The 72089-nt window shown below is 31.0% G+C and overlaps 3 protein-coding genes and 3 pseudogenes across 3 annotated transcripts; 2 read left to right on the forward strand and 4 right to left on the reverse strand.

The window, feature by feature from the left end:
• Positions 1-5352, reverse strand: part of LOC113850760 — a 5835-nt pseudogene extending 483 nt beyond the window's left edge.
• Positions 5353-10549: 5197 nt separating this feature from the next.
• Positions 10550-11156, forward strand: LOC113851572 (annotated as a pseudogene).
• A 79-nt stretch (positions 11157-11235) lies between these two features.
• Positions 11236-11897, forward strand: LOC113850761 (annotated as a pseudogene).
• Positions 11898-42374: 30477 nt separating this feature from the next.
• Positions 42375-46391, reverse strand: LOC113851538 (uncharacterized protein Mb2253c-like). The gene has a single exon (XM_027482045.1). The coding sequence runs from the start codon at positions 44160-44162 to the stop codon at positions 43659-43661; it is 504 nt and encodes a 167-aa protein (XP_027337846.1). The 5' UTR covers positions 44163-46391; the 3' UTR covers positions 42375-43658.
• On the reverse strand, positions 45342-48701 carry LOC113850763. The gene is made up of 6 exons (XM_027481306.1): positions 47420-48701; positions 47149-47310; positions 46661-46983; positions 46240-46561; positions 45994-46141; positions 45342-45780 (listed from the first exon to the last, which is right to left on the reverse strand). Exons 1-6 carry the CDS (start codon positions 48699-48701, stop codon positions 45342-45344), a joined length of 2676 nt encoding a protein of 891 aa, XP_027337107.1.
• Positions 48702-64065: 15364 nt separating this feature from the next.
• LOC113850255 (uncharacterized protein At4g13200, chloroplastic) lies at positions 64066-66765 on the reverse strand. The gene is made up of 3 exons (XM_027480714.1): positions 66478-66765; positions 65946-66106; positions 64066-64499 (listed from the first exon to the last, which is right to left on the reverse strand). Exons 1-3 carry the CDS (start codon positions 66677-66679, stop codon positions 64260-64262), a joined length of 603 nt encoding a protein of 200 aa, XP_027336515.1. The 5' UTR covers positions 66680-66765; the 3' UTR covers positions 64066-64259.
• Positions 66766-72089: the final 5324 nt, after the last annotated feature.

Genomic DNA, 72089 nt, shown 5'->3' on the forward strand with positions numbered 1-72089 from the left:
TCATTTTTCTTTTCAATTTGAGCTTTCACATGCTCATGCAACTTTTTCACATAATCTGCTTTAGTTTGCCCTTCCTTATGCTTAAAAATAGAAGTGTTAGGCATAGGCAACAAATCAAGAGGAGTTAAGGGATTAAAACCATAAACAATTTCAAATGGAGAACAATTTTTTGTGCTATGGACAGACCTATTATATGCAAATTCTACATGAGACAAACATGCCTCCCAAGACTTAAGATATTTCTTTAAAATAGTCCTAAGCAAGGTGCCTAATGTCCTATTGACTACTTCGGTTTGTCCATCAGTTTGTGGGTGACAAGTAGTAGAAAATAACAATTTAGTACCTAGCTTTCCCCACAAAATTCTCCAAAAGTGACTTAAGAACTTGGCATCCCTATCACTCACAATGCTTCTAGGCAATCCATGGAGCCTCACAATCTCTTTGAAGAACAATTCTGCCACATGACAAGCATCATCTACCTTTTTACAAGGTATGAAGTGAGTCATCTTAGAGAACCTATCAACAACAACAAAAATAGAACCTTTGCCACTCGTTGTTCTAGGCAGCCCCAAAACAAAGTTCATAGACAAGTGAATCCAAGGATATTCTGGAATAAGCAAAGGAGTATATAAACCATGTGGCATCACTTTGGATTTAGCCTTTTTACACACAATGCAATGCTCACAAAATTTATGCACATCACATTTCATACGAGGCCAAAAGAAATGTTCTTGTAAAGTTTCTAACGTCTTTTTAACTCCAAAATGACCCATCAATCCCCCTTCATGTGATTCACTAACAAGCAATTCTCTAATGGAACATTTAGGCACACACAATTTGTTTTCTTTAAATAAAAAACCATTATGCCTATAATAACCATTTTGAGACATTTTTTCACATGCAACATATATATCACCAAAAACTTCATCATTCACATACATTTCTTTCATAGATTGGAGTCCAAACAACTTAGTTTCAAGAATAGAAAGTAATGCATGTCTCCTAGATAAAGCATCGGCCACAATGTTCCCTTTCCCCTTTTTATGCTTTATGACATAGGGAAATTGTTCCAAAAACTCAACCCACTTGGCATGCCTTTTGTTAAGCTTGCCTTGTCTCTTTAACTATTTTAGGGACTCATGATCACTATGGATCACAAACTCCTTAGGTAAAAGGTAATGTTGCCATGTTTTTAAAGACCTTACTAACGCATACAATTCTTTATCATAAGTGGAATAGTTAAGAGCAACCCCACTTAACTTTTCACTAAAATAAGCAATTGGATGACCTTCTTGTAACAAAACAGCCCCAACTCCCACATTGGATGCATCACATTCAATTTCAAAAGATTTATCAAAATTAGGCAAAGCAAGCATGGGTGCATTTCTTAGCCTATGTTTTAGGGCAGCAAAGGCCTCTTCTTGTTTCTCTCCCTATTTAAAAACCACATTTTTTTTAACCACTTTATTAAGAGGTGTTGCCAAGGTGCTAAAGTCTTTAACAAACCTCCTATAAAAACTTGCTAAACCATGAAAACTCCTTACATCACTCACAGTTTTAGTTGTGAGCCATTCTTGGATGGCCTTAACCTTTTCCTCATCTACTTGCACTCCCTTAGAACTAACAACAAAGCCAAGGAATACAACGTGGTCAGTACAAAAAATGCATTTCTCAAGATTGGCATACTATTGTTCCTTTCTAAGCACACACAAAACAGATTTAAAATGTTCAAGATGCAACTCTAGAGTAGTGCTATAGACAAGAATATCATCAAAGTACACCACAACAAATGTGCCAATAAATTCCCTCAAAACATGGTTCATCAATCTCATGAAAGTACTAGGTGCATTAGTTAAACCAAAAGGCATAACCAACCATTCATACAAACCATATTTTGTTTTAAAAGTAGTTTTCCATTCATCCCCTTCTCTAATCCTAATCTAATTATATCCACTTCTTAAATCAATTTATCAAGCAAATCATCAAGCCTAGGTATAGGATGCCTATATTTTATGGTGATGTTATTTAGGGCTCTACAATCTGAACACATTCTCCATGTTCCATCCCTTTTAAGGACTAAAATTACAGGTACAGCACATGGACTCATACTATCGCTTACCCATCCTTTACTCATGAGCTCATCCACTTGCCTTTGAATTTCTTTTGTTTCTTGTGGATTGCTTCTATATGCTGGCCTATTGGGTAAGGATGCCCCCGGAATGAGATCAATTTGATGCTCAATCCCCCTCAATGGTGGTAAACCACTTGGTACACTTGAAGGAAAAATATCTTGAAAATCCTACAAAAGAGATTTAACACTAGAAGGCAATTCAAAATCATCAAAATTGTTAGTATTCAAAATCTGATTTTTGCAAAACAATAGGTATAGGGGCTGTTTAGCAAGAAACAACCTCTTCACCTCACTTTTCTTTGCCAAACAACACTCTTTTCTCTCAAGCGCTTCACTCTTTTTCTTTTCACTATTTTTTCTCTCAAGTGTGTCATTCTCCTTTTTAAGACTACTCTTTTTTTGCAATTCTTTCTTCTCTTGAGCAATCTTTTCTCTCATCCTCACTTGATCCTCACACACCTCTTTAGGACTCAATGGTTTGAGTACAATTTTTTTTATCTTGGTGCAACAAAGAGATCTTGTTGGAACAAAAATTTGATCGCGAGTGTCGCTCTCAAACAAATTAATAAAAACCGAATTGCATAAAAATTATATAGTAAGAGGTGCAATCCAAGTCGTCTCCCAACGATGATAACATTATACGATTATAAATTTTTTAGACGGGGTTTGATTTATAGAATAACTAATTAGAATCAAAAGTTAAAAATAATTAAAAACTCTAATACAAGAATTTAGAAGAACTACGACCACTCTATCACCGGATTCCAAGGAGATGCATCAACCAACAAATTAGTGATTAATATTAAATTCGAATGAAACCTCAATTCAAATTAAGCATTCACACGAGAACCCTCATGCATTCAATTAACACACAATAAACTCAAAGTTTAGAAACCTCTAGAACCTAATCATTTTGTGTTAATTTAATTCACCAATGCCATTAATCTTGGATCCCAAACCTGAAAATCTAATTCACGTTCCTTAAAACTGAATTACATACATCAATCGAATAATATGTAATCAACCAGATACATAATCATCAATCCAAACGAATAACTTCAATTCAAAAATATAATTAGCAAAAGGAGAAAATAAGGAAGAGATGAAACCAAATTTGTTATTGAATTTATGCCAATGTAAGACCAATCCTCAAGAGTGTCACGTCCCTTTTAATCCTTGAATTAGATAGAAATCTAAGCCTCCATGGATGGAGGGAAACAATTCGTAAAGGGGAGAGGGGCTGAGAGAGAGAGAGAAGAGAAGAGAAGAGAAGAGCCAAAAAATTAAATTCAAAATTTCGTTCGTCACTTTGTTCCATTTTTTCGGCTATGCAAACGGCCTCTTTTTGGTTCGTGACCTGAAGGACAATTGTAGCCTTGGATGTCAGCTTTAAAACGCCACTAGAATGGGCTTAATCGGATGTTTGTGGACTGAGATATAGCCCAAATAGTGCACCTTGCTCAGGATCCACGACTGCAGCATTCCGACTTTTTCCAGGCCCAGTTTCAGCTTCTTATTATCAGAATTGGTTTCTGACCTCTGCATAGGAATTATGAACCTTTCTCTTAGCTTTCCTGCAAATCAAGAATCACAATGAAAGGAGTTCTACAACTCAAGATATGGTCCAGAAACCAAAACAGTATCAGAATTTGCTAAATACTGGAAAAATTAAATAAAGCCCAAATAAAATTCAAACATCATAAAATGATCCAATTCAATCAATTAGGCACAAAAGAGGATTAATGAGCTAGGAATTAGAGGAAATAATGTTATAAAAATCCAATTGATGAGTGCAACAAAGAGATCTTGTTGGAATAACCATCATGATGGCTCTAGTGTCAAATTGCCATGGTCTCCCCAAAAGTATATGGCTGGCCTCCATTGGAACTACATCACATAGCCCCTTATCCTTGTATTTTCCAATGGAAATTTTCACTTCTACTTGTTGCCTTACTTGTACCTCTCCATCCTCACTAAGCCATTGAAGTTTGTATGGCCTAGGATGTGGTTTAGTGGCCAAATTTAGCTTTGACACTAATCTAGAACTAGCCACATTGGTGCAACTCCCTCCATCAATAATCACCATGCAAACCTTCCCATTGATAGAACATCTAGTGTGGAAAATGTTCTCTCTTTGAGACTCATCCAAAGGCTTCAATTGGCTCCCTAACAACCTCCTAATCATTAACAAATCTCCCTCCGCAGCCTCTTCTTCCTCCACATTTTCACTCTCTTCTCCCTCACTAGTTTCAGATTGACTAGTGTACTCCCCATTATCCTTGAGAATCATGGTCTTTTTGGTAGGACACTCATAAGCATAGTGTCCCATGCCCATGCTCTTGAAACACTTCACATCTTTACTCTTTTTATTGGGTTGTTCCAAGGACTTTGATGAAGTTTTTCCTTGAGAAATAGGTGCTGAATTACTAGAAGTGGCAGCCCTTTCCTTCTTGTTTTTGTCCCTCCAACTAGTAGTGTTAAAGTTGGAAGAACTCCTCCTTGCTACCCCTTTTCTTGAGTTGTTGCTCCACTTGAATTGCTTTGTGCAACAAGTCCTCCATCTCCATAAATTCCTGTAATTCAACAATATCTCGAATATCATTAGATAAACCACTAAGGAAACGGGCCATGGTTACCTCCTCATATTCTTCAATGTTGGCTTGCATCATGAGCACCTCTAATTCCTTGTAATACTTTTCAACTCCCTTGCTGCCTTGGGTCAATTTTTGTAGTCTAAATTTCACATCTCTAGCATAGCTAGTCGGCACATATCTCTTCCTCATGATTCTTTTCATTTCAGTCTAAGTTTCCACGAATGACTCCTCATTTCTCATTCTCTCCTTTTGTAATTTATTCCACCATACAAGTGCATAATCCGAAAACTCTGCGGCTGCCAACTTCACTTTTTGGCCCTCATCATAGTTGTTACAAGTGAAAATATGCTCAATTTCGAGTTCCCACTCCAAATATGCCTCCAGATCACTTTTCCCTTTAAATGGAGGAATGTTGAGTCTAAAATCGTCAATTCGGTTTTGTCTAAGAACACCATCATTTCCTCCTCTCCTCCTTTCTTCTTCATGATGTCTTCTATTCTCCAATTGGTCCAATCTCTCGTGGAGCTCATCATTATGTTGCTTTATCAACCTCTCCAAATGTTGTGTCAAAGCTCGCATTTGGAGTTGAGAAAGTCCTGTTCCATCATTAGCATTATTTCCTGCCATCTTAAACAAACAAATCAAACGTAACAAGAAAATTGCAGTTGCTATTTTTTTTTTAACCCTCACCACCCTCAAGTGTATCAGTCTAATATGGCTTTTTTTTTTTTAATAATATGCACTCTTGCCTTTTTCCACTCTAGAATTCTCTTATTCTTAAGTGAATCAAAAAGAAAGAGACCACATCAAGGACAATCCACCCGAATTGTGTTAAGTCAAAAACTTAGGGTAGGCTAAAAAGGTTTGGGAAGACGAAGAAAAATAGCCACAAAACTATAGGTACATAACAAGGAATTTGTAGAATTAAAAACTAAAATTAGAATGCTAGCAACAATCCTTCAACCAAACCAATATATTACCTTGGAAAATTGAATTGTAATTATTCTAAAAGCATAAACCATTCAGCCACCATTTTTTTTAAATTTTTTTGTACGAATTTTCTGTAATAATTTTTTTTTAACTACAAAGGTATAAATTTTGCAATGGTTCAGCACTAGAGAAAGAACACAAGGTAATATCAAGGTAACGAGAAAGAATTAAAGAAGGATGTTACCACAAAATTCCAGCAATAATAGTTCTCAAACCCTAGAACCAAAGCTCTGATGACCAAATGATAGGAATCCCCTTGCTGAAATTCTGGAAGAGGACCTTTGTTGGATAAAAACACGCACAAGGGTTGGAGAATGTCGTTTATGAACTCGAAACTATATCTCAAGTTATAGAACTCAAAATTGAACGAGACCAAAACGAGGTGAATCCTCACGTTTTGGGAAGCAATTTTGACTCAAGAATCATTGAAAAAGGATTTGTAGAATGGAAGTTATGAACAAGACTTGTTTTGGACAAAAATTGGGAAATTTAGGGTTTCAAGGGAAACGTGGTGGTGATAATGGGTGGCGCTACTTTCAGGGAGAAAGATACGCGTGTCTACTATGAAAGAATGAAAGTAATCACTTTGGAGGACGTCAGCCTTAGTATAAATAGATTTTTGCCAAATTAGGGTAGGGAGCTCTTACAATTTTCGTACATTTTCTCTTCTTTACTAAATTTAGGACATTTTCCAAAGCTTAGGGCAACCTTGGGTGACAGCCAAGGGTCCAACCTAGGGTTTGGTTTCTCATTTCTCTTACTTTTACATTAATGCCAATGAGTTTTCTTCATTTCCAAACTGTGTTTTTGACCCCTATTTCCATGGAGGGCTAAATTTTGTGTAATCCTTAACGAGTTCACATGGATTCTTGAGTTTCTTGATTTTAATGATAATATAACTCCTTTCTTTTCATGAATTACTTCTTTCTTGCTTCTTGAATTGAATTAATGGTGAATAAGGGAGACATTGCTTAATTAACCCTAATTCATTTTAAGGAGATTCTAAACTAGGGATTTCTTAATCCTAGGTTTAATTCTAAGGTTGCGTAATCTTGGGATGAGGGATTAGAGCCTAAGAAATTGCGTAATTTCGTTGGGATCATAAGGTTGATTTTCGCTTGTTAAATTAACCTAATTCATAGGAGAGAGGATGAGTGTTAAATCTTGAGTGGAATGAGGATAGAATCTATATGGATGAACTAAGGATTGTTGCTTTCTATTGTTTGAATTAATTAAACTTGTTTGCTTGCTGCTCCTTATATTGATTTGAAACCACAAACCCCCCACCCCCATTTTAATTGCTTGTTCAATTAATGCCTTCAACATGTTTAATGAAGATTAATAGCCAATGTTCATGGGAGACAATCTATGGTAACCGTAGTACTACATTAATTTGTTTAAATTTTGATGAGGATTTACGACAAATCTTTTAAACACCTCAAGGAAAAAGCAATCATCAATCTCTTTTGCAGCCAAATAATTTACCAAGTTTGCATACCAAGGATCATGCTTTCCAATGTGGTAAAGCTACTTATCAGGAAAGGTGTCTCTAATGGGGAGATCCTCCAATGGCTGCTGAATTATGCTCCAGTGGTCTACCACTAAGTTCTCTACACCACTTATATTTCTGATCTTAATGTCAAACTCTTGCAAAAGAAGCATCCAGCGTATTAGCCTCAGTTTAAAATCTGACTTCTTAAGCAAGTACCTCAAAGTTGCATGATAAGAGTAAACAATTACTTCAGAGCCAAGCAAATAAGAACGATATTTATCTAAATAAAAAATAATGGCTAAAAATTCTTTTTCTGTAATGGTGTAGTTTTCTTGTGCTTTATCCAATGTGTGAGATGCATAGGCTATGACATGGGGTTGTTTCTCCGCTTTTTGACTAAGGACAGCACCAACTGCAGTGTTCGAAGCATCACACATAAGCTCGAATGAAATCTCCCAACTTGGAGGCTGAATGATAGGAGTAGAAGTGAGATGCCTCTTCAGCTCATCAAAACCGTCCTTATAGGTCTGATCAAAGATGAAATTAGCATTTTTCTGTAAAAGGATGGACAATAAGGATGTGATTCTACTGAAATCCTTGATGAAGCGCCTATAGAAATCTGCATGGCCAAGAAAAGAGCGCACTTCTTTCACAGAAGTAGAGTAAGGTAAGGAAACAATTACATCAATCTTGGCTTTATCAGTCTCAATACCCCTACTCGACACTACATGCCCTAATACAGCGGTCACCATAAAATGACATTTCTCATAATTTAAAACTAAATTGAACTGTATACACCTATCTAATACTCTAGACAAGCTATCTAAAAATGCATCAAATGAAAACCTATAAACAGTAAAGTCGTTCATGAATACTTCAAGTGAGGTCTCTAAGAAGTCCACAAAGATGCTCATACACCTCTAAAAAGTGCCAAGCGCATTACACATTTTGAATGGCATCCGTCTATAAGCAAAGGTACCAAAAGGACAAGTGAAAGCGATCTGATGCCGAGCTGCTATCAAAACAATGAAATTTTCTAAAGATTTCGTAATATAGAGTCAAACCAAGGTCGATTCACAGAAACACATTCTCAGTCAAATTCAATTTTAGGTTTTCTTTTAAAAAAATGCAAATAAGGTTTTTGGGTTTTTTAAAATTGCAAATTAATCCAATTAAATTACGGACAGAGTTAAAGTGAGTAAAAATGAATTAAAAAATATCAATCCACAGAATACCAATTGTGTGTAACTCTGGCTATCACAGTATCTAAATATTCAAATCTGCGTTTGAACAATCACCCAATTCAATTATTAATTCAATCAAATAACCTAATTGAATAGAGTTACGAATTAAATCAAATAATCATTTAACCTAGTCTGCATTAATTATCAAATTCGAGTATCAAACGAGTCCTAATTTGAATTCTAACAACAGAAAAGTCAATTACGATCGCAATACACAATTTTGAGATTAGAGAGAAAAGAGAACAAATTCGGAGCAATTTGGCGCAAAACTCAAGTCAGACTTACAACGTTTGGATTTTGTAGATTGAACGAGAGATTTAGCCTTTCATCGAGAGAGTTTGAGAGAAAGTAAAAATAAGGATTCTTATATTCGGCCAAGTCTCAAAATTTCAAAGTGTCTAATCGCATCATACCCTAATTCAGAATCTTATTAATCTATTTATAGATTCTAATTAGGGTAAATTAAGTGGCCCAAATTCAGACCTCAATAATATCTAAAAGCATAAATACAATTATTAAATAATAAGGGTCCAAATATATATTTTAATTAATATTTTGTATAACTGTTATAGAGTGATACAAATTTAAATAACATAATATAATAAAAAAAGTACCTAAAGAATATAAAAATAAGTTTAATTTGATCTTTAAAAAAAACTGACAAGACCGTAAACACAGTACATGATTCTTCCATTGATCACTTCAAAACCAAACCACATAACATCTTCGATATTCCCAATGTCATTCTCAAGGTTAAGCTCTTCTCTCCGTCTCTCTGTTCCCAAGTTTCCTCCTTTTCTTCTCTGCTTTCCTTCTTCGTCACTCTAAACCCGATTCATTCACAATGTTGATGTTGATGATGCCGTTGACTCGTTCAATCGCATGCTCAATACCCGTCCTCCCCCATCCATCATTCAATTTACCAAGATTTTGGGGTACCTCCTAAGAAAAAGCAATTCCACACTGCCATTTTCCTTTTTCAACGATTGGGATTCAAGGGAATTGAGCCAGACATTTGTACTTTTAACATTCACATCAATTGTACTTTTTCAAAGATTGGCTTTTTCGGTATTGGCCAAGATCTTCAGATTGGGTCAACAGCCGAATACCGTAGCCTTCACTACACTCATGAATGGTATGTGTCTCAATGGCAACGTAGAAGAGCGCTGCATTTTCATCACAAATTGTTCTCACGAGGATTTCAGATGAACCAAGTTAGTTACGGGAGGTTGATCAATGGATTATGTAAAGCAGCCTGCTCAAGAGCTTTTAGTGATTAAAGCAAATTTAAAAATAAGACTTGTTATTAATAAAATAATTTTTTTAAAATTATTATAATTTTATTTAAAATTTATTTAAAATAAGACTAAATTAAAACAATAAAACCTAATTGTTAAGAAAATAAACTTGACACTTATAATCTGCCTCTAAAAATGACAACTTTACGAAAAAACTGAGAAATACTGTTTGTTAGGTGTAAATAATGGAGGCTGAAGGAAAAATAAGGCTTTTTTATATTAATAAAATAATTTTTTTAAAATTATTATAATTTTTTTAAAATTATTATACTTTTTTTAAAATTATTATAATTTTTTTAAAATTATTATAATTTTATTTAAAATTTATTTTTCAAATTTTTATTTAAAATTATTATAATTTTATTTAAAATTTATTTAAAATAAGACTAAATTAAAACAATAAAACCTGATTGTTAAGAAAATAAACTTGACATTTATAATCTCTATGCCTCTAAAAGTGACAACTTTGCAAAAAAAACTGCGAAATACTGTTTGTTAGGTGTGAGTAATGGAAGCAGAGTAGTGAAAAGGAAAAACTCTTGTACCAATGTTTTTGCATTGAAAAAATAGAAGGCAGAGTAGAGAAAAGAAGAAGAAAGAAGTAGTAATTAAATAAAAAGTAAAAAACTGTTCAATTTTTTCTTTGTTATTCAATTATTTTTTTAAAAAATAAATTAAAAAATGTTTATTATTTATTAATTAAGAATTACAGCTCATTAAATATTATTTATAATATCAATAAAAAGTTAATACTTATTTAAAATATTTAAATTAAAAGTTATTTGCATAGCTACAACATAATGATTACGGGGTTCTGCAAGATTAAAATGGTGGATGAAGCCATGGCTCTATTTGAAGACATGTATTGCAAAGGTATGGTTCCAGATACAGTAACCTACAGTTTTCTTATTGATGTTTTTTGCAAATTAGGAAGAATTTCTTATGCTTGGGAGCTTATTGATGAGATGGAGGATAGGGGTCAACGTGCTGATATAATTACCTACAATTCCTTAATAGACGCATTATTCAAAAACCATCATTTAGATCAGGCAATTGCATTATCCAATAAAGTTATAGACAAGGGCATTCATCCAGACTTATACACACACAATACTTATTGATGGACTATGCAAAGGCGGAAGACTTAAGGATGCACAGGAGGTTTTTCAGGATTTATTGAATAATGGCTATCATCTAAACGTGGCAGCATATAATTCTCTGATCAATGGGCTTTGTAAAGAGGGCAAGGTTGATGAAGCATTGTCCTTATGGTAAAAAATGGAGGACAATGGTTGCAGTCCTGATTTTATAACTTTTGACATAATTATCCGTGCTCTCTTTGAAAGAGATGACAATGATACAGCCGAAAAACTTCTTCACGAAATGGTTGCTAGAGGCTTATTGTGAGATTAAAACTAATGCTTTCCATTTACACTTGTTATGGAATATTTCCTCTAGAAACATAGCTGGCTTGTGGCTCAAAATCATGAGAAATCCAGATGTCAAACTTGAGAAGGAATTCCTTTTCTCCTGCTGCATTCTCTACTTCCCTTCCTTTGTGGGCCTTCCTGATCCAGCAGCAACCACCCTTAAGCCCATTTTCCCAAGCCCATCTAATCTAAGCCATCAACGACAACAATCCCAGCATTCCCACAACAATCTGATGTTGCAGGGTGCCCTCTTACTCTCTCGGATGGGTTCTTTAATGGTATAAAAGTGCATGTGGTGTTACCAAAGATGATGGTGACAAGGAACTGCACCACAGTAGGTACTGCCCAGTGTTTGCAGCATTGTTGTATTCTGCATACTCTTCTACTGCACTTGGCATGGCAGACCATAGCCATAGCCATGCCACATCATCATATGACATGATGCCTATGCTGCCGGATGACTCAGAAACCTGGGAGAATGAGTTGGGAAAGGCTTTGAATGTGAGAGGCTTTTAACTGACAAGGCCTAATGAGACATGTGATGTGTATTATTTTTGTGGCATTAGGCTCCAACCCCCTGATGCATTTTCTCTTAGCCAAAGTGGAGAACTGGTTGGAGAAGAATTGCTTCAGTAGCACCACAAATGTCAATGGTTTCCCTGGTCGGTGTTCCAAGTGCTTAAATAGCCTCTATTTGGTGAGTTTTCCTTGTTTATAAACAAAAAAAAGGTTTTTTTTTTTTTTTTCTCTCGGATATATTTTGGTGTTTTTGCTTTGTTCATTGTGAGTTGGAGTTTGATGGATCTTGTTGAAAATTGAAGAAGATCAATATGGTTTGTGTTTCATCTTCATTCATGCTTGGTATTTAGTAAAGTTGTCTCTTTTTTCTTTTTCTTTTTTCTTTATTGGATGTTGGTTGCTTTTTAAGTTTTTACACAATTCTTCACACGAAAACCTTTTTAAGTTTTCTCTTTTTAAGTTTTTATTGGAGCTTGTGTGCCCCAAGAAAGTGAAAAGAGCCAATAGTGGAGTAGTGGAACACTTTGTAACTCAAGCAAACATTTTGTCACGTTTAGGGAAAATAACATACCCCACTCTAATGTCTTAAAATCAAGTTCTTAAACGAAAACCTTAACATACCTAGAAACTACTAAGCACTTGCAATGTGATCTTAGTACTTAAAAATAAGTTGTAGATTGGATTCTTAGTATTAAGATCAAAGTTGAGTTAGTAATTAGCAACACTGTCTCTCTTTCTCATAGCTTTGCTTGCAAAATAATTGGTTGGGGATTGATCAGAAAAATGGCTCAAACAATATAGTCATATGTGAAACATGCTTTTATTTTATTTTTTATTGTGACAATAGATGAGTAGTGCTATTACTTATTTGTTAAATGTTAAAAGACAACATACAATTTGTCAATTTGATTATTCTTGTTGTTAACCTGACCAAGTCATAAATGACAGTTTTGAGAATATATGACAGCATAATTTGTGGCTTCTTCAAGATTTGCCATTCTTGTTTCTGATTTCTAGTTAGCAGTTTGCAGAAATGTTGTCTCATGTCACTAAAATACTTGCATTTGTTACGAAATCTTAGATTATAATCTAAAGTCTTATGTTGGATGTCACTTTTTTGTTGGATTCTAAAATAATATAATGGAGCATGGCCGTGCTCATCAACACGCCCTTGACAGGAGCAGGTGTGTTGACTGTTGAGGTCAGCTTCGGTGTGCTCCTTTTTATTTGTGTTCCTTTCAAACTTTTTATTGATTTCACCTATTCTTTGCTTTTTTCTGTCACTTTCTTTTATGATTTAACTTATTATGTATTTTGAATGTTGATAATATTTAACTAATAGTTAATTATCATTTCTCAAATATTATTTATAATTTAGATATAAAATATGTATTAGTTTTTGGTTATAACATATTTATATCATATAAAATTCCCATGCATAAATAAGTTCCAGAGTACCAATAGGACTGGTAGGATTTGCTTATAAGATAATGCTTCCTTTAAATATTGTCACTCTTAAGTGTCTTTTACTACTCTCATTTAAGTAATTTTTGTCTAATATATCCCTTTTTCTCTCTTATACCATATTAATAATAGGAGTATTTTACATTACATAAATAAGAGGGGTAATAGGCACATGAGAGTGTCTATTGACACTCCTAAATTTTGATGTTTTTTTTTGTGTGTGCATTTCCATAACTCATCTTGTTTTATTATTATTTTTCAAATATTGATGATGCAAAGAATGGAGTGTCTATTGGTCTAAAAGTAAGTTTGAACTTAGTGACAAATATTTATTGTATAGATGTGGACAAAAATCGTATATTCACTAAGTTATAAGTTGATTTCTTGCATATTAATTCATATTGGCTTTGGCTTTGCACTGCACCATGGGTCATGTACAAGACATTGATTACATAGACTCGAATGTGAACTTATCTGAAAATGGTAACATATTAGATGTTCATATCTTGTTTTGTCCTTTATCATTTTGGTTTGTTGACATAGTATTCTATTATTGTTGCAACGTTATCGGACACTATGACTTGTAGGCATGGATGATCCGAGTAATGTGACTCCCTAAAGGTTTGCATAACAAGACAAGAATAAACTATTACAAAGGCTATTTGACTCAACTAAAAAAAGCAGATAATGATGGAGCAAATGTTGTAGGATACTTTGCATGGTCATTGTTTGATAACTTTGAATGGAGGTTGGGTTACACATCAAGGTTTGGCATTGTTTATGTTGATTTCAAAACACTCGAGATATCCAAGATGTCAGCATATTGGTTCAAGCAGTTCATCGCAAAAAAGAAGCAATAAATAACATGCAGAGAATCTTTTTTTCTATGTTTCTAGTTGTTTCAAAGAATCATATTATGGTGGTTTTGGTTAAGTTAAAGTGTCTTTTCAATTGTAATCAAGTTATATTTTTAATGCAAGTCTTGTAATAAAATGATATTTTATTATATGACAATAATTTTTTTTTATTCAACTATAGTCTCATATTGATTAATATTTTGTTGACTTACATAATTTTTTCTAGAAAATATGATTCCATGTGATGTTTCTTTTTTAAAAAAATTGTTTGATCATTGTCATATTTTTGCAATAATTAAAATAAAAAATTAAAATAAATTCTAAAAAAAGATACATGTTCTTCAATAAGCATACAGATTGAAATTAATCATACATTCTAAAATAAAAAGCTATGCAGCATGATATATATTTAGAACTCCTATATCCTAGTTAAACATATACGTTGGCAATTAAAATAAATTGTCTACTTGAAATATCATCATTGTGACAAAAATGAATACTCAATAAATATTTTTCTTATTAGAAAATAAATAAACTCTATAAACTTTAACTTTGTTAATAGTTAATTATTCAAACAATCACAAAAAAACTCATTAGAATTTTTCTCAAACACAAACCACTTATAATAAAGGATAAGTAATGAATTATTTCATAATGAAATTTCATATTTCATAGCACTACCTATTTATAATGTTTTGGAGGAGGTCAAACTTAATTTGAATTTTTCTTCTCTTATAATGATGAAAAATTCAACTTAAATTTTTCTTTCGTTATGATAGTTTAACTTGGATTTGTCTTCTTTATAAAAAGTTCAACTTGGATTTATCTTCTTTATGAAGAAGAGTTCAATTTGGATTTGTGTTTTTGAAGAAGAGTTTAACTTAGTTTTGTCGTTTAGCAAGTTTAATTTTTAACAATATATATAAATCCAAGTAGTGTCTGATAAGCAATATCAATAAAGAATAAGAAATAATACAAGTTAAGAATATTAAAAATAATAGAAGATTTCAAGGCAATGTATCAATCCCAAAAATGTAGATATGATGAAGGATATGGTCCCAAGAAATCAAGTTTTCTATCAAGTGACAATAAAATTATGTTGAAGGGACTTCACGTGCTTAAGCTCTTTAGCATTGTTATCATATTTACACAAAAATTCCACAAGCAAACTCGACATTTCTGAACAAATAATGAATACTCATTTTAAAATTAAAGAATAGATTTAAAAATAGTATATTCGAGCATGCTGAAAAACCTCAACAGCCTCTTTAAAGGATTTGGCATAATCATAAGGTATTTGGTCACCTTTATCAAGCTTAATAATAGCTAAGATATGTTAAAGAAATAATACATTAGGCATATTTTGAATACGAACCATTTTAACTATATTTATTTAAGAACAGCAGATAGTAAAAGTACTAGTTACCGTTGAACATCCAACAAACCCAATTCCAATTTGGTAGAGAAATATGTACTGTCTTGTTCTCAATATCTATAACTAAAACAAGATACATAAATGGTAGAGACAATATATAATACAGGCCAGGTGAAACATAATACAACTTGAAAAAAGTTTCTTAATTCTATGGTAATCAATATAGATAAATAATTAGGCCGGTTAGTTTTCTACTTTATTACGTTTCCGTCGCAGAATTAACATCTTCCTTGCTATAAGGACTAAGGATATATATGACCATGTAAGTTGTTTATGATTAAAAAAAAAAAAAAAACAGGAATATGAATATAATAAAACCTATGATAGCTATCAACGGACAGTGACTTGCTAGTCTACATGCCTCATTCTTTTGGAAACAAAATTTATATTTAACTATTATAGTTGTTGCTGATAATCTATAACAATAATGTGGAATTATAAATCCTATATTTTTCAAATTTTACACTATTACTAGATAAATGAATTCATTAACTACAAACTGTAAATTCAGAAATAAAATTCACACCTTAGAGCATCTTACTATTACAAGCAAGTGCAAACCCTCTTGCTCAAAAAATAATACTTTTTAAGAGCATTTGACCATAAAGTTTAATAGTCAGTAAAACATTAAACAGTAGAACCAACTAAGTATTCAGAAAAAAAAAATCTTGCAAATGTAGCTTTTTTACTAAGTATTGAGTGCTTCTCCTAGTTGTATCTAAGTAAATAAGGTTAAAAATATATGTGGTAATAATCATTAATGTTTTTTTTCATGCATCATCACTGAAGTAAGTTAAGTTGTAGTCTCTTTTGTATAACAATTTTTTGAGAAAGAAGAATGAAAAACAGGTGTAGTCAGACATAAAAAGGAGTAGTGAGACAAATGTCATTTTGGCACAAGAGAGAAAGTGTCACCAGTCCAAACCAAATATTTTATATATAACCTTTGACTATCAAATAAGCCTTAAGACAATCAATTTTACTATCAAGACGAACCCTGATCATATAAATTCACTTGCAACCAACAAGAGACTTTATAAGAAGAGGAACAAGTTTCCAAATATAACTTGTTTATTTCCAACCGAGAAAGGAGAGAGCGTTATCAATAGACTAAGGAATAGAAATAAAAGAAAAAGAAAATAAACAAGTATAATGAGGAGACAAATAATTGTAAGTTAAAGAAACATAATAAAGAAAGGGACTTTGAGTAAAGTGTATTCACAAAGAGTAATGAGAAGTTTAATCTCAAAAGACAAGAGGTTGAGTGGCACTAAAAGCGAGTTAGAGGAGTGGTTGGTGACAATTATATACCTATAAAGGATGCAAAGGAGTTGGTTTTGTGGAAGCATGAGATGATTTTGCTGAAAGATAATGAAAAAGAACAAAAGCTAAAGGAGGGAAAGCAGACTCAAATACTAAAGTAGAAGGATTAGGTGTAGAACAAAGGAATAGATTAAAAAAAGTGACAGTTAAAACAAAATAGAAAACAAAGAGCTATAGAGTAAAATTTATAACTTTTATGAGACATACAATAGTCAAGAAAAACATATTTGTGAGAACGAGGTAAGAGTTTATCAAGCTCTAGACTAAAGTCATCTCAAAGCATATGGATCTGAAGACACAAGAAGGTAAAGAATGAAGCAACCAGTAAAAACATAAGATAAAGTGAGAAACTTAGTTTTGAAGAACACATGATGACATCTATTAATTAGGTAATAAGAAGTAAGAACATCACTCCAAAGGCAATAAAAAATCTAACTATGACAAAATAAAATGAGCAAGTTTCATGAGAGTTACTGCTAAAAGTCATAATTTTTAAATTGATTAGATAGATATTCATGAACATTATTACATTGCAAATTATGAATCAAAACACGAAATTGAGTTTTAATTTTAATAATGAGTTTTAAAAATAGAAAATAATTCAAAATGATCTTTCATTAAAAATAATTAAGTACATATAGAATAATTATCAATAAAATAACAAAATATTTTGATCCTTAATTAGACACAATACAACTTTAACCCCACACATCAGTGTAAACTAAGGCAAAAAAAGAAGTAGAATGACAATAGACACAACTAGTAAATATTTTGATCCTTAAGTGTACACAATACAACTTGTACATAATTAATTATTGTGTATTATATTTTCTCATGAGTTAATGTAATATAAAATAAGAGTTTATTAAGTTTATATATACTTTTTTTTTATCTTTTTTCTACTTATTTTTATTCTATATTATTTTTTCTGGATGAGTGATGAGAAGAATTTAAACATATTATATTTTTATTAATTATAAACACTCTCCTTATTGTCTCTAAACTCTATACCTCCAGTGTATTTTGTAACTATTTATCCATTTTTTGTACATAAATCCTTGTGATAGTTTCACGCAGTTTCAGTAGTTCTCCTGCTTCCACGATAAATTCTCCCATTTGTGCCTCATAAAAAGAACTAGTGGGTTGGTGGATCATTATCCTGATTATATAACTTTATAAGTCTTTCCTTTATCTTGATAAAGATTTTGCTGCGGATTTTCCCACATTCCAATCATAAAATCGTGCTTAATAGCACTTCCAAACTAATTCCATATTACTCATCACTGACTCATGATCTCAATAATTATATCATTCAACAATTCATCGATGACATATTCATCATTTTCAGACATACATTCATCACACTTGTTCAACTATAATATTATGCTTTTTCATCATATATTTCATATTTACACTATATAATCAGTTAACTAAATCATCGAACATATAAATATTAGCAATCTTTCTTCATTAATACTCATTACTCATACATACATCATCAAAATTGGTACATAAACATATTCTCATGAACTCAACATATAACTCATATCATATAATGATAGAATAGAGCTCATTTTACCTTATAATGAAGATCTAAATGAAGGTTGCTGATCAAGAATGTCCTAAAATAGCACTTTGAGGGGTTTTATCTGAAAAGGAGGGGTGAAAGTTGAGAGAAATCAGAAGGACGTGAAAATGGTAGGAAAATATGATTTTTCATTCAGAAAATCCTTAAATACCCTCATAATTGCGACATTCTCGCTACAATGAGAGATTACTCATAACACTCTTCTCTATAGTGAGATTCTCTCTCACCACAGCGAAACTATCAGACAAAATTACACTCTGTTTTCTGCACTTTTTGCTACAACGAGGGATCTCTCATCATAGCAAGAATGCTCCAGAATGTTTCATTTTCACCTCCTCTCTTTCGCTACAGCGAGAATTATCTCGCTACAACGAGAGACTTACAGTTCTAACACTTCAGAATTCTCTTAACATACTCTCACATGCATATTTATCATAATCATGTAATTTTAATTAGTATAAAAATAGGGATGTTACAACCTACCTGTTCAATTATTACGATAATGACCTTCTTGGGAGGCCGACTCGCGTCACCTTTGAGCGACAAAGCGAGTTTCGGGTGTGGAAGCTGCTGTAGACTCTAGGGATCTCTATCTCGGATCGGATGACGATCTCGATTCTAAAGACCTTGTGGAGATAGAGAGATGGCATGGGGACGACCAGTATCATCTTCAGTCTTGTGGATTATAGACTGATCATTAGGACTTGTTATATTTTATATATTGTAAATGTTGTAAATGAGTCCTAATGTATTTTGATGTTATATTTTACAAATGTCAACCCCTTACAAATTTATGAAAACAATGTATATTAATGTTATTTCATGTTTCCTCTTAATTTGTTTAATTTTTATTACCTTGTTATCTAAATTTAATAAGTATGAGTAAATTGAATTGTATTTTGTGAGTAAAGGAACTTAATTTAAACTTTCCTTTCTAAAATTATTGTCCATACTACTTTAAATAAGATGAGGATGTTGCATATAAAGCCTAGCCTATTTTCATTCCTAGTTAGAGTTTAGTCTTTAAAATGTTTAAGAAATTAGGATTTAGTTCCTTAATTTTCTCTTATTGAGTGTACAGAGAGTCAACTCATTACTGCCAAGTTATTTATTTAATTTTGTTAATATTTTATTATTTAAAATAAATGTTTATAAATAAATTTCTAAATATATTTTAAATAATTACAAAATAAATCCTTCTTTAACCTTTTCTCCTCTTTTTCAATTATTCTTAACATTCTTCTCTTGTATTTCTTCATCAATGGCTTCCCAAAACCCAGTGAAAGAAGCATAATAATGTTTAATCAACTTCTCTATCACATGCCTCTTGCTAGGGGTGACAAAATGGACTTAGACTGACGGGCCAGCTTGCCTAGCCTACCAAAATTGACAAGCTGGACTAAATATTATGGATCCACCTAATTCAGTCTGTTTTAACCTACTAAAATGTGGGTTAATGGTGGACTAGAATAGATAATTTTGTTATTAATAAAATATTAATTTTTATTATATAAACATATTTTTTTATTATTTATGATCATTTTTTAATTTTTTTTAATTAATTTTCGATAGAGGGGTCCGTTTTGACACCCTACCTGCTGTCACATAAACAATTATTAACTCACCAAACAAGCTACACTGGAATGAAACTTTTAATTACCCGTGTATTTAAAGAGATGCGAACAAGCTACCCGGGATCGATAGTCAACGAGAACACAATCTGCAACCTTTGTTCATCGTTGCAAACATTTAGCAACTGCTGCACAAGATAATTCCCAAAAGAATCCATCATGAGTTCCCCAACAATATCAACGATTCCCTCAAACACCGCACACATGTTCTAATAGGTTCCCTCATCAATCAAGCGCTGCAGAAAGCGACAACCTTTTTGATCCTTTGCCATCTTGTACATGTGACCTTGCACATCGTCAAGAGAATAAAAGTTCAGCAGCATGGCAAGTGTGAAATCACTACCAAGAGTGCCATTATTCTCATAAACATTTCCAGAAGGATGAGCATGAGAAAAGTTCTTGGGAACGCTCTCCCCCACAACCTCACCACGTGGACTAGTCCTTCTACAGCCCCTCAAAGAACCGATCTTGTTGTCAATGCAGTGTTTTACATCTTTCCCTTGTATGATAATATTATTGTCACATCTAAATATTGCAGGGTTGAAAGCACGTTCAATGTTGTTCGTAAAAGCCCTTTCCTTTTCTGCACTATAAAAATGCGATGGAGCATTGGGTTTCAAAGCCATTCTAGGGTGTGTCATTTGTGAGAGCCTAAATAAATCAGCTAGCTTTAGAATCCACTCCAGCTCCGAGAGCTTCTGAACCCATAAAACGATCACAGAGAAGCTAATAGCTACTAGTCCCCTGTTGCTCCTTCTTCCTCTGTTCCGCAACGTGATGATACATTTGATTAGCATCATCGCGAGGGAGGGAAGACTCAAATGGGGTGCCAAAAGTGTTACCTTTCCCAAAACACGCATTGGTAACATGCTCGTATACGAGGTTTTCTAGTCTATTGAAACAAGAAAAGGGGGCCTCAAAGGGACATGCATCGTATTCCTACTCCCTAGTTTAGGTTCCATTGAAGATCACGAGGGTCCATCATTTAGAGATAGATAGAGATGTAACCTGGAAGAGCCTGTGAGTCGCCCCCTTTTGATACATTAACCACCGCCACTGTCTCCTAAGCGTCGCCTTTGTCCCTCGATCCCACGGCCAGGTCCTCCGCCGTTGCCACCGATGACGATGTGGCAGTAAAAGAGATATCTAATTTTTAAAATATTAATATTTTTAGAGATTTTTTTAAAAATATTTAATTTTTCTACCTAAGCAAGTTCTTTTTTAGTTAGGCAGGATATGACTTCGATATTCTCACGTGGAAGTACATTAGAATAGAGTTAATGAAAAAATAAATTCTAACTTCTTAAAAATTTTTAAAATTAAATCTTTAAAAAAATTATTTTATTCAAAAAGATATTATTTTTATAAAAAACAAAAAAAATAATTAAGTCATAACAAAATCAGCAATATATATTATGATAAAGATATTTTTATTAAAATTTTAATGTTTTGTATCTCTATATTTAAATAAACTATTTAATATATTTTTAATAAATAAAAAAATTATTTTATTATTATTAGTTTAATTGTTTCAACATGGTATGAGCCAAAAATAATAAATTAATACATTCATAAAAATTTAGTAATTAATTACTAATTCTAATAATAAAAACTTAAACCAATGTGACTTTATACATTAAATGAGAAAATTTCAGATTTTTAGTATTTTATAAAAATATTTAATAATAAAAAGGGAAAAAAACTATGAAAAAAAGGATTCAAGTATTAGAGAGGAGAGAATTTTTCTGAAAAATATAAAAAAGAGAAAGATATTAGAAGAGAAGAAAAATAAAAGTAAATAAATAAAAGGTTTCAAAAGTCCGAGTAAATATTTTATTATGCATTTTTAAAATTTTGCTCTTTGACATATTTTTACTATAAGCATATCATATATCTATTCAATTATATAATATTCTTAAACCTCTTCATCACAAAAACTTCTACCTCAACTGTTCTTTTCCCCTTTTCTTTTAAATCACCACTTTCAACCTCCAAAACAAAAAAAATAAAATTTATCATTCTTTTCTTCTTTGAACTATCACATTTTACTATTTAACTTTCATTCTTTTTCTTCTTCTCCAAATCATCATATACCATAAAAATACTTCTATTATTTATTTTTTATTTTGCTCTCTCTCATACATAAACTCATTATTTAAAGAAAGTTTTTTTTTTTTTTATCATCTCTACATCAAATCTCTACCATATTTTTTTCTCTTGAAAAATGTAGTTTCGTGCTCCTAAAAACCTTAGAGCTTAGATTCGAAATCCTAAAAAATTTTGCAGTTTTTATGCCTTTTTTTTTTTGCCGATCTGGTGGTCCAAATTTCTATTTTTTTTTTTGGATTAGTCTAATGGTCCAATTCGCCTACTGACTTTTTTTGGGCCGGTTTGGTGACCCAAATTTTTGTTGACCTTTGTTTGGGCTACTCTTATGGCCCAATTTTTGCCTATTAATTTTTTGTTAACTTTTTTATTTAATTTATTTAATTATATTTTTATTTATTTCTTTTTTTAGCATCATTGTCCTTTATTGTATTAAATAATTTTACAATGTTTGTGCAATTTAGTTTTATATTCATGTTTTACTTTTTTATGTCAAGATTACTGAATTATATTTTTTAATTTATAATATTAATGTGTAATTTCTCTATCACCATGTGTTATAATTGATAAAGTTTATGTTACATAAGTTTTTTGTAATATAAATTTATAATATATTTTTTTAATTAATTAGATAATTATCTTAATAATCAACCAAAAAGCGTTTACTTTTTAATTACTAATATATTAATCAATTAATTTAAATTGAAGTTATTTTATTAATACAATGATTTATAATGCTAATATATAACAACTTTACCTTTATATGTTATAAATTATTAAAACATATGTGTACAACGTTACCTTAAGTTTATACACCATTAGTATAAAAAAATATTTTTAACCTTTAAAATTAATTAATTATATGTTTTTTATTTAATTAAAATTTATCATCTCTAATATTTTAATCATATTAATACAACGATTTATAGTATTATTATATAGTGTCTTTACTTTTATATGCTTTCAATCGTTAAGACTCTTATATACCAACATTACGTTTAGTTTTATATAATATAAATTTATCAACGAAAGTTTTAATCTTTTTTATTAAAAAATTATATTCTTTAATTAATTTAAATATATTTATTTTTTCATTGAATAAGATTAATTTAATATATTAAATTTTCTTAAGTTATATTTTTAATTTTAATAAATTAGATAACTAAACTTTTGTTTACTTAATTTTATTTTTTATTTTATTACATAAATTTTAGTAACGCTGTAATTTATATTGTCTTCGATTGTTCAATAAATTATAAGAGATTTATATATAACTTACGTTATCTTAAATTCTCTTTTAATATGAATTTAAGTATAAATTCAAACCATTATTTATTTATTTATTTATTTACAAATATTTTAACTATTTGTAATATAACTATGTGATCTCACTTTGTTTTCTTCTATATTACTTATATTGTAAAATATATGTATAACTGTATTATCTTATATCCTAAATATTACAATTTTATAAAAATATTTTTAATCTTAAAATAAATTTTTTTAAACTAAATTTAATTTAATCAACCAATTTCATATTCTTTTAGATAAAACTACTAATTTTGAATTCTCTATTACACATTAAAATATGTAGAGGCGAGAGCTAAACTGTTGAGTCAAAATATTTTTAAAAATAAATTTTTTCTTTCCTAAAATATCAATTAATATTTTAATAAATAAATTTTTTTCTTTAAAAATAAAATAGCAACAATTACTATTTAAGGGTTAAATAAATATTTTTAAAATTGAAATAAATTTGCATAGTTAATTTTAAATAAATATTTAAATAATTTTTTGTTTCAAAAATCATAGTGTTCTAAAAAATTTTCTTTAATAAATTTTGATTGCGACTCTTTTAATTTTTTTTAAAAATATTTTATTCCTAAAAAATGTTCTTTCTTAAAACACTTTTACCTTACCTTGCAATCCTTGATTGTGATAGTAAAAAGGAGGGGAAAAAAAAACTCAAATCTAAAGCTCCAAAAGAAACAAAATATAATGAAATATCAAAAAGGTTGAAGCGAGTTTTGAAAAATTATTAGATTAATTATAATGAAAAAATTTTATTTTTATTTTTTGAAAGAGTTTTACTTTTCCTTTTAAATTTTATTTACAAAAATTAAAAATTCTTTTTGTATTTTATTGTGTTTCAAAAAAAAAAATCATACAAATGATAAAAATAAATGGGTAAAAAAATGTGAGAATACTATGTAAGAAAAAAACACACAATCAAAACAGTAAAAGGATAAAAAAAATTATTTTCTTTGTATGTTTTTGTTAGATATATTATTGCATTTAGAAGAAAAACCAAAAGACAGCAAAAGTACAAAAAAAAAAAAAAAACTAACACAGCAAAACAAAACAAGAACAATGATATAAAAAAAAATAATTTAAATCTTACATAATGATTAGAGTTGTTAGAACAGGTTAAAGTTCTAAGCCTTATCCTACTTAGCCTCATATATAGCTTTACTTTTTTTAAAAGTTCTATGGTTAGTGAGTTTATTTTGGCCCTAAGTCCTAATATGAAGAAAATGATGGAATAGAGTAAGAGTTAGGGGTAGGTTAGTCCACCTATTTTAAAAATTAATTAATAATTATTATATCATTTATTTATAATATTTATTACATTATTTTATTTAAATAAATTAAAAATTACATTTTAAATAAAAAATTAATTTTAAAAGTATAGAAAATAATTATTTAATATATTAAAAATTTTATCATAAAAAATAATATTAAATATAATTATGATATTAATATAATTATATTATAAAATTAAATTAAATTTAACTTTTTGTGTTTGTGTAATTTTTTTAATTAAATTTAATATGGCACATTAATAATTTATAATTTTAATAAAAATTAGTAATAATATTTTTAACTAAATAAAAATTAAATAATAAAATATTATTTTATAAAATAATATTTAATAATTATTTTAATAAATTTAATCAATTCTTTTTCTCTTTGATCAGACTAGTATATAGAATAAAATCAGAAAACAAACAAAAAGTACTGAAGAGATGAGCATTTTTTCTATTATCATTTTTTAATCAATAATATTTTATTTTAATATCTTGCTATTTTTTAATATTTTATTTTGACATATAATGAATATATATTCTCTAACTACTAGACGCTTATTTTAGGTACAAACATATATGAAATATTTTTTAAATTTAATAAAAAATATAAGAAATGAATATTATCTTAATAGTTATTTATTTAAATCTATTGAATAAAAAATATATAGATAAAAATTTATAGTTAATACTTAAATAATATTTTAAAAAATATTTATAAAATTATATAAAAATTATTATAATAATTTAATAATTATTAATAATGCAGGTAAAAATTAGAGATTATGTAAAATAATTTAATAATAAATAATTATATTTTTATTAATATTATTTAATAACAGAAATTATTATAAATATTTAATATTATACAAATTTTATTTTTCTTTATTTTTTAAACAATTTTATTACTCTACAAGTTTATAATAGAAAATATTATATGAAATAAACATTTTTAATAGATACTCTATTGATTATTGCAATCCATATTAAAAATTTTTTAATTTAGATTCTCTAAAAATTGATAAATTTTTGTAGCCCATAAAGTCCTGATCATAACCCTAACTCACTGAATTTTTTGGGTCCATGGAGCTTTTAATTTGTTGAGTACTTTGACCTTGACTCACATGAGATAGGGTTGAACCAAATGGTTTTTTGATAGTTATAATGATGATGCACTTTTATTAGGTTTTTTCATCTTTTTAACCTTTACTCTTCATTTTTTTTTTTTTTAGTTTTTTTTTAAGTTTTAAGTTGTGTTATTTTTTCTTTCTCACACTCTTTGATAATGTTTTTCTCATAATTTCTCATTATGCTCTAACTTTCTCCTTTCTTTTTCTTTCTCTTTCTTTTTCTTTCCTTCCCTTAAAACATATCCTCCTATATATAGTTTCTTTATTTTTATATTTAAAAAATCTATCATCTTTATAATATTTATTTTTCGATAACCACCGATTGATTTTTGTCCACAATCCTATCAATTCTCCCGCAAAATCTACCAATTATCTTTAACCATTTTCAATTCTTGTAAATCAGTTTTTATCGATTAACCCACCCATTTGAACTTCAAAAAATCTACCTATTTTTAATTTTTCAAAATTTAAAACTTGAGTTTTGAATGCTTTTCAAATAAGTTTTTATTTATTGTCTTATCCACTCCTAACCTATAACAAAAATTTAATCATAAACTTTATTTTTTAATTTTAAAATTTAATTTTATTATTTTAAAGTGGACTCGAATAAAATTGATTATAACATAATATATCTCGTATAGACACATTATGTTAAAGTGATTTATAGGTGAATCTAGATAAATTTTTGAGAAAATAAAAAAATAAAATAGTTAAAATTTCTTTCATATGTTACCATCAACTTATGACTCTAATGTTTTAAAAAAAAAATCTCTTTTTTATTTTCAAAGCTAAAGTGTATAAGTTAATTTTAGCTTGTATAAAAATAATTTATTTCATTTTTCAATTTTTTATTAGTGCTTATTAAAAAACCGTTACATATCAAATTTATTTCGTATATATATTTTTTCATTTTACCTCCTTGAATAATTCCTTTGGCTTTTGCCTGTATATAATGTATGCCATAAGTATGTAATAAAAATGTTATCTTAATGTGTTTCTCGATGCAAAGCTAATTTCACTTAATTAAAAATGTAAGCATTCTTATATAATTTAGTTTCTTTCCGATCAGCTAAATATAATATAGAGTACAAGTTTTTATTACAAACTGAAAATAAAATAATATAATTTAATAAAAATATACAACAATTTTGTTTCGACTGACCGGAAGTAAAAAAAATATTAAAACAGCCTTTTGATTCAATTTTGAAAATATTTAAAAATTATTTTATTTATTATATTTTAATTAAAATATCATTTAATTTTAATATTTTAATAATTTTTATTTTATTTTTTATATTTGGATAATTTTTGTACAATGTAATTCAAATAAAATTAATATATAATAGATTCTAGGTAAATATATTAATAATAAAAATTAAAAACTTGAAAAAAATAAAACAAATAATTTGCAATAAGATAAAGAATATTCATATTTAAACCCTTTAAAATAATTAAAAAATGTAAAACAAGTATATAGTAGTCGAACAGCAACAGGCTATGCAGCAATGGGAAATTATACAGTAATAATTATGAAATGATGGGCAGAGAGGTAACCTAATTTGGTTGGAATCAGCTTTATCGATAAATGTGTTTGAGAAGACAAAAGAAGAGACCAAAGGCTGATCAAATAATTTTGCACAGCGAAAACAAGTCCTCTCACTGTTTTGGGTCACGGATCTGACACCACTGCTTAGCTTAATGCGTGCCTCAGATTCCGCCCCTATCTTCCTCTCTCTTCTTTCCCCCCAATAGAATGCAATGAAAACCATGCAAACCCCTCATTCATATACCAAATATGTACCTACGCCTCTCCTTATTTTCCCTTTTCTATTAAGGAAATTATTATCTTAGATCTTAATTAATTTTTTAATTTCATAAATATTTACTTTATTTTAATTTTCAATTTATCTAACTTCTAGTACTAGTCAACTTGTAAATTAATATGTGAAATTACCATTTAATGTGTCCCAAAGAGTTTTATTAAACATCATTAATTTATTAATGACTAAGTCTTGGTAATTTTTTTAAAAAAATTAAAGATTAAAATAAAATATTTATCTTAGGGTCAAAGAAAACTAGAAACTAAAGTTTTGATTTACTCTTCATCTATTTCTATACTCTCTCCACATGTATGGTGTTCTTATTGGGATTTACATCCTGGGTTTTAATAATAAAAGGTTCTATTTATATAATAGTTTTATGCAATTAATTTTACAACAAAGCAATAAATCAGAAGAATTTATAAAATGAGTAATGTGATACATAAAAATAAATTATAATATAATATAATATAATTTATAGAAAATTTCGACACTTTGCTTAAATCCTCTGAGATCACTATAGGATGCATTATAAGCATTGAAACACAATAACAAGAAGATAATTTGTTCACAAACAAACCATTATGTATGTGGATCTTTTTTGGCTAGACGAGTAAATTCTAGTTATTGGAGAGGTAGTATTATACTCCACTTCTGGAGTGATGAATAGCAATAAAAAAATAAAAGTAAGAATAATGTTATTTCTATAATATTTTTTTTATCACATTATTTATCTTATTGTACTCATTTCTCTCTCTCTCTCTCCTTCCTATAGAAGATGTTATAAAAATTAGCATTAATTATGAAATAAAGACAAGGCTACAGCGCCAGCGTGAAAAAACAAATCATAATCAAATTGTCCATAAATCTAGGAGAGGAAAAGCGCATCATCTCAACAAAAAGTAACAAAGAAATACACATAATTTCAATACAACTAAATTTCAAATAACCCAATCAGAAATTAAATTTGAACTCGTTTTTCCATGGTGATGCACAAAGGTAGAAGGCCAAGAAAGGCAGCCAAAAATAAGAAATAAAAATAAAGGATAACATATACACGAGGCATATACGTAATTAAATGCTTATTCCAACAATACCATATAAACACTATCTATATATAAAAGAAATAGGTGAGTACATACAAATAGAAAAATATAGTACTTCTTGCTATACATTTCTAGCCAAAAAGAAAGGTGGAAAATTAATTGTGCTAACGATTACGATGATAAAAAAAAAGAAGAAGAAGAAGAAGAAGGAAGACTAACAAACCTCTCACCGATAACAAACAATATTAATGTTAAACTATGAAGATGAGAACAACTACAATAACATTGCTGCTACAAATCCCATCATCTACTAGCTAGCTAGCTGTGTGGATCATTTGTGCCGGAACCAGTATCATGCTTCTCTCTTACCGGTTTTGAATAGGGTTTGGACCACTTGGAACTTCATGAGCTTTGGCTCCAAAAACTTTACCCGCATCTCCTGATGAACTATAAGGGTTCTTGGTTTTTTGAGGGTGCATGTTTTTGGTAGAGATAGTTGATTCTGATGATTTAATGGGTTCTGAGGAAGCCATGAGAGGTGGGTTTGGTATGTGGGAAAAATTAAAGAGGAGGAGGAGAATGAAGTGAAAGGTAAGGAATTGGAAAAAAGGGCGTGCATTTGAGCTGGCTTCGAAGATTGGTGATGATGATGTTTTAGGTTGTGCCATGCAATTTGAGAGAAAAAATTAACCACCCCCCAAAGAGCCCACAATCCATGAACCAGCTAGCACCAAGGGTAAGAAGGAAAAAAAGAGCAACTAGCTAGACTAGACAGATAGCGAGAGATAAGGAGGAGAAGGAGAAGCTTCAATGTAAAAGGTGATTGGAAAGGTGGTTTCGAAATTCGATGCACATTTGTCTCGGAACCAAAACCAACTTAACATTTAAGTTTCGTGTGATAGGTGTTGGCGGCAGATTACCGAATTTACCAAAGTGACCATGCTATTAATTATGTAAACATAACTAATGTTAAGCTAACCCTAATGTTTTCAAGGAATTTTTTTTTCAAAATAATACTAAAAATACTAATAATAAGATCTTATATATATATATATATATATATATATATATATATAAAGATATTATTATTTCGATTTTACATTTATTTAACTTATATTTAACTATTAGTAATATAATAAATTATAATTTATTAAATTTATACCAGCGTAAATATATTCTGCTGTTATATATATATATATATATATATATATATATAATTTTTTAGGCTTTCACTATTTTTTGACATTAATAAATTAAGATGAATAAATAATTTCTTACTTACTAAATGATGAGAAGGTATTAATTTGTACATTAGTGTTAATTTCTCACCACCTATCATAGGTACAACACTCGTTGTGCTTGTTTATGTAAATGTTAGAACGGAAGTTGTGTGATTTTCGAGATAAAGCAACTGAGTTTTTTACGAAGTAGGAAATTTTTTACTTCAAGCCAATGGAGGTTCTAAAGAAAAACCAAATAAGCTGATTAACCTGTTGCTCATCTCATATTTTGTGGACTAGATAATATTTAGTTTGTGCTGCAAACAAGTTAAACTTAAAAAATCACTTCAAAATTTTATTCTACTATTGAGTTAGAGCAATATCTATAATTGATTAAAAAAGCACTTCAAATTCATTTTTATGATGCATTCAAATATAATATATGTTCCCTTAGCTTGATTATTTAATGGATTATTTTATGAATTGACTATCTTGTAATTGAAATATGTATCAAAATCAAGAATCTTAAAAGGCAAAGCAGTAGGCACAAAATGGAAAGAAGACAATGAGGTAAAATAAGTTTTGGTGTACTTATTCTTCTTTGGCCGCTTGCTGAAGAATTCTTTCTTTGACTGGGAGAACCCTAATATTCCTTGATTAGTTAACCTTTTTCCTTGCAAACATTAAGGTCTTAGAATCACCTTTTCAGGCGCGTGGATTTTACAGTCACACGAAAAGTCTTATAATTATATTTTTATATTTGTAATTTAGTTTCAATTCGTAAAAGAATTCAGATATCAGGTCCGAGCTTGAACTTCAATTGGTCAAATTTTTAACAATTGGACTTTTGTTCTCTTTTATTTATTTTTATCATTAATTGGAACACAAAAGGAATCTAGCTCTTGCACAAGTGAGACACACTACATATGGTGTGAAAAGAATTCAATGTGTTTAAACACAAAGGAGGTATTCTCAGAAAAGGAATACTGATTTGCTTTGTCTTTAAGAATCGAATAAAATATTTCTTCCAAAATCAAATCCTGCCACACTTGTTCTTTTTGTCTCTTTTCCATTCTTTACATGTGATGAAGAATGGTGGAAGATAAATATTCCATTACATTGATTTATTTTGAATATTTCATGTAGAAGGCCTTCTAATAATAGTGTTTATCATAAGAAAATAATATGAGAATTAGAGGTATCAAAATGTTTAGAGTTCAACCAATTATCAACTCAAATAATTTTATAAAACGTATAAACAAGGACAGTAAAATTATATCTATTTTGTCCCAGACTCGGTCTAATTAGGCTCATCCTACGAGAGATTAATTAGGCTGGACCACTCACTAGTTCAAAACATTTCAAATTCAACTACTAGCCTAAATTGTACTTGACTCAATATCTAATCTGCAACTAGGCTTGCCCACTTTGAATTTGCACCCCTAATAATGAAGGTCACTGATAAATCAACGAGATGTTTATCAAGAAAACCTACAGAAAAAAATGGACTTTGGTAACAACAGATGATAAATGGAATTAGGTCCCGTTGACAGGGCTCAACGAAAGAGAACCAGAGAGAGGACAGATAAATAAATAAATAATTTCGTTTTTTTAATATATTTTATAATTAATTTTTATTTTGAGTAAAACTTAAACAAATTTTTCATACAAAAAATACGTACGAAAATTGTTGGCATGATTTTTAATACATGTCGAATTTTTTCTTTATTTAACTTAACTCAATATCCAATTACACCTTTATTCATTAAAATTTTGCCCGAAAAACTTTCATACTCTCTAATCTGCTCTAAAATGAATATGGTGTGATATATGGATACTACACCATATAATTATCATTTATTAAGAAAAGTTATTAAATATTATAATAATCTCTGTTAATATATTTTGGTAACAAAACTTTTGTTATTTATACTACTAACATATTAATGTTCTATATTAATAAAAAAACCGATAATGTATATTGATTAACAAATCATATTAACATTTATTATTATGATGTATCCTATTATTAGCATTAATAATTTAATTTTTTTTAAATTATACTAATAATAATAATTTAGTATTATATCTTAAATACATAATAATATATTTATTTTAAGTTTAGTCCCGGGTTGATGGAAAAGGACGGGTATAAATAATAGGATTCGTTGATTTTTTTCAGAAATATTTTCTCAAATTTTATTTGACGTAACATTTAAACAACTTAGCTTCAACAATGCACGTCATCTTCTACATGAACAGAAACACAGACTAAATATTTAGTACGGCACATGAGAAAAGATTGTGTCCTTTGACAATGGTTCTTGATACTGTGTTTACGGTAAAAAATGACAGTTTTATAAATAAATAATTTAAGAATAATATGAGAATTGAATTAGGTCTTCTTTAAGTTCTTTTAAGTGTGTTGTTAACGTAATAATAAAATTAGTATTATAAAGTATAAGATTAAATGAAAATAGCAATTAATGGTCAAACAGAAGTAGATATTTTTACATAAATGTGCTAAATAGGAATTAAATTACAGAAAGAAATAAGCAACAAACTGGAATTAAAATGCAGAAAGGTAAATATGCAGGAATGTACACGTACGACTCCTCACAACAGCGAACAACGACCACAATGAGTCTCCTTGTAGCTGGTGTCTGGTGCGGTGCAGGGTTTCAGCGTGTAGAGATTTTAGGTGCGGGTGTTAGGGTGCAAAAAATCGTCCTCTGTAAAGTGACGCTTTGGAGTATTTATAGGCAGGAGGACCACAACCATTCTCCTCTTTTTATGGGCACTTCTTAGTAACTACCTTCAACCGTTGATGCCAATTATCCACGATTGCTTGTGATCGTGTGTTGGTTGGGGCTTTTTTCGTAACTGCTATCACCCATGATCTCCTTTACTTAGTGATAAATGTTGATGACTGTTGGTAACCGCTTTTGGGTTTTGCAATGACTTGATTATTAAGACTTTTGTTTTTCTATCTTTTTCCAAGTATTTCTGGGAGAAATCTAAGAGGTTCATTTAGTGTTATGGCCTTATAATAATTTCTCATTGACTTCTCTTTTCGACTAATTCTGGGGTTTTGAGAGCTTGTTTTGGTTTCGTGAACTTAGAATGTTTTCTTTGCTCATTCCTGTTTTTTGAACAATTCTGGAGGGACTTTGGATCTCAACCAAGTTTATGGATTTAGAATATTTTTTGACCACTTCTTGTTTTTCGAGCAATTCTAGAGGGACTGAAGCTCAACCAAGTTTGTGGACTTAGAATATTTTCTGACCACTTCTTGTTTTTCGAGCAGTTTTGGGTGTCAGGGACTTGGAAACTCCTCAAAACTCCTCGAAAAAGCCATCAGTTTTGTGGAGTTAGAATATTTTCTGACCACTTCCTATTTTTTGAGCAATTTTAGGTGTCAGGGACTTGGAAACTCCTCAAAACTTCTCGAAAAAGCTATTAGTTTTGTGGACTTAGAATATTTTCTTGTCAGTCCTATTTTTTGAGCAATTTTAGAGAAAAATTAATGAGGTGACAAAAACCTCTAAAATAGCTCGAAATGTGTTTTTTCTAATGTGAAACTAAAATGTCTTGGATAACTTTTCAATACTTCTTAATTTTAGACATATTTTTAGGTTCCTTCCTGACTTTCAAAATTTTGTTGAAATGTAGTTTTCTTTAACATGATTTTTAACTTAGAAAATTTTTCCCACCTCAAACAGCTTAATTCAAATTCATAACTCTATCAAACATAAGAGGAAGTTATAACGTAAATGGCCGATGCTTCTCTTTGGTCGCCATGTTTTTGTTTTTGAGTCATTTTAATATTAATTTTAAAATCTAACAAATTTCAGCACAATTGATAGATGGGTAGAATAAATATACTAACAAATGCACAATCCTAACAAGTGGAAACCTAAAATGCAAGCAAATGAGAGCAACGGACACTAAAACAAAGAATGGGCATATGAAAACATTTAATCGTAGCTTTGTAGGAACTAAAGAAAAAGCACAGAGAAAGTGTATAACCCATACTCTACCAAACATATTTGTGTGCCTTTGTCTCTGATATTACTTTCGAAGATGACAGAACAAACATGTCTTCAATGACAGAGTGTCGGGTCCCCACGGCCTTTCCTTGTTACAGAGATACGAAAAGCGATGGTATATATATGAAGGGATTTCTTTATTGATTTCATCATTCATTTGCCTCTTTCAATGACAACTTCGCATACACGTATTGCTTTTAGGCTTTACACCTTACTCCTTTTTTCATTACACTTGTTTCAGTTGAGAGGAATCGGAAAGATAAAAATAGCATCAAGGTTTAAATTAAAATATTCATATCTTTTCAAACAAAAGATTTTATTTTATTTACAGTTATAATTAGTAAAATTGTTACGTTAATTAAAGTTGTTCGCATTGTTATTTTAATTAGTTTGATTATAACTTGATTTAGTATATAATAATAATAATAATAATGACGACGACGATGATGTATATACATTTGCATTGTATTGACATAGTGAAATATTCAACTTTTTTCTTTTTTGCTTCATTGTATGATATCTTAGGTTCTGGTCCTTCTCTAGTAATCTCATTATTTTTTAGAAAGTTGACTTCTTGTTTTATATTAGCGAACTCTTTTTTTTTTTTCTCTTTCAACTTTCATGCACCTACTGACAACACCATCAACATCATCGAATTTTTCTACATCATATTTTTCAGTTGATATGATAATTAACAAGAAACACTGACATTTTTTGGTGCCTTTTTTTTTTTTTTTTCATTTTTCTGTCAAATATACTGAGTTGTACTAAAATTACTATTTTATTATGAAGAAACCTGATTTTACACTTTATACTCTAGTAAATGCAAGTATGTAAGGTCTAAGACTTTGGTGATATGTACTAGTGACGTTAAATGTCCCCTTAGGATTGAAGATGACACAAAAATTTGCAAACTGATAAGTGTGATATATATAATTATAGTGTATTTGAAGAGTGATTTGTATAAACTTAAAAGTTTTAGGAGTAAAAATATATTGAAAATATCTATATATATTTTTTTGAGTGTTGGAAAAAGTTATAATAATTAATGAAATTATTTTTAATATCAATTAAAAATGACATTTGATATCATTTAAATAACCAACGTAGATAGAGGTGAATAGTAAGTCAAAGTAATTTTAATTGAATAAACAACTAATGTAAAAAATATCTTTTTATGTTAGTTGTAAAACAACAAATTTAAAAAGTGTTCAAGATTGTTTTTCTTGTGCTCAGTATAAGAATCCCTGTGTTTCTTCAAAAATTTAAAAGTTAAAGCTAAGCATGCAATTAAGAAGAAAAAGATAAAGATTAATATTGTAATATGCTTAATAGACAAATTATAAAGTCATAAATAATAAAAATAACTTACTTGAGACCGTAATATACACATGTAATTAGGAATGGCAATGAGTAGGGTACTATAGTACCCATCCCCATACCTGCATCTTAAGAAAATACTGTACCCAGTCCGATACTCATGTGGGTATGAATATTAATTTTCGTACCTATATCCTCTGAATACCCACATACCTATCTTGTACCCATTACTCGCACTTGTTTGAAAAAAAAATATTTATAAAAAAAATATGTTTATATAACTTTACATAAGTAGCATAATAATACAAAAATTCAAACTGTAGTTGCCGAACAAGGTAAAAACATAGATAAAAAATAAATATTCAAATATCATAAGTGCTAAATATATCTTAACACAATAATTTTGTAAACTAAAATTTTAAAAATAATAAGCGAAATTAAACACATAAATTATTTGTCAACGATAATTCTATCTTGTGTGATATTTTATTGATCGACAATTTCAGAGCGACAACGAAATAAATCTGCACAATAGGTGGTCTTTCGTGTAAGATCACTTGGTAACTTCTTGTGGTGACATTGACAATGAACTCTAATGAATAACATTGAAAATGAGAGTAGAGTTAGAGAAGTTCAAGTCCTAATAACAAAAATGTGAATATATAAAATACTTTTTTTTAACTTTTAAATTTGAAATTGTAAGAAAAATAATATATTTAATTAAAATAATATATATATATATATATGTATTAATACTAGTATTTTTAACTCATATATTATATGAAAGTATTTTGTCAAAAATATAAATTTTTAGAAAATTATTTTAATAAATTAAATATTTATAATGTATATAAATTTTAAAAGAAAGAATTTGAATAAAAGATGAATAGTCACAATAAAATTTTATAATAAAGAAATATATGTGTGTATCAAAAAAATTATACTTTTTTATCTGAAGAAAAAATTAATAATATTATTTAGATTCAATATATTATAGTTAAGTTTGTAATGCATATGTTGCATAGAAAAATATTATTTTAAATTAAAATATAAAAAATAAAATTTAAATATTATCAATAAATAATAATTTTTGATAATAGTAAATGATTGTAAAATTTATAAAATATTTACAATATGTTTATTATTTATCATTTACTTTATGATTTAAATATCAATATAATTTTATGAACAAAAATATTTGGATAAAAAATATTTTATGTGTGTCATATATAAATAATATTTTTTTAAAAGTCAATCTAATATCAACTATGTAATAATTAAATTGTATTAGCCTAATTAAACGATATAAAATAGTAAATAAATTTTTTTATTAAAAATACAAACCAAAATAAATTTTTTGGTTTACTTTATTATTAAATATATTTTTATATTTATCTTATATAACTTCACATAAGTAGTATAATAATACAAAAATTCAATATATAGTTGTAGAATAAAGTTTAAGCATATATATATATGCGGGTATGGGACGGGGTGGGTACTTAGATACCCATACCTGCACCCATCCCCATTAAAATTTACAAGTTATTACCTACACTCATACCTGTACCTATTTAGCGGGTAAATACTCTACCTATTGTGAATAAATTTTGTGGGTGCTCATCAAGTATTTTACCAATTGTTATCCCTACATGTAATAGAAGCCTGCCACACCATATTGCAAACAAAAGCTAAAAATTACAAATAAGCTAATAAAATACAAATTATGTTGGGGATTTTGATCTTCTAAGTCTATAAATAAAGTACAAACAATGTTTATCAATGACATGTACCCAAACAAAAAAGTTAATGATATAAAAAGCATAGAATGAAATGAGATGTTTATAATTGACATATCTAAACAAAACTAGTGTTCATCAATGTACTTAACAACACTAATAGAAATTCGAGAATTTAAGAGTTTGTCGTTGCTAATTTATGTTGTTTAACTAGTGTGCACTTTTAAAATTTTACATTAATTATAAAAGAATTAATCTAGAAAGTGCATTCTAGATCAATTCTAAAAATAACTTATTTTGATAATTATATTTAAATTACTTTTTACATTGATTACAGAAGAACCAATGTAAAAAGTACTCACATAGTTATTTATTAATTGATCTAAAGTTTTGTTGCTATGACTTAATTTTTGCAATTTTTAGCTTTTATAATAATAAATTTTGAAGAAACATAACTTTTTACACAAAATTTCGATTTATGCAAATGATATCCATTTCATATAACTTTTTAAAAATGTATGAAATTATTAAAAAAAAAAGCTAAATTTATCATAAGCCATGTTTTAAACATGCATCATTACTAGTTATCTACCTAGTATCTGTCTGGCAATTTTTAGTCAAAGCCTAGCACTTGTATAACAATCTTTATCTAAAGTGTAGTATCAACTTGACATTTTAATTTTTAGTAACAACTTATGTTTGTCACAACCGGGGGCACGACGGGATGGCCATGACAATGAGTTGCCACCAAAGTTTATTAAAAAAAAAACATTGAAAAAACTTTTAATAAAATAATCTTTGAAACTATGTTTGGACTCGAGAGTCGTTTACGCGTAGGGAAGGTATTAGCACCTTACGACGTCCGTTGATTAAAACGGTTACTTTCTAATTAATTGTGCAAGAATCATTTCAACTTTTAAAAATTATTTATTTCATTTAAAAAAAATTATTGATTTTTTTTTTCTGATTTGTCATTTTTTTTAATCTTGTTTCTCATTTTTAACAATTTTTTTAAGTTTCAATTTTATAAATATTTTTTAGAAATACAATTAAAAAAATTTGAATTAAAGGAATAAATATATATAAAAATACTATTTTTCTTTTATTTTTGTATTAAATAAATTTAAATAAAATATGATATGATTTTTTTATTTTTTCTTAAAGTAAGATTTCTTTTTTCTTTTTTTGTATTTTTTATTTTTGAACAAAGAGCTAAAAATCTAATTCGAATGGAGAAAGTGAAATATTTATAAAATATTATTCTTTTTTATTATCATATTAAATAAATTTGAATAAAAATCAACTTGATTTTTTTCTTAAGTAAAAATTCATTTTTGCATAATTTTTTGTAAAGAACTAAAAAAATTAGTTTTAATTGGAAAAATGGATTATTTACAAAATATTATTCTCCTTTTTTTTTTATTTTAGAATGGGATAAATTTAAACAAAATTTGAATTTAATTTGCTTTCTTTGTTTTTAAGTAAAATATTCATTTTTATATTTTTTAATTTTAAATAAAGAATTAAAAAAATTAATTTAAATTAGGAAAATGGATTATTTATAAAATATTATTCATTTTTTTATTTTTCATATTAAATAAAATTTAACTTGATTTTTTTTAGTAAATATTTATTTTTTTATTTTTTAAATAAAGAAACATAAAAAATTTAATTTGAATTGAGAGAAGAGATTAATCATAGGATCTTATTGCCCCTTCTTTTTTTTCTTTTTTTTCTCTTTTTTTTTACATTTTTGGCATTAATGAAAATAATCTTAAAATATTTTTTTAATATTTTATTTACTTATTCCCCTTTTTTAAATAAACATAGAAATTTTGTTTTCCTTTTTTATTATTCTGAATTGCTCATAGTTTAATTTTTTTTAAAAAATAATTTAAACTTGAAAAAATAAAAGTTTTTGGGACTTGACGGGTCAGGTTCCCGCTCCTACGTATCTCCCGTATGCAATGGAAGAATCAAAGTTGTCACATAGTTCTTTTGAAAATCAGGTTTGAATGAGTTTCAAAAGTGATAAAAAAATTTTAGCTTGATTTTCACTTTATTATTTTTTTAAAAATCCACTCTTGCACGGGGTTCAAGTTAGTATACAACTACTCAATAAACCCTTACGATCCAAGCGATGTTGAAGGTGGATTCACCACTCTATCAAAATTACTTGGCCGTTGCGTGGATTTAAAAGCCTCTTTTTTATATATAACCAAAATGCCTTATCGATATTGGATTTATACATATATATATATATATATATATATATATATATACAATAAGAAATAAACAACAAATATATAGAACAATAAAAACAAACACAAGAGCCAACAAAATAACAAGAAAATAATTATTGTTTGATCTAGAAATTAGTTTTTTTTTTGGGATTTGTTAAGAAATTAAAATTTTTAAGATTTACAAAGAAAGAAATAATTTTTAGGGTTTGAAAAATTTAGACTTTTATAATTTGTGAAATGGTTAGGGTTTAAAAAAGGTTCTTTTTTTTTAGGTTTTTGTAAAAAAGGAATACTTGGGATTTTTAAAAATTTATTTTTAGGGTTTTCAAAAAATAACACTTTTGGGTAGAACATGCTTTAGGGTTTGCAAGAAGATACTTTTAAGGTTAAAAAAAAATGTTTAGGATTCCTAAAAGAGGAATACTTGGGATTTTTCAAAAAAATTATTTTTAGGGTTTGCAAAAAAAGACACTTTTGGGTAGAAAACACTTTAGGGTTGGCCAAAGGCAAAGCAAACAATGCTTGTTTTTTAGAATTTTTTAGGGTTCGCGAAGACTAGGGTTTGCAAAAAGGGACAATCTTTATTTAAAAAAAGGTGATACATTCAATGTGAACTAACAAAATAAGGAAAAGATAGCGATGCAAGCAAAGTACATATAATAAAACAAAGAGAATTTTGTTTAGAAATAAAAAGTTAGACTTTTAATATGAACAGAAGGAAGAAATGAGAGCAAAATAATAGATGAAGAGATATTTCATTTAGAAACAAAACTCGAGACTTTTAATATAAACAAAAATATACAAGCAGAAATGAGAGCAAATAATAGATGAAGAACAAGCAACAAAAGGAAATCTTACTTGATTCAGAGAATAAGAATTTCGTTAGCTTTAACCTTCAATTCTTTTGGTTTACTCTCTTTGTTGACCTCGGGTGCGCCTTGGTATGCTCTCAGTTGATTTCTTTTCAGCTCTATCTTCTTTTTCTTCGTTTCCTGAGCTCTCTCTCTCTAGAATTCTCTCTCTTTTTCTCTCTATGCTCTCAAAGTGTCACATAAAAATATGAAGTGTAAAAGTGGCCTTTTAAAGACCTAAGCTTCCTATTTATAGCCACACCTCCTAACCTTAGATCTTATTTAATTAATTTATTTTTTATTCTTTTTATTTAAAAAGAGGTTTCACCTTCCTAATTTTCTGATGGTCACCTCTCACATTTTCCTTAAACATCTCATCCACTTCCCTTAAAATCTACTCACTAACCTAAATATTTACATATTTAAAATTTAAAATCCTAATCACTTATAGACCTAAAATTTAAAATCTTATTTAATTTTTATTTAATTTTTATTATTTATGTATTTATTTATTTTAAGAGGGGACCCGAATAAAATTCAGTATTCACAGTTGCCCCTCTTTATTTATTTCTTACTCAATGATATGAATAATAAAAATTTCATATTATTATGGTAAGAAATTGGTAAAGAAGTGAATCAATTTTATCTGCGGTCTGAAAAAGAGGGTCAGTCAGATCCTGGACTTTTAACAAGAGTAGATGTGCCAGTCAGATTTTGGACTTTAGACAAAAGGTAATTATGCCAATCAGGTTCTGGCCTTTAGCAAACGGTTATTATGCCAATCTGGTTCTAGACTTTGGACAACAGGTAAACATGTCAGTCAGGTTCTGGACTTTAATAAATAGTAGACGTGTCAGTCAGGTTCTGGATTTTTGGCAACAGGTAAACATGCCAGTCAGGTTCTGGACTTTAGTAAACGGTAGACATGTCAGTTAGGTTCTGGATTTTGGGTAAAAGGTAGACGTGCCAATCCGATTCTGGAATTTTAGCAAAAGGTGGATGCGCCAGTCATATTCTGGACCTTAGCGAACAGTAGACATGCCAGTCAGGTTCTGGACTTTGGACAAAAGGTAGATGTTTCAGTCAAGTTCTAGACTTTAGCAAAAGAGTAAGAGTTCCAGTCAGGTTCTGAACTATTTTTAAAAAGAGTAAGAGTTCTAGTCAGATTCTGGACAAGAGTGTTTGCCCATGCATAATGATGCATCATATGAAAAGTGGTGTAATGATGATGCAAGAGTAATGCATGATGCGAGACTTTTGAAAGCAATGAAGATGCGTGATGCGAGACTTTTGAAAGCAATGAAGAAGACTTTTGAAAGCAATGAAGATGCATGATGCAAGACTTTTGAAAGTAATGAAGATGAGAGTCTTTTCAAAATTACAGTAATATTTTCAATTTGAATTTGGGATCTGTCACCCTTACAGAATCGTGTGTCTTCTAGTTCGAAATGAGATTAGACCTTCTAACTCTTTTTGTTATTTGAATTCTTATCAAAGTGTATTCCAGTTTGACTGCAATTGACAATCCCCAATAATAGTTTGCAGGGGGATTAAAGTTGTGGAATTTCAATGAGCTTACTGTAATTGCTAGATCTATCAAGACACCTTTGATGCCCATTTCTCTCTTTCGCTGCTCATTCCTTTTTGTTTTTGTTTTTTTATTTTTGTTTCCTCTTGATATGTGTTTAACAAAATGCACAATGAATTAACCATGGTTAGGTTTAAAGAAGATAACTCTATTTACTCAATAAGGAGAATGTATTTACATGAACAAGCTTTGTTGGATGAGTGGAGAGGGTAAGAGTACATAGCTGTTTTGATGAACACTTTCTAGATGAACAATGCTAATATTGTACATGAATAACTTTGACTGCTCTTTAAACAAACCATTAATTGCCCCAGTTTAGAGCTTCAGACATACGTTTCTCCCAGAGCTGCAAGCACGTGACTGTCTCCATAGTTATGAATGACCCTGACCACCCTTTTAGCAAACTATAAATTACCCCAGTTTAAAGCTCTAGGCATATGCTTCCTAGAGTTTTAATTTTTCATCTTGGAACTTCAAAGGTTTGGATGATGCTTCAAATGTCCATTTAGACTACCTTTTTGGGTCACAGCCTAATGGTGAGTTATCTTGCCCTAATTTTTGCTTGGATCGCTCTTTCGAGTTTTCAATCCAACGAGCTGCTCTAATTTTTGCCTAGGTCGCCCTTTCAGGTTTCCAACCTAGCGAGCTTTCACCTCTTTTTTTTTTTTTTTTGTAATGGTAGTATTTTTTTACTACATCAGAATTCACAGGATATGATAAGTCTTTGCCATCCATGTTCGAAAGAATCAAGGCTCCTCCTGAGAACGCCTTCTTTACGACGTAAGGTCCTTCATAATTTGGAGTCCACTTACCAATACGACTCTTTTGAATAGGGAGTATCTTCTTGACTACCAAATCCCCTTCTTAAAACTCTCAAGGGTGTACCTTTTTCTCGAACATTCTCTTTAATATCTTCTGGTACAATTGACCATGACACATTGCATTTAACCTTTTTCCTTCAATAAGGTTTAATTGGTCAAAACGAGTTCGTACCCATTCCACTTCTTCTAATTCAGTTTCCATCAGCACCCTTAGTGAAGGGATTTCAACTTCAATTGGAAGAATTGCTTCCATACCATATACCAAGGAGAATGGAGTTGCCCCGGTTGATGTGTGGACAGACGTACGATATCCATGTAGGGCAACGGGAAGCATTTCGTGCCAATCTTTATACGTCACCATCATTTTCTGAATAATCTTTTTAATATTCTTGTTAGCTGCTTCAACTACTCCATTCATTTTTGGGCGGTATGGAGAAGAGTTATGATGCTGAATCTTGAAATTAGTACATAACTCTGTCATCATTTTGTTATTGAGATTAGTGGCATTATCCGTGATCAACTTATTTGGTAGGCCGTATCGACACATTAATTACTTTTTGATAAACCTCACTATTACATTTCGAGTCACATTGACGTATGAGGTGGCTTCAACCCATTTGGTGAAATAGTCGATTGCTACTAGGATGAAACGATGTCCATTTGATGCCTTAGGCTCAATGGGCCTTATGACATCCATTCCCCACATTGAAAAAGGCCATGGTGATGACAAGACATTTAATATTGTTGGTGGGATATAGATGTTATTTGCATAAGTTTGACATTTGTGACATTTTTTTACGTATATGAAGCAATCAATCTCCACGGTTAGCCAATAGCAGCCAACCCTTAAGATCTTTCTTGCCATAGCATGTCCATTTGCATGGGTTCCAAAGGAGCCTTCATGGACTTCTCTGATAATCTTTTGTGCTTCATTGGTATCCACACATCTAAGAAGTATCATGTCATGATTTTTCTTGTAGAGTATCTCACCATTTAAAGAGAGACTCATTGCCAATCTTCTTAGAGTTCTTTTGTCATTCTCTGAAGCTCCTGACTGATACTCTTTATTTTGGATATACTGCTTGATATCATGGTACCATGGTCGTCCATCTAACTCTTCTTCTACTAGTTGGCAATAAGCTGACTAATCGCGATGTTGAATCTTTATAAGTGGCATATCTTTTCCGTTGCTCAATTCGAACATGGATGCTAGGGTAGCTAATGCGTCTGCCAACTGATTATTCTCCCGTGGGATATGATGAAAGGTGATTTCTTCAAATTGCTTTATCAACTCTTTCACAAAAGCCTGATAACGGATTAGCTTACCATCTCTAGTCTCCCATTCACCTTGCGATTGATGAATCACCAAGGCCGAATCACCGTATACTTCAAGAATCTTGGCCTTTGACTCTATAGCTGCTTGGATCCCTAGGACGCATGCTTCATATTCTGCCACATTATTTGTACAATTAAAAGATAGTCTTGTTGTGATTGGGATATGGTGTTTCTCTGGGGAAATTAACACAGCACCAACTCCATGTCCCAATGCATTAGAGGCCCCATCAAATAGCATGATCCATTTTTCCTTTCCTGACTCTTCTTCTTTAAACAAATTCATTATGTCTTCATCAGGAAATTCACACTGCATTAACTGGTAGTCATTTATTGGCTAGAGCACTGCCTTTAATTTCCTTTTGAGTGACGTACACAATGTCATATTTAGATAAAAGTACTTGCCAACGACCAATTCTCCCAGCGAGAGCGGGCTTTTCAAAGATATACTTGATCGGATCCATCTTTGATACCAACCAGGTCGTGTGGCTAAGCATATATTGTCTCAATCGGCGGGCTGCCCAAGTTAAAGCACAACAAGTTCGCTCCAACAACGAGTAATTGGCTTCATAATTGGTGAATTTTTTGCTTAAGTAATAAATGAAATGCTCCTTTCTTCCAGAGTCATCATGTTGCCCTAACACACAACCCATTGATCCATCGAGTATTGTTAGGTACATGATTAAGGGTCTTCAAGGAACTGGTGGAATCAAAACTGGAGGGTCCAGTAAGTATTGCTTGATTTTCTCAAAGGCTTCTTGGCAATCATCATTCCATTTCATTGGTTGATTTTTGCGCAATAACTTGAAAATCGGTTCACATGTAGCGGTCAATTGGGATATGAATCGGGCAATATAGTTTAGTCTCCCTAAGAACCCTCAAATTTCTTTTTCTGTGTGAAGTGGTGGCATTTCAAGAATTGCTCGAACTTTGTCAGGATCCACCTTCTGGCTAACTATGAATCCAAGTAGCTGCCAGACTTCACACCAAAGGCACATTTGGCTGGATTCAATCTCAGCTTGAACTTTCTCAGTCGCTCAAATAGCTTCTGAAGATGAACAATATGATCCTCTTCACTTCTAGATTTTGCAATCATGTCATCTACATACACCTCAATCTCTTTATGCATCATATCATGAAATAAGGTCACCATTGCTCTTTGGTATGTTGCCCCGACATTTTTTAACCCGAACGACATAACTTTGTAGCAAAAGGTACCCCAAGGTGTGATGAATGTAGTCTTTTCCCTATCTTCTTCTGCCATTTTGATATGATTATATCCTGAGAAATCATCCATGAAGGAGAAGAATTGGTGTTCGGCTGTGTTGTCTACAAGCATGTCGATGTGGGGCAGTGGAAAATCATCTTTAGGACTAGCTCGGTTCAGATCTTGATAGTCTACGCACATTCAGACTTTTCCATCTTTCTTAGGGACATGCACTATGTTTGCAACCCATTGTGGATATTTTGCAACAATTAGGAAGCTGACATCAAGTTATTTCTTCACTTCTTCTCTGATTTTTAAGGACATTTTGGGCTTCATCCGCCTTAACTTTTGCTTGATCGGGGGACATTCTGACATTAGTGGTAATTTATGTTCCACAATATTTGCATCGAGGTCAGGCATGTCTTGGTACGACCATGCAAAGATGTCCTCATATTCATGGAGGAATTTTATCAACTTGTGGCGCTCATTCTCTTTCAATAAAGTGCCAATTTTGACTTCATTTTTCTCTTCTCCGAGGCCTAGATTAATCATCTCTGTAGGTTCTTGGTGAGGCAAAATTTCTTTAGTTTCTTGCTCTACTAGCCTTAGCAGTTCAGGAGAAGGATCATGGGCATGTTCAGTTTCATTGCTAGCTTGATTAATGAGGTAGTCAACATTATTTAGAGCGATATTAGCATTGACATTTTTGAGTATATCATCATCAGGTCTGCACAATTTATAGTTTGCAATAACAAAAAGATAAGAAGATGGCGAAAGGTCTAATAATAAGAAAGGAAGGAAATTTTATTGAAAAATTCAAAATGCATTTTATTGATAATATCAAAAGGAAACATGTACGCCTAATTCAATAAAACAAAATAAAGAAGAACAAATATCCTAAAGCCTTGGGCAGAGCAATAGAATCAGCATTACAAATTACTTGAATTTTGAATCTAAAATCACAAGAAGCTCAATGTTCTCCCAATTGCCGATCTCTATATTCAGCAAACATGCGCGAACAAAATTGACATGTTCATCTCTGTGGGTGTCTTCCTCAGCAGCAGCCACTGGATCTGCAAATTCAAATCCTGCACTTTAAAAGCTTTGTAGGAGATCACAAAAGGGGATCCTTCCAGTTTCATGCTCTCTATTATCCTTCTTTTATCTGCCCTTGTTGACCTATAACCAACTCCAAATCTATCTTTATTGTCAGTTGGTTTAGGCAACTCAATCAATCCTTGCTCATTCCTGCCTAACCCGCATCCAGGCCGGTAACCTTCTTCAAGCATAACTCTCGCTACCATCATAGCTGTATTTGATGGTTGTGGCTTTATGACAGATGTCCCCTCCCCCACATATGTCGTATTAGCAATCTCAAGTGCCTGGAATGAGGTCTCTAGAGCCTCTTCAGTGACGAAAATGTAAGGGGTGGATGAAGGCTTAGTCACTAGCAGGTCCTCTTCAGCTGAGATAATGACTAACTTGTCATCTATAATAAACTTCAGTTTCTAGTGAAGCGTAGAAGGTACAGCCCTTGGACAGTGAATCCATGGTCTACCCAAGAGACAGCTATAGGCCGGTGCGATATCCATCACATTGAATGTTACTTCAAAGATAATAGGTCCAATCATCACCGGTAAAGTTATTTCCCCAATCACTTCTCTTCGAGAGCCATCGAATGCTTTAACCACCATAGTGCTTGGCTTCATGTATGATCCATCTGATGGTAACTTTGCTAGGGTCATTTTAGGCATTACATTTAGTGAAGAGCCGTTATCAATTAAGACTCTTGCCAAGATATGATCCATACACTTCACAAAAATATGAAAAGCTTTGTTATGTCCTGCTCCTCCCACGGGAATTTCGTCATCAGTGAATGTAAGATAATTATTGGCAGTGATGTTGCCAACAATACCTTCTAGCCTGTCCACTGAGATATTATGGACAACATGAGCTTCATTTAAGACTTTCAACAATGCTTTTTTATGAGGTTCTGAGTTCATCATCAATGTCAGCAATGGTATTCTAGCAGGCATTCAGTTTAGTTGGTCCACCACCATATACTCGCTTTGTTTTATGAGCTTCAAAAACTCACAGGTCTCTTCATGAGAGACCATTTTCTTTTGTTCCTCCTTTCTGTCCTTAGCTATTGAGTCAGTTGCCTTGGTGCCCTCCTTTTCACAATTATTCCTCTTTTCTATCAACTGTTTATTCCTCAATTCCTCAGGAGTATAAATTCGACCACTCTGAGTTATACCTCCGATACCAGCGATATTTGTAACATTAACAACATGGGAATCAATGTCTTCTGATTGACTCTCTTCATGATTATTAGTGTAAGCTTTCACATCGTATTTCTAAGGTACCGCTTTTATTGTCCTTATATGAGAAAGGCATAGGGACTCGTAAAGTAATGGGCTTTGGTAGAGTAGATACTGATGCAATTCTTTTCTTGGTGTAATGGATGACCAAAGGTTTTGGGCTATTTGAGGTCAACTCGTTAACTGCCAACACCTCTTGATCAATCTTGGAGCAACCAATTTGGATTAATTGCTTATCCATAAGGTCTTGCGAAGTGTGGGTAAATTCAATGCATTCCTCCAATGTGTGGGCTGCATTAGGGTGAAACTCACAAGCATTTTCTCTTTCCGAATTTCGCTCAAGTAGTCCAAATTCGCATATTTCTCTAAAAATGGACTTCAATGGGGTCTTCACATCTTTAACTTTCCTCCTCAAGAATTGTTCCCTGCCTTCATCAATAAGGTTGACAGATGGTCCCTGATGACCTGGCAAAGAATTGCTTTTATTGGGATTCTTCTCCTCAAAACTTATCCACCCTGCATTAATCAAATCTTGCACTTTAAACTTTAGTGCCTTACAATTTTCTGTAGAATGGCCAACAACACCTGCATCGTATTCGCACCTAGCATTGGGAGCATACCCCCTGGGATATGGGGGTTCCAGGGTTTTCATGGGACAACGCACCACCATTGAGCTCTGCAGTAATTGAGGTAACAGTTCTGTATAGGTGATAGGGATGGGGTCAAAGTGAACTGATTTTCGGTCTTGATAGTTTTGGGGTCTTGCTTGGTTGGGATAAGTGTGATGGGCTTGGTTGGTTTGGGGTGGTTGTATGGGGAGTGTGGAGGATTGGTTTTGTGTGTTGGGATGGTAAGATTTATAGGGGGTATAAGTTGGTCTAGGGTCAACTTTTCCAGAGGGGAGAAACGTTACTGCATTGGCTTCCCCTTCTTTCTTTTTCCCAAGTCCGCTCAATGGCCTTTTGATGCTAGTTGCCCCTGCAGCATAGGCAATTTTTCCACTTCTTATGTCACTTTCTACTCTTTCTCCTATAATGACAACATCAGAGAAATTTGCGGAGATACTTCCAATCATCTTGTCATAATAGGGAGATCTAAGAGTATCAATGAATAAGGAAACCATTTCCTTTTCTGAAAGGGGTGGCTCAACCTGTGCTGCTGTCTCTCTCCATCTTTGAGCATATTCTTTAAAAGTTTCATGGTCCTTCTTCATCATGGTTTGAAGCTCTAATCTATCAGGAGCCATGTCAATGTTGTACTTGCATTGCTTCAGGAAAGCATCAGCCAGATCCTTCCAACAACGAATACGAGTACGTTCCAGATGCATGTACCAATTTAAAGCCGCCCTAGTTAGACTATCTTAGCAGACATGGATTAACAACTTGTCATCACGAGCATGCGATGCTATTTTCCTGCAGTACATGGTTAGATGACTCTTTGGACATATAATGCCTCTGTATTTATCAAATTCTGGTGCTTTAAATTTTGGAGGAATTACTAGGTCTGGCACCAAGCAAAGGTCAACTGCGTCTCCAATACCATAACTATTACCCTCAACAGCTCGCAACCTGTCTTCCAAGAGTTACAACTTCCCTTTAGAATGATCATCCTCATCTGGCTGAAACTCTTCAATAATGGGGTGAAAAGATGTGTTGGCAATACCAATGGGGGTAGGTGGATTCCCTTGGGTGCTCAGGTTGATAGTTTGTGGTTGGAGGATAACTTGTGGGTTAGGAATAGTATCCTTTGGCAATATTGGAAAGGTTTGAGGGTTTTCAGTGATGTTTGAGGGCATGCCTAGGGGTTGGGTAGATTGTTGTTGAGTGATTAATGAATCACTTACAGCTGGAGGTGCATTATTGTATGATGAAAATTGTGCCTCTTGAGCCATAGGTGGTGCATAGCCAGCTGGGAGGCCATAAGGTGGGAATTGAGCCTCTTGAAGATTAGTCTGTTGGATAGGCCTAGTGGGATGCAATGTTAGTGGTGCCATTGTCTCTTGGGGGGTGAAGCCAGGTGGATACGTGGGAGTAGCAGGCGGTCCTTCATTAACTGGTGTGATCCAGTGTTTCTCCTTTCCAAAGATTGCAGTATTTCCAGAATTCTGGCCATTTGATCTTTTAGTTGGTTGACTTCATTTCTCAATTCTTCATTGTGTTGTTCTAATTCGTCCATGATCTTTGACTGGGAACGGGTTCTGTAAGGATGTCTGATTCGCAATTTTGCTAATTTTAATTATGAAAAGAACATGATGAGTAAAAAGAAGACTAATAGAATGAATATGTTTTTGTTAAACATTCAATGTTTTAGAGAAGTTCCCTACTTTTCAACGCTAGAGGCAAATCCTTCTTAGGTCGAGTAGTAGTTGACACTCAGTCTAAGGAAGTATTCACTTCTCAATAGCCGAAGTCTTACTCATTAGCAATGCATCATATGTCTTATGCTCTCATTCCATGGCAAATCACTTCGGTTAAGAATGAGGGTATCCTCAATAGGTGAAATTCGTATTAAAGCCAAATATGAACGCCACAAATAAATTTTATTCCATATCAAATAGAATAAATACAGTGTCACTTTCAAGTGAAGGAATTACACATGCACTCCAAAACTCATAGCAAGGTTTTTACAATATCTGAAGAACATAATGACTTTAAGAGGAAACACAATCTCATGGTTCCTCTGGTACGCTTCCTTTGCTTCTCGAAAGTGTTCTAACAGTTGTGTGGTGTGACGTTGGATGCAGTCATACATGTCATCGCACCTCTTCATCCACTCCCTCTTCCTTTCCTGTTTGTACTCAGCTCGAACGCACCATTTATCTTTCTCATTCTCAAGCGCTTCATTTTGGTTTTGTAATTTCCTCTCCCTTTCAAGAGTCTCGGTCAATTCTCTCTTTAACATATTCATTTCATCTTGTGCTCCCTTTATTTTAGAGAGGGATGCCTTCTTCTCTGTCTTCAGAGCCTCAGTCAGCATGTTTATTTCATCTCGCATTCTTTTCATTTTGGAGAGAGAGAAGCTTCTTCTTTTCTCTTTCTTTTTGTCCCTTTGCCATTTGAGTCGTCAAACCCGTCAGCACATTGATCTTTTAAATGATTTATTTCTCGATCTTTCTTTTGACATTGTCTCTTGAGCCGGTCAACCTCCACCTTGACGTATTCTCCTTCCTCTTCCAATAATCTCATTTGTGCTTTTGCTCCTTCTAACTGGGTTGTTAAGGAAGTCACTGCTTCATTGGGTGCTTGAGAAGATTCCTTTTCTTGACAATATGATTTAGGGGCTTGATTTTGGATTCTTCTAGCTTCCCTCCACTCTCGATATTGTGGTGAGACGGTCACATGAGGTTTACCCAGTTCCTTCTCTCCCTTTCTTCTAACATTCTCCCATGCAGCTCTGATTTCTTCTAGACGCTTATTTGCACAATCTTCAATATACTGGAAGATCAGTCCTCCCAATTCTTCATTCCTTGGCTTGGTTTGAGTCCATTTGAGTTATATGAGAGCTACGGTTGGAGTATATGCTATGCATCCTCTTGGTCCCATCAAAGGCACACTTGAAAACTTTCCGTAACTAACAATGGTGTCTCTGGGGTGTTACCAAGGACATACCCATGGAAAATTTTCAGCATTGAATCTCAAGAAGTCTTCTTTCCATACTCGAGCATCTTGTTTTTTGATTGGAATGCGATGAAAACTCCTCAGAGGATCGGACATTTGACCCATATGATTCGCTGCATAGAGATGGGTTGTGAACCAAATAAATAGTAAATGAGAACAACATCGTAATGTTACCCCATTTCTCTGATGACATACTTCCATAGAAAGTAAAGTATCTGCTAAGATAGCGGGAACCGGGTTCACTCTGTTTGTTTCATATTGGTGAAATACATCCATAGCAGCTTGGTCTACAAAACCTGAGGTGAATGGGAATATAACTAGTCCATAGATTAATAATGCGAGAGTCTTGTTGAAATTGTCCCAGTTCCCTTGCTTGTATAAAGACTCCAGATGTTCTTCTAAATAGCCCTTCTTCCAACCCTGAACTGATCCCCTGTTCTCAAACTCGGCTCGTTCTGTGCTTAGGCCGATCAAAGTAGCTATTTTCCTGGATCCCACGTAATTTCCTCTATACAGATATACCTTATTGCCTTCCTTGATTGGTAGTCTAACCATCATTTCATATTCTTCTATGGTAGGAACGAGATCCGAGCTGGGTAATTCCAAGCATCTGAGTTTTGAATTCCAGAGTTGGGCTAGAGCGCTCAACATTGGTGTTTCTATTGAGATAGAAAGAAAATTGAGAATTTGACCGTATTTCCTTTCAAAGTTTAAGTGTGCTTCTTTGGGCATATGTTGGCGAATCTCATTCACTCTTTGAAGGTCATTACTCAACACAATGATTTTGATACTTCTCATTGGTCCTGATGCATTGCTAATGTGACCTTGAACTTCTCTCATTTTTGAATGCTATTAAATCTTGTAAAAAATTTTATACAAAAAAATGAGCATAATGAAAAAAGAAAAACATAATAAAATAAATTGATGTTTGATATGTAAACTTAATGAATGCATGATAATTTGGATGATTGCAAATAATGAGATGAAATGTAACCCATCATCCTTAGGAGATGTCCTACAGATGCAGGCTCAACGTAATGACCTTGATTTTCACAAAATGAATATATTTTTTTTCAATGTTTTATATTTTTGGATGCAAAGGAAAGAAAATTGTATGCTCATGGTATGCATGTCATGTTACTAAGGCTATGATGAATGAAGAGAAAAGGAGAGTGAGCTCCTCATGTGTCCTTATTTTGGATAGAATCCTATAGTGAGGTGGTCACTATGGCCATTAATTAGCGCATGGTCTTGAAGTGGATCTAAATCCCTAAGTCTATTATGGCCCCCAAATTGCCCCTATTAAATTATAAGGACCCAGCTCATAACCTAGCCACAAGTAGGGACATGGTCTCTCAATATGACTAAGTCATGATGCTAGTAACAACCTGAGCGATACCCAGACGACGGCAAAGTGGGCATCAAGCCCCTCAATAACAGCAGTCAAGGCATCTTCTATTCCTAGGCTCGCACAAGCTCGGGTATAAAGCCCAAATGTGTGTGAGGTGAGTGTTAGTGATGTGTGTGGAAGGAGCATACAAACCATTACCCTACTAAACATCAAACATCAACGAACAAATAACAAATGGTACAAGGGTCATTTATCCTAAGTTTCACAATATATCAAATATTTACAAAATACACTAGACAATAAATAAAATACATGGAATATACAAACAAGATAAAAAGTGAAACAAATATGTAAAAATGTTAAAAATATTGCACAATTAATTAGATTAAGCTTGACTCTAAAAAAAAGTCCCTAGTGGAGTCGCCATCTGTTGCAACCGGGGCACGATAGGACGGCCATGACAAAGAGTCGCCACCAAAGTTATTAAAGAAAAAAATATTGAAAAAACTTTTAATAAAATAATTTTTGAAACCATGTTTGGGCTCGAGAGTTGTTTACGCGTAGGGTAGGTATTAGCACCCTACGGTGTCCGTTGATTAAAACGGTTACTTTCTAATTAATTGTGCAAGAATCATTTCAACTTTTTAAAAATTATTTATTTCATTTTAAAAGAAAACTATTGATGTTTTTTTTTTCTGATTTATCATTTTTTTTAATCTTGTTTCTCATTTTTAACAATTTTTTTAAGTTTTAATTTTATAAATATTTTTTAGAAATACAATTAAAAAAATTTGAATTAAAGGAATGAATATATATATAAAAATACTGTTTTTCTTTTATTTTCGTATTAAATAAATTTAAATAAAATATGACATAATTTTTTTATTTTTTCTTGAAGTAAGATTTCTTTTTTCTTTTTTGGTATTTTTTATTTTTGAACAAAGAGCTAAAAATCTAATTCGAATGGAGAAAGTTAAATATTTATAAAATATTATTATTTTTTATTATCATATTAAATAAATTTGAATAAAAATCAACTTGATTTTTTTCTTAAGTAAAAAATTATTTTTGCATATTTTTTGTAAAGAACTAAAAAAATTAGTTTTAATTGGGAAAATGGATTATTTATAAAATATTATTCTCCTTTTTTTTTAATTTTAGAATGGGATAAATTTAAACAAAATTTGAATTTAATTTTCTTTCTTTGTTTTTAAGTAAAATATTCATTTTTATATTTTTTAATTTTAAATAAAGAATTAAAAAAATAATTTAAATTAGAAAAATAGATTATTTATAAAATATTATTCATTGTTTTTATTTTTTATATTAAATAAAATTTAACTTGAGTTTTTTTAATAAATATTTATTTTTTATTTTTAAATAAAGAAACATAAAAAATTTAATTTGAATTGAGAGAAGGGATTAATCATAGGATCTTATTGTCCCCTTTTTTTTTCTTTTTCTTTCTCTTTTTTTTTTTTTTACATTTTTGGCATTAATGAAAATAATCTTAAAATATTTTTTTTATATTTTATTGACTTATTCCCTTTTTTAAATAAACATAGAAATTTTGTTTTCCTTTTTTATTATTCTGAATTGCTCATAGTTTAATTTTTTTTAAAAATAATTTAAACTTGAAAAAATAAAAATTTTTGGGACTTGACGGGTCAGGTTCCCGCTCCTACGTATCTCCAATATGCAACGAACGAATCAAAGCTGTCACGTAGTTCTTTTGAAAATTAGGTTTGGATGAGTTTCAAAAGTGTTAATGTTTTTTAGCTTGATTTTTACTTTTTTTTTTAAATATACTCTTGCACGAGGTTCAAGTTAGTACACGACTACTCAAATGTTGAAGGTGAATCGACCACTCTATCAAAATTACTTGATTGTTGCGTAGATTTAAAAGTCTCTTTTTTATATATAACCAAAATGTCTTATCGATATTGGATTTTTTTATATATATATACAATAAGAAATAAACGAGAAATATATAGAATAATAAAAACAAACACAAGAGCAAACAAAATACAAGAAAATGATTATTGTTTGATCTAAGAATTAGTTTTTTTTTTAGGATTTGTAAAGAAATTGAAATTTTTAAGATTTACAAAGAAAGAAATAATTTTTAGGGTTTGAAAAATTTAGACTTTTATAATTTGTGAAATGTTTAGGGTTTAAAAAATGTTCTTTTTTTAGGTTTTTGTAAAAAAGGAATACTTTAGGGTTGGCAAAAGGCAAAGCAAACAATGTTTGTTTTTTAGAATTTTTTAGGGTTCGCGAAGACTAGGGTTTGAAAAAAGGGACAATCTTTATTTAAAAAAAGGTGATACATTTAATGTGAACTAACAAAATAAGGAAAAGATAGAGATGCAAGCAAAGTACACATAATAAAACAAAGAGAATTTTGTTTAGAAATAAAAAGTTGGACTTTTAATATGAACAAAAGGAAGAAATGAGAGCAAAATAATAGATGAAGAGATATTTCATTTAGAAACAAAACTCGAGACTTTTAATATAAACAAAAATATACAAGCAGAAACGAGAGCAAATAATAGATGAAGAACAAGCAACAAAAGGAAATCTTACTTGATTCGGAGAATAAGAATTTCGTTAGCTTTAACCTTCAACTCTTTTGGTTTACTCTCTTTGTTGACCTCGGGTGCGCCTTTGTATGCTCTCAATTGATTTCTTTTCACCTCTCTCTTCTTTTTCTTCGTTTCCTGAGCTCTCTCTCTAGAATTCTCTCTCTTTTTCTCTCTATGCTCTCAAAGTGTCACATAAAAATATGAAGTGTAAAAGTTCCCTTCTAAAGACTTAAGCTTCCTATTTATAGCCACACCTCCTAACCCTAGATCTTATTTAATTAATTTATTTTTTATTCTTTTTATTTAAAAAAAGGTTCCACCTTCCTATTTTTTTGATGGCCACCTCTCACATTTTCCTTAAACATCTCATCCACTTCGCTTAAAATCTACTCACTAACCTAAATATCTACATATTTAAAATTTAAAATTTAAAATCCTAATCTCTTATAGACCTAAAATTTAAAATCTTATCTAATTTTTATTTTATTTTTATTATTTATGTATTTATTTATTTATTTTAAGAGGGGCCGGGATAAAATTGGGTATTCACAATGTTCAAAGTTCAGTATCAACCTAACATTTTAATTTTTAATCTACTCACACATTTAGGGTTTAAGGTACCCTACACACTACACACACATTCGGAACACACTCATAAGACAATACCCGGAGAATAAAGATCAAGTGGATCTGCTTCTGTTAGAATTTTCTTTTATCCATTATGTAATTTTCATTATGCAATGACTATTATGAAATTACCTTTTCCTTTTATGATCTTGAATTACATTGCTCTCACAACATAATATATGGTTCTTATACAATTAAAGGTTTAGAGAGCACTAACCTGAATCCATTATTCCTTGATGTTACCTCTCTCTTTGGTGTCGTTGATCCTTTGGTATTTTCCCCAGCTCTTCCTTCCTCTTTCAGCTCCTCTCGGATGGTTGAGAGAAAGTCTCTTTTTTGCGTTTATTGTGAGCTCACTCAGAAACCATGAAAGTGAAAATAGAGAATGTCGTAATCCACATTTGGTAACCGCTCTTTAATTTTATATGAAGGGAGACGGAGGGTTTCCTTATAATTGTATTTACAATTATATCCTCAATGACTCTATATTTTATATTTAACCACCATTACATTAAATCATTAATTAGAGTCATGCTATAAGTTACATAGGCCACTATAATAAGATTATTAAGATAATCTAACAATCTCCCACTTGGCCTATGTGATGACTTGAAGATTCAATAAACTGTAAGTGTGTATATCATTGATAATATTAAGTCATCATCTTTTAATGATTTAAGTTGATCGGACCATGATGGTCACAAGTCATTTGAAAACATGATTCCTTCCAACTATCACAAAACCAACCTAAATTAAAATAGCTTTAATTAGTCATACTACAGACTGTAACACTGATGTGTTTTTAACACTCAACCTGTTATCAACTTAAACCATACATGTACATTAACACAATTCAGATAACAAGTAAACAAGTAGAAACAAGACTTTTATTGAATTCCCAAAATGTCTACAATAATATGAGCAAAATAATCTATACACATATATGTGAATCACACAATCATGCTAACAAGGACTTGTCTATAATGCCCATTCTACCAATATGGCTAGAAAACGTTTTAAGGGGCAATCTCTTAGTTAGCGGATTCGCTATCATTAAATCAGTACTAATATACTCAATAGACACTTTCTATTTCCGCACTTCTTCTTTCACTGATAAGTATTTTAAGTCCATATGCTTTACTCCCTTTGAATACTTATCATTCTTAGAGAAGAAGACGACTGCGGAATTATCACAGTACATTCTTAGCGGCTTTTCTATATTATCAACAATACCAAGCCCTAAGATAAAGTTCCGCAGCCACAAAGCATGAATAGTGGCCTCAAAGCACGCCACAAATTCCGCTTCCATGGTAGACGTAGCAATAATGGACTCCTTTCTACTCTTCCATGAAATCGCATCTCCAACCAACAAGAAGATGTAGCCAAAGGTCAATTTCCTTGAGTCTACACATCCAGCATAGTCTGAATCCGAGTAGCCAACCACTTCCAGGTGACTGGATCTCCTATAAGTAAGCATGTAGTCCTTAGTGCCTTGTAAATACCTAAGGACTTTCTTTGCAGCCTTCCAGTGGTCTATTCCGGGATTACTTTGATATCGGCCTAACACTCCAACAGCAAAACTGATATCAGGCCGAGTGCATACCTGAGCATACATTAAATTCCTAATCACTGATGCATAGGGAATAGATTCCATTGTTTTCCACTCCAACTCATTCTTGGGACATTGCATTTCACTAAACTTGTCTCCCTTTTGAATTGGAACTACCCTTGATGAGCACTTTTCCATTTTGAATCTCTCTAATACTTTGTTGATGTAGCCTTTCTGAGACAATCCCAGTAATTCTTGTGATCTATTATGGAATATTTCTATTCCAATCACATAGGAAGCCTCACTCATATCTTTCATCTCAAAGTTTAGCCCAACATCATTAGGAGCAAGAAGAATGTCATCAACATACAAGACTAAAATGATGAACTTGCTCCCACTTACCTTCATATAGATACACCGGTCAACAATGTTCTCTACAAAACCATATGACGTGATGGTATCATTGAACTTAAGATACCATTGTCTGGAAGCCTGTTTCAGCTCATATATTGATTTCTTTAACTTACACACCATACTTTCTTTACCCGCGGTCAAGAAGCCATCTGGCTGATCCATATAAACTTTCTCTTCCAAGTCACCATTCAGAAAGGCGGTCTTTACATCCATTTGGTGAAGCTTTAAGTCATAATGAGCCACCAAAGCCATAACAATTCTTAAAGAGTCCTTCTTTGAAACTGGAGAAAAGGTCTCTTTATAGTCTATGCCATCCTTTTGATTGTATCCTTTAGTAACAAGTCTAGTCTTGTATCATTCAACGTTACCTTTTGAGTCACGTTTGGTCTTAAAGACCCACTTGCAATCGACTTATTTTGAACCTTCAGGCAACACGACTAGATCCCACACCTTGTTATCACTCATTGATTTTAACTCTTCTTTCATGGCATTCAACCACTTTTCAGAATTGTAACATTCCATGGCTTGCTTAAATGAGACTGGATCCTCATCAATATTCAAGTCACATTCATGCTCAAGTGAGTAAACCACATAGTCATTCGAAATAACAAGTCTTTTCTACCTTACAGACCTCCTTAATGCTATCTCTTGTGGTTCACCTTTCTCTTGCTCACTTGTGACTTGCGCATTTTTAGCTGGTTCATCCTCTATATGTTGTTCTTGTGGGTTTGGAACATTAACTTATTGTCTCCTTGTGTTGTGTGACCGTGATACAACAAGAGGAACAACAACTGGAGAAGAGACACCAACTACAGGAGTTTCCTCACGTGTCTCTTTAATTTCCACCTTTCATGTTTCACCACTCCCACTAAATTGACCATTTTCAATGAACCTTGCATTTCCAGACTCAACTATTCTCATACTATGGTTAGGACAGTAGAATTTGTACCCCCTTTGATTTTTCAGGATAGCCGATGAAATAACCACTTATGATTCTAGCATCAAGCTTCTTTTTTTCATGTGGATTATACACTCTTACTTCTGCTGGACAACCCCAGACATGAAGATGTCTTAAACTAAGTTTCTTTTCTGTCCACAGTTCATAAGGAGTCTTTAGAACTGCCTTACTAGGAACTCTATTAAGCAGATACGCAGTTGTCTTTAATGCGTACATCCACAAAGACATAGGTACAGAACTGTAACTCAACATACTCCTAACCATTTCCATGATAGTACGATTCTGCCTTTCAACCACACCATTTTGTTGTGGTGTACCAGGCATAGTATACTATGCATATATGTCTCGACTTTCTAGAAGTTTCGCAAATGAACCTGGACATTGTCCACTCTCATCAGATTTTTCATAATATTCACTACCTCTATCTAACCTCACAACCTTTACCTTTTTATCTAGTTGCCTTTCCACCTCATCAATGAACACATGTAAGACATTCACTGATTGAGATTTTTCATGCAACACATACAGATAACAATAACATGAGTAGTCATCAAGAAAGGTAATGAAATATCTTTCACCACCCCAAGATGGGATGACAAACGGACCACAAGTATCAGTGTGTATCAACTCTAAGAGTTGACTGCTTCTTGTGGCTGGATTCTTTGATGTGTGTTTGGTTTGTTTTCCTTTAATACAATCCACACATACATCTCAGTCAACAAAATCTAACTGAGGTAAAATTTTACTTTTCATTAACCTCATCATCCTTTCTTTAGATATGTGACCTAACCTTTGATGTCACAAGAAAGTAGAGCATTTATTACGCATATTCAAATTACTACTAACAGTATTCTCAACATGAAACAGAGATTCAGCAAATTTAACATTAAGATTGAAATGATATAAACCTTCATTCTGTTTCCCATGTACAAGAACTTTTCAGTTCCGCTTATGGGCTGGATCGAAAGAAATCCCTGCATTACATGTGACACATGAGTAGTTGCACCAAAATCTAACCACCAGGTATTTTTAGGTACCTCAATAAGATTTGATTCAAAGCATACTGAAACATAATATATACCTTTCCTTTCAAACCAAACCTTTCTCTTCGGATAATCTTTCTTGAAGTGACCAGTCTTCTTGCAGAAGAAGCACCTCTGGCCCTTCTAGATTCGACCTTCACGAACCTTTAATAAGGCCTTATCCTTCTTGTCCTTGTTGTCCTTCTTACCTAGCTTAGCCTTGCTACTACTAGCCCCTTCATGAAATGTGAGATGGACGGAGTGTTCTTTCACCTTCTTCAGCCTCCTTTCCTCCTGAACTAGCATGGCCTTAATTTTCTGTATGTTCCATTTATCCTTAATGGTGTTATAATTCACCTGGAACTGACCAAACTCAGGAGGGAGGGAGTTCAAAATGAACTGTACTAGAAAGAATTCCTTTACCTCCATGCCCATTGATTTCAACTTTGCTACTTGATTGATTATGTCAGTCACATGGTCATGAATGGGCCATGACCAATCAAACTTCTTAGTAGTTAGCTTAGTCAACAGGGTGCCTGTAATGGAATTTTCAGTAATGTCCAATTGTGCATACTCTTTTACCTTTGCCATAAATTCCCTAACATTTTCAGTCTTTGGCATTGATGGCTTCACATTTTCAGCCATAGTCATCTTCAGCAAACTCAAGCTCAGCCTATTTGACCTTTCCCAAGCCTCACGAAGAGTCCTTTCCTCTTCAGTACTGGTCTTTGTGATGGATGCAAGCTCTTGTTCCATAATGATTGCTAGGTCTAAGTCCATAATACCTAGCTGGAATCGAACTTGTTCAGCCCAATCATTATAATTAAGCCCATTGAACTTGACTACGCCATTGCTCATGCCATACGTATTCATAGAGACTGAAATATTTAACACATGCTTAAACATTTATGCTTTGAATAAACTTAATGGATTCAGATAGTCAATTGTCATCAATTATGCATCTAAGTTTACCTTTGGGTAACGCCTAAATACACAATTTATCTATAATGATGCTAATAAACAACTTTAATTGATAACCAGTCACTCAAACCAATATGCAAGTCATCTTTAGATATACAAACATATTATGAAGTGCTTACATGTCTCCTTAGTGTCATTAATCATATGCAATGATCCACGTTTGCGCGATCTCCTAGCGTTATAATTAATGAGTTAAATTGTTCACTCTTTGTTTCCATATAGCATCAAACAATTTTGAACAATTTATAACACACAATTAAATGCTTAAAGAACTTTTAAATCCAGGCCACTTTGGTGACTAACAAGCTACCCTTAAAATTAAGTACTAAATTGTGAAGTTCTCATAATGATAATGTAAATTAGAATTAATTGACTTGATGCATGGTCGTGCTTTGATGAAGCATGGTCGTGCTTGTTTCTGATGCGTGGCCTTGCTTCCTGATGCATGACCCTGCTCACTAATATATGACCCTGCTCATATTACAGATTCAAAATCCAATGTTTGTAACTTCCAAAACCTTAGGGTTTTCAATTATTGAATCCAAAAACAATTATTCAACATCAAAATAATGCCAATCCATCATATAAAAAATACCCAAGGTTCATGTAATTTGGGAAAACTTTAACGGAGAACTAATCTTTTATGGAGAATCAACGAAATTCACAATCACACTTTGATACCAATTGTTAGAATTTTCTTTCATCCATTATGTAATTTCCATTATGCAATGACTATTATGAAATTATCTTTTCCCTTTATGATCTTGAATTACGTTGCTCTCACAACACAATATATGGTTCTCATACAATTAAAGGTTTAGAGAGTACTAACCTGAATCCATTATTCCTTGATGTTACCTCTCTCTTTGGTATCGTTGATCCTTTGGTATTTTTTCCAGCTCTTCCTTCCTCTTTCAGCTCCTCTCAGATGGTTGAGAGAAAGTTCCTTTCTTGTGTTTACCGTGAGCTCACTCAGAGACCGTGAAAGTGAAAATAAAGAATGTCGTAACCCCGATTTGGTAACTGCTCTTTAATTTTATATGAAGGGACAGGGGAGAGTTTCTTTATAATTATATTTACAATTATACCCTCAATGACTCTATATTTTATATTTAACCACCATCACATTAAATCATTAATTAGAATCATGCTACAAGTTACATAGGCCACTATAATAAGATTATTAAAATAATCTAACAGCTTCTGCCACTTGCAAACATCTAATCTAGGATGAATTTATAAGAAATGGGATGGCGTGTAGGAGTAAATGAAAAGGGATGTAAACATGTTAAGAATAACATGTATAAAAGAAGGGGGAGCCACATCAGGGAAAAGGCTTATGGAGTAACAACTTTGAATAATGGGGACCTTTTTTCACTCTTTACTAGTGACTATTAAGCATAAAATAAAATAAAAAATAGTCGAAGGGTGGACAAATTAAAGGATATAAAATTTGAAGGTGTTGGTTTTGGGTGATTACTTTTGTTCAGAGGAATCACAACCATTTATTGGAGAAGCTTAGTTGAAGATATTCCTTAAACTAGTTCTCTTGAGCTCTTGTAGTACTCATAGTGTTCACCCAGCTTTATCTTATCCTATTTTTTCCTTTCTTCATTTTATTCAATTCATGAATGCAGTAGCCACGTAACTCATGATTTGATCATGTGTTATGTGTTGACTCTTGAGTTTGTCATGCACGGTTCTATATATATATATATATATATATATATAAAATATTTTTTAGCCAAAAATTAATAATAAAAAGGGGCATTATGAGATTGGTCTCCTCTTATATTTGCTTGAAATTTTTTATCACTTTTAATTAGTTGTAACAATAATAAGATAGGTATTAGTGTCTCAATTAGGGGTTAAAAAGTGTAAAGAAAAACATCGTTCTCTTATATTTGCTTGAAATTTTTTATCTCTTTTAATTAATTGTAACAATAATGAGATAGGTATTAGTGTTGCAATTAGGGGTTAAAATGTGTAAAGAAAAACGTCATTATAAATAAAAATATTTTTTAAAAATCAGAAGAGTACCACCAAAGTTTATTAAAGAAAAATTTTGAGAAAACTTTTAGAACATTATAATTTTTGAAACCAAAATAAGTTCAAGAGTTGTTTACATGTAAAGAAGGTATTAGCATCCTACAACATCTATTTAAATAACAACTACTTTAAATTAATTGTATGAATTTATTTTAATTTTAAAAATATTTATTTAATCCCTAAACAATAAGTGTTGCTACTTTTATTTTAAAGGAAAAAAATTTATGTATTAAAATATTAATTTGTATTTTAGGAAAGAAAAAATTATTTTAAAATATTTTTTGACTTGACAAGTTTGATTCTCAATCTTACGTATCCCTAAGTATAATGGAGAACTCAAAGTCATAGAGTTCTATTTAAAATATTATGAAATTGGTTGATTAAATTAAGTTTAGTAAAATAAATTTTATTTTAAGATTAAAATTATTTTTATAAAATTATCATGTTTATAATATAAGGTAATATGGTTATACACGTATCTTACGAGAAAAAAATATATAGAAAGTGAAGGAATATCACATAACTATTTTACAAATTATTACAAAAAGAGTATAATAGTAAAATATTTTAATTTATGAAAAGTATTTAAGTATATATTTTGAAATAAAATTTGATATTATAGAAATTTAAGACAGTATAATCTATATATAAATATCTTATAACTTATTCATCAAACTGAAAGCAATGTAAATCACACATTAACATAGTAAAATATAGTTTAAAAAAATTTAAATGATTAAATACTTAATTATTTGAATTATAAAATTTGATCTTAATTATTAAATTAATTCATAAAAATATCTCGAAAATAGAAATTATATTATAGTTAATTAATAAAAACAAATGTTTAAAGATTTAAAATTTTAAAATAATTAATTAGTATGAGACCTAAGGTAATGATGGAGCATCAACCGCAAGTTAAAGTTTAGCTGGTGCAAATATCCAATTACATCGTCTAAAGTGTAAAGTGAGAAAGTGGAACTCTATTCACCCTAATTTGAATTCATGTATTTTATAAACAACTAAATTCAAATTAACAATAAAGAAACTTTACTTTCTTACTTTACACTTATTCTTATTTTAAAACACCAAATCCTTCATCTAGACTCCTTTTATTTTATTTTATCTTATTTATTGATTCTTATAATACTTTATTTACTTTGCAAGAAAATAATATATAGTTATAAATGGAAAGAAGAAAGGGGGATAATTTAAAAAAAATAAAAATCTAAGAATGTATATAACAATTATGTTAAATTCAAAGAATAAAAAAAAAACCCAAACAGCAGCAGTAGCTACAACAATAAGAATAATAATCCCGATTTCATTCTTTAATAAATTATTCTGAAACTTATATTAAATTTTATAAAATTGCTAAGTGGTCCTTCATCTACTTTTCCTATTTAGTCTCTACAATTTTTTTAAACACTTCTCAAGACTTAGAAAACCTCAATATTCTCATCCTAATCCGCAATACATATATGATTACAGCAACCTAAACGTTTATTTAATTTTTTGGGTTCATCCGCCAAATTTTCAAAAATTTGCAACTCAGTCCTTTAATTTTCTAGCATTTACAAATTTGTCTACTCTCGTCAAATTATATTACTAAACATTCTTATCCTTAATTAACTCTCATTAGCTACAATAATCATAATTAATTAAGCTTAAACTTAAGGCATAAAGCAAACTGAGTATAAATCAGTCAAAAAGCAAAATACACACGGATGGATCAGTTATCGTTTGATGAACTCCAAGGAGGTTCCTCCTCTTCGGCACGTCCATTATATGTTTCAGAGGCATCAGTGGACTGAACAGAAGTTAATGGACCCGTTGCAAAATTTGATGCATTAGAAGTAGCTGAATCAGTTACTTTTGTCTCCACTGCAGACTTGGAAATGAGTCCTTGTGCCTCCATAGCTTCACGCGTTGCTTTCTCCTTCGCTTTTTTGGCTCTCTCCAACACTTCATCCTGCATGAGCATTATATTTTCTAACAGTTCTGCTGTTTGAACTACTAAAAATCGACACTGTATGTCTCACTTTTCCATTTTTTTAACATCCAAATGTACAAAAATGCACAGTGAAAATGGTGGAAGCTAGAAAGTGGGATGCAAAAATATTGATCAACTTCAAATCATAAAATTTATGAATCCGACTAACCTTAGGTAGTTTCTTTCTTAATAGCAATTGATAATTCTAATGGAATAATTTATTCAACATTTTATTCATTCCCATTTTACTAACACGAAAGTGTCCTTGATCAGCAATCCAAATGTTTGAAGCATACTCCATTGGTTCCTCACAAAAATCTACTCTAATTCATATCTATAATTTCCTTGAAGATAATATGATTAAGCTACATAGACTCTAGGATTTCTCTTTAATAGTTTGTGACCTCCAATGTTCGTTGCTTAAAAACTTGCACTGTAATCAATTATTGACAAGAATAGACAGTTAAGACACCAGTGTTAAACTGATAGATACTGGGCCACAATTTGGGAATAACAACCAATCTTTATTACAGAAACAGAAAGAATGCCCTCTGACTGGTATCAATCTGATAAAAGGTTCTGATCACGATTGTAAAATGAGAAGAATCTCTTCTCCATGCCTCATGTATTCAAGAGACTTGAACATCTCCACTCTATTCTTTCCTTCCTATTGTTTATACCTGGTCATCTTCTCATTTCTAACTAACTGACTAACTAATAGAGATTGACCCCTCTTTAAATCATTCCATCTTTTTCTTGTAACTTCAACTTTTAGAGAATATAGTCGTGCCACACATTCTCTTAGTTCAGAAAGAATACGACATTCTAAATCACATGTTAGTCAGCATCTCAATTGGTTCCAAGTTTCCCACTTCCATTGTCAGATTCATTTCCTGAACTACTGTAAGTACTGTATATTTGATAAATTGTCCTGAGACTTTTGCTTCTGCTGTCATTAAATTTTTAAGTCATTAGCTAACCAGATTAAAAGGAGTTAGATCATTAGCTTTATCCTACAATCTGTCTTTCTGTATAAAATCATCCCAGGAATTAAACTGGATAGCCTACCAAACCTTCGTAGAATATGAAACTGATTGTAGACTAAAGTGTCTAGGGGAAAAAAAAGCAATTTTGGAACATTTTTATTTGAATAATATGATACAAATGACCTGTAATATAAATTTCAAATTAAAAATACAATACTAAAAGTTTGCCTATAGCAACTATTAACAGTCTAAGATTAACCAAAATGTAGCGCTGAAATATATGGCCAGATAAAATCATCAAGTAGATTATAGTTATACAATTAACAGAATTAGACACAAAATAATAGGCAACAATATTGTTTGTATAGTCATGAAAAAACAATATTGCTTCATATCATTCATCCAGCAGAAGAAAACACTTGTTCAAACTGCTCCTTACCTGAAAGTCCTGCACTTGCTTTTGTTGTTCAGCTTGCAATCTCCCAACTGCACCCAAAAACTCACCAACTGTGGACTCGATGCGCTCGTTTAGAGCTTCAGCTACTGCTTTTCCCAAGAAAAATGCATCCAGAATACTTCTGCTGCTGCTATCACTATCACCTGCATTATTCAAATTAAGAGGACTAATTTGGTACCTGAAAACCACTAACCATAAACTATTTTTTCGATAAAGCAAATCCTTAAGAATGGTTTATCAATTTATCATTAAAGAGTGAGAAAACCCAATTTACAAAGTGAAGCAAAGCGAATGTAAACACTAAAAAAATTGACATACTTATAATTCCCCAGTCACCATAATTCCAATGCTCGATTAAAAGCCCTTCACAAATGTGAAATAAAAAAAAAAAGATTTTTAAAAATCCTTTTAACATCGTTGAAGAAAACACCATCAGCATTAATGGCAACAAAAGAGAGAGAAAGAAGAAAAACCTTAAAGTTCAAAAGCAAAAGAAGGAAAAAAAGTGTTTTACCAGATGCAGGGCCACCAGGCCAGATGCTACAGTTGCAGCGAAGTGCAGTTTTCTGTGAAGCCCCTCTGCACGGAAGTTCAATGCGTGTGGATTTGGTAGAAGAAGAAGAAGAGAGAACAGCGAAATTGGAAGCGTAGGTTTTGGAAAACGTAGGAGAGGAAAAAGTTGGTGGAGATGCTGAAGGTGAAAGTACAGTCTTCATTTTCTCCGAATCCCAAACACACTCTCTTCTTCTCTCTCGTTTTGGATGCGTTGTCCTGTTAACCGCACTTAGATCGACTCCTCCAAAAGATCTGAACTTAACGAAAACGAAAAACCAAAAAAATCTATGCCAGAAGTAGTATTTTTTTATATATGCTTTTTAAATTAAATACAAATATGTGATACTTTTTGAAAATAAAAATATGGAGTTTAAAAATCACTTTTTGCTATAAATGCAAAGATTCAGTGATAAAACCATTAAAAATTATAAAGTGTTGGTAATTTTTAAAAAATATATTAAAAAATTTTAAAATATAAGAAATCTAAATAATAATTTTTAAAAGATAATAGAAAATTTTAAAAAGTCAAAATTTGTTAATAACGATTTTTAAAAAATAATAAAAATTAAAATATAAAAAAATGTTATTAATAAATTTTAAGTAAAAAATTACTATTGAATTTTTTAAGAAAAATTATATTTTTATCAAAACATCATATTTTATTTTTATTTAAAAAGAACCATGTCTGAATTAAAACACAATCAAAATCAGAAAATGATATTTATTTGTCGGAAAAATGCGAGTATCTTACTTCTTTTACACATGTTTTTTTTTTTTTTTTTTTGAGTTTAATATAAATCAGAACTTTGTTATTCATAATGATCCTATCAAATTTAAATCAATTTTTTTTTAATAAAGATGTTTTTGATTAGATAAAAATTAATTTTTTAAATAAAAAAATTAAATATATATTAATTATAATACTCTCATATAAATTTTTATATTTATGATCAATGTTATTTAAATTTTATTTATTTGCTTATTTATTTTCTAAATTTTCTATTTTATAAGTAATAAATAAAATCTATAATTGTAGTAATTAATTTAAATATTTATCAAATTATCTTAAATTTTAAAATTACAAAAATATTAAAAGATAAGTATTAAATTAAAACAACTTCATGCAACCATTAATCTTCGCTATTCTAATATACGAGTATTTGGTTTTAAAATAGATATTTTTATTTTTAATAAAAAATAAAGTTTAGAAGGCTCGTTTAGAATAAAGAGATGCTGACTTTGTTAGTCGAATTTAAACCAACGTTCTTTGTGAGATATAAAAATTAATTTTTTATATTATTAATTATTTATTCTATATTATTTTATAAATTTAATATATTTTATTTATCTTAAGGATATATATACTATAGAATATTATTTTTTTTAAAAAATACTAAATTATTTATTCAAACATTAAAAATTTGATTCATAGTAATTCAATTATTAAATAAATATAAAAAAATTAATAATAAGAGAAAAATAAATAATTTATATATATAAAAGTTTAAGAACATTAAAAGATAATAAAAGTGAATATAGTGATAAATTAAAGATAATTGAAAAAAAAAAAATTATAATGAGCACTTCTTTCGAGTGGTTAGTAGAATTTTAAAAAAAAAATAACACATAACTTTTATTGTTCTCATTCTCATAATTGTTGTCACCTGAGTTATTAATTTCCTTCATATATAATATTATGACAAAAATATTTTAAAAAATTATTTAAAATATGATATGTTTTGATGGAATTGATTCCGCTAAGACGATTTTATATAATTATTCTATTTTTGGATTGTTTTAAATCAAACTTTTGCAACGGCAGAGATGAATTGACTATTTTGGCCCTGAACTATGTTCTAAAGACTGTAAATTTATTTTAATTGACACTAATTTAAAAAAATTAAAATAAAATGTATTTGAAGTGTAAAATAAATTATAAAAATTTATGGAATTTAATTATTTTATAAAATATAAAATATATTTGTAGTTTGGTTTGTAAAAAACAAGCTAAAAAACTATTTAAAATTGGTAAGAATACATTAAAAATTATGAAAAATATTTTAAAATACTAAATTTTTCAGAATTTTTAAAATTTATATTTTTACGCATGAAAAGATAAATGTCCTTGAAAATGACAAAATGTCCTCTTAATTTCAGGTGGTGCACGTGTTGTCACTACTTATAAGCTTTAGTGTTCTTGATTTCTAAGGCTTCAAATCTCTACCAAGAGAAAGTTTTGTATTCAAAACTCTCTTCTTTTAAATTTTTTGTCCTATGGCAATAATTCATGAAGAAAACTTTCTATTTGTTTGGCTTTTGTTGACTTTCAAAGCCTTTTTGCGACAATGTTAGTTTTATATTAAATTTCTAATTTTTACTTGAAGTAATAACCATATTAATAGCTAGATTAGAAATTGAATCTACTTCATAAAGTTGTTCTAAATTAAAATTACTGATGATAACAATTTTAGAAAGAAATCTAGTTTTTGATTTAGTACTAAATTCTTTAGAGGATTGAGGTGTTTCTGAGACAATTTTGAGCAAATTATTAATTTTACTTAATATTTTGCTAGCTTCTTCTATTTCTTCATAGGTCTGGGTCTACTATTCTGCCTAAGCTCTAGAATTTTTTGTTTCACATTGGCACTAATATTGAATGATTTGAAAAAAGGTTTTTCTAGTTGAATTTGAGAAGAGGAAGATGCTTCTTCATCTTTCTGCTTATTGAGAAAAGCAGAGATCTTGTCTTTACTTATCTTGTCTCCTAAGACTTAGAGATACTTATTGGTATAATTGGCTTGTTCCATAAGGCTTTGGATAACTAGGAGATATAGACTCTTCTAGATTTTTAGTTTTGAATGGCGTAACTATTACTGGATTGCCACCATTATCTTTTAATTTAGGCAATTGGTATTGAGTTGATGGAGGCAGCCCACTCTGGACTATTTGTCCATCTTTAATCTTTGTTCTGCATTTTATGTTAATAAACAGGCAAAATTAGAAAGTGGAACTCCAGGTTAATTATCAACTATAAGTCTCTTAATCAAGCTTTTTAATGGATTAGGTATCCTATGCCAAATAAGAAAGACCTTCTTAATAGGCTCAACTTTGCTAAGATCTTCTCCAAATTTGATATGAAGTATGGATTCTAGCAAATCCAGATTAATGAAATTGATAGGTACAAAACTGTCTTTACTGTTCCCTTTGAACAATACGAATGGAATGTAATGCCCTTTGGTCTTAAAAATGCTCTTACTAAATTTCAGAAGATCATTAATGATATTTTTAATCCTTATTTCAAATTTGTCACTATTTATATTGATGATGTTTTGATATTTTCTCAGTCCATTGATCAGCATTTCAAGCATATAAATGTTTTTGTTAGTGTTGTCAAACAAAATGATCTTGCCGTGTTCAAATCAAAAATCAATCTCTTTCAAACAAACATTAGATTCCTTGGTCATAATATTCACCAAGGAACGATTATTCTAATTAGCAGACCTATTGAATTTGCTAATAAATTTTCAGACAGAAGAATCCTAGATAAAACCTAACTACAAAGGTTTTTAGGATTTCTCAATTACGTAGGAGATTTTATTCCTTTCCTCAATAATATTATTAAACCTTTACATGATAGGCTTAAGAAAAATCTTCCATCTTGGACTAACGTAAATCTTTACAAAAATCCTCTATACTCTCTTTTAAATGCACTATAATACTACTTAATATTAAACAAAACATAATTTACCAAAAAGTGAAAAGAGAATATTACAAACTGTCTCACGACGTTCGTAACCAGCTCACATGCTGCTTTAATAGGCGAACAACCCAACCCTTGGAGCATACTACAGCTCAGGTGGCGAAGAGCCACATCGAGGTGCCAAATCTTCCCGTTGATGTGAGCTCTTGGGAAAGATCAGTCTGTTATTCCTAGAGTAACTTTTATCCGTTGAGTGATGGCCCTTCCACTCGGCACCGTCGAATCACCAAGGCTAACTTTCGTCCTTGCTCGACGGGTGGGTCTTGCAGTCAAGCTCTCTTCTGCCTTTGCTCGAGGGCCAAATATTTTTTGTCCTTATAAATATTGGTCATTTTGTAATAAGTTCTTATAAAATTTTTTGTTAGAATTTAGTCCTTGAAAAATTAAGAAATTAAGATTTATACTCTACCGTCAACTATTTCCTGTTAAGTGTTGAGTTGGCTAACAAAGAGTCAGCTCAGTACTCCCATGTGACGCCATATGGTATGTCACAATTTAATTATTTTATTATTTAAAATTAATATTTATAAATAAATTTCTAAACATATTTTACTTAATTGCAAATGAATCCATATTTTACCCTTTCTCACCTCTTTCCTAACCCCAACTCCAACCTCCAACTCATACCTCCCCCACCTCTTCTTAACACCTCAAATTTAATTTCAAAATAAAAATTTCACAAAATGGGATAAATAAAATTTTCGTTCAAATATATTTTTCCAACACACGTTTTCATCAAAGTATTTCAAAATAATAAGGGTTTACAAATTTATATCAAGTGACTGCTACAGGACTAATTCAATTACATCAAAATTTTAAAATAAACTGTCTAAGCCCTATAGCAGTATCATCTATTCCTTCACTGAGTTTAGTGCTGATCATCTTGGTCACCTAAAAAATAAATGTAAGGGTGAGTACACTACACTATCCAACACACACAAGCAAGCATAGAGTTTCACCTTACATATTTTACATGTTTTCTAACACAATTCAAATCAAGTAGCCATAATCACAATTATCATTTCATTTCAATTTACACACTGGTGCGCTCATTGCACCATCACACAATTAATGAACAACAATCACATGCGCTCACTGCACGTTAGCCACGCTCATTGTGGCACTGTGATCACAGTTTAACATAATGGATGGTTGTCGGTTACCCCCGCCTCACAGATACAATGTGTGCGGTCACGAGTCGCTTAGTAAAAGTGTTGGTCAGAGGTCTAGTCAAGAGAAGAGTGTGTTGCCTGTGGTGCACCCACGCTCATTGTTGGTGTCACCACCACCCTCTCTTCCCTAAGGCATTTCTACCATCCCTATATTCATCCCTATATTCCACACCTCTAGTGTATGACTAAACCATTCATAGCATATTCACAACCGCATTTAACATACCCTTTCGCACACATTTCAACCACATATAGTATTCATATTCGCACACGGTACACAGGACATTATCTCACAACACATGGCACATATGCCCATATTCCACCACATAAGGTTCGATCATATAGTTTTTACCATAATATTCCTACAACCATTCATTTCATCATACCTAATATTTTTCAATGTCGATAGTAGTAAGTTCCACACGATCTTTCCACTATAATTTTACTATAATCAATCAATTCTACCAAACACACATTCCAAATCGGGACATGACATTGCATAGCAAATTACATGGCATTCAAACACAATGAGATAAGGTAGAGTCCCCCTTTACCTCGAATTGAAGGCTCACACACGAAATCAACTAAGGAAGTTCTTCCTACACGAATTTTGTCCTCCAAGTGTTCCCAACACAAATT

The sequence above is a fragment of the Abrus precatorius genome, unplaced genomic scaffold (assembly GCF_003935025.1).
Source record: "Abrus precatorius isolate BTA unplaced genomic scaffold, Abrus_2018 Scaffold9, whole genome shotgun sequence".
NCBI classification, from domain to species: domain Eukaryota; kingdom Viridiplantae; phylum Streptophyta; class Magnoliopsida; order Fabales; family Fabaceae; genus Abrus; species Abrus precatorius.

What these genes read in the sequence shown, in the direction of transcription:
- LOC113851538 (XM_027482045.1), bottom strand. Translation starts at nt 44,162, where the DNA reads ATGCAGTGTGAATTTCCTGATGAAGACATAATGAATTTGTTTAAAGAA.
- LOC113850763 (XM_027481306.1), bottom strand. Translation starts at nt 48,701, where the DNA reads ATGCATCTGGAACGTACTCGTATTCGTTGTTGGAAGGATCTGGCTGAT. An exon ending in GGTCTCTCATGAAGAGACCT is followed by an intron (nt 46,984 to 47,148) that starts GTGAGTTTTTGA and finishes ATAATATCTCAG; the next exon opens with TGGACAGGCTAGAAGGTATT. An exon ending in TAAAGATAGATTTGGAGTTG is followed by an intron (nt 46,142 to 46,239) that starts GTTATAGGTCAA and finishes TTTAAAGTGCAG; the next exon opens with GATTTGAATTTGCAGATCCA.
- LOC113850255 (XM_027480714.1), bottom strand. Translation starts at nt 66,679, where the DNA reads ATGAAGACTGTACTTTCACCTTCAGCATCTCCACCAACTTTTTCCTCT. An exon ending in GCCTGGTGGCCCTGCATCTG is followed by an intron (nt 66,107 to 66,477) that starts GTAAAACACTTT and finishes TGAATAATGCAG; the next exon opens with GTGATAGTGATAGCAGCAGC. An exon ending in AGCAAGTGCAGGACTTTCAG is followed by an intron (nt 64,500 to 65,945) that starts GTAAGGAGCAGT and finishes ATGCTCATGCAG; the next exon opens with GATGAAGTGTTGGAGAGAGC.